The sequence below is a fragment of the Prionailurus bengalensis genome, chromosome B4 (assembly GCF_016509475.1).
Source record: "Prionailurus bengalensis isolate Pbe53 chromosome B4, Fcat_Pben_1.1_paternal_pri, whole genome shotgun sequence".
Lineage (NCBI taxonomy): Eukaryota > Metazoa > Chordata > Mammalia > Carnivora > Felidae > Prionailurus > Prionailurus bengalensis.
The window spans coordinates 112,731,179-112,803,267 of NC_057358.1; positions in this window are offsets into that span (position 1 = coordinate 112,731,179).

A 72,089-nucleotide genomic window follows, 5' to 3' on the forward strand; every position below is an offset into this window, starting at 1 on the left:
TGTTGCTGGTGCCAGGAATAATCTTGGAGCTTTCTTCTTACTCTGTAACCCCAAATCAGTCATTTGTTTTAGGACTCAGGGAGCTTTTCTGCCCCAATAATATATAAATAAATAGGAGGTTGAAGACCCCTATCTGTATTTTTTTTTCTTGTTTCTTACTTAAACCATGTAGAGGAAAAGGCAAAGGCACATATAGGGGCTAAGAATGACAGGTTTAGAAAGAACAAATTAAAATGTAGCTTTGTGGGGCTGTTAGGTGGCTCAGTCGGTTGAGCGGCAGACTTCGGCTCAGGTCATGATCTTGCGGTTCGTGAGTTCGAGCCCCGCACCGGGCTCTGTGCTGACAGCTCAGAGCCCGGAGCCCACTTCAGATTCTGTGTCTCACTCTCTCTCTGCCCCTCCCCTGCTCATGCTCTGTCTCTGTCTCAAAAATAAATAAAACATTAAAATAAATAAATAAGTAAAATGTAGCTTCTTTATTTCAGAGGAAATCCGGATTTGAGGAAATGAGAACACTAGAAAGACACTATTTCTTTGCTTATTTGCAATACTTGTGTTCTCCATGAACAAAATAGAAGTTAACATATTTAGTATTTTTTTAAGTTTATTCATTTATTTTGAGAGAAAGAGGGAGCAGGGGAGGGGCAGAGAGAGAGAGAGAAAAAAAATCCTAAGCAAGCTCTGTGTTACCAGCACAGAGTGAGAAATGGGGCTCAATCCCACGACTGCGAGATCGAGAGTGAGCACTCAACTGACTGAGCCACACAGGTGCCTAGAAGTTAATACATCTGTAAGAAAAACCAATTCATATAATACTTCCATGTTTGGAAGTGACTTCCGTATCCATTTTGATTCTTTCAGCATCCCTGAAAAATGTTCACGGTGGGTACGGTCTGCTTTGTTGAACACATGAAAAAATCAGAAGCTTACTGACATACTCGAGAATACATAACTACTACTAGAACTAAGATCAAATCCAGGCCTCTGAACATCAAATCAGCACAACCTTTAGAAACCCATGCACACTATTATGTCATGTGGCAATTTTATATAATTTTCCTTTGTTCATATTATAAAAAAAAATTTTTTAATGTTTATTTTTGAGACAGAGAGAGACAGAGCATGAATGGGGGAGGGCCAGAGAGGGAGACACAGAATCCGAAGCAGGCTCCAGGCTCCGAGCTGTCAGCACAGAGCCCGACACGGACCTCGAACTCACGGACCATGAGATCATGACCTGAGCTTCACCAACTGAGCCACCCAGGCACCCCTCCTTTGTTCATATTATAACAGTGACCCCTCATCGAGAGCCACTGCTTGGTAAAATTATTTCAATTATCTTTAATTGAGTGTTTAACACTCATTTAAGTAAAGATATAGAAAGATATGAATTATGATTCATCTTAACCAACACAGACATCTTGTTATCTAATTTCCCAGACTTATTTGCAGCTAAAGTGGCCATGAAACCAAGTCCTGGAGAGCTTAAAGGGAATTCTGGGAACACTTCTTCTGGGTTTTTTCCATATACTTTGTTAGAAATCTAGCCCCCACCTATTTCAGCAGGAAAGAAGCAATCAGTTGTAGTAAGGCTGGCAGAGGTATTCAGTAAAAGGAGAATAAAATAATGTGGGTTTGGCAAGTTGCAGAATTGGGATCTTAGCAAGAGCCATGTTAGTGATGTGGGAGATGAGTAGTCTTAGTCTATTGAACTTTCGTTCAGAGAGTAAATCATGGAAGTTTCTTTTCTTTTTTTTTTTTTTGGTAGACCATTTACTGACGTCTGTCAAATGTAAAATGCATATACTCTTTAGAGCCAGCAATTCTACTTCTAGGAATTTATCCTTGGCAGCATTGAAATCATGAAAATTCAAAATGACTTAAATTTCTGTCGCTAATAGGAGTGCTCATTTCTGTTGTAAAATATTGGGCAGCCAGTCAAAACATTGGTAGACTTAAAGGTTTTGATATGGATAGTTGTCCACAACAAATTCTTAAGTTAACAAATTAAAAAGAAAAAGATAGGGGCACATGGGTAGCTCGGTTGGTTGAGCGTCTGACTTTGGCTCAGGTCATGATCTCACGGTTTGTGAGGCTGCACCCCACGCTGACAGTGCAGAGCCTGCTTGGGATTCTCTCTCCCCCTCTCTCTGCCCCTCCCTCCCCTCAAAAATAAATAAACATTGGGGCGCCTGGGTGGCGCAGTCGGTTAAGCGTCCACTTCAGCCAGGTCACGATCTCGCGGTCCGGGAGTTCGAGCCCCGCATCGGGCTCTGGGCTGATGGCTCAGAGCCTGGAGCCTGTTTCCGATTCTGTGTCTCCCTCTCTCTCTGCCCCTCCCCCGTTCATGCTCCGTCTTTCTGTTCCAAAAATAAAATAAAAAACAAAACAAAACAAAAAAATAAATAAATAAATAAATAAACATTGAAAAACAAGAAAGAAAACAAGATGAAAGAACAGAATGAATGGTAATGGAAAAAGTGAATACAGACTTGTCAATTTTACTTCTGAGAAAATGTATCAACAGAAATGATGAAAAAAAATTGGTAACTGAGGGAAACAGAGATTCAGGTGTATTATTTTTTTAAGGTGAAGGGCATTCAATATGTTTTTGTGTTAATTGGGAATTATTTTCATATAAATATAAATTCCACTATAATCTAAATATAAGTCCCACACATCTTTAATTCTAAAATACAGGTTTTTCACATTTTAATAATTTTGAGATTGGGATGCCTTATAATCCATTGATTAAAGCCGAAAAGATTTGTGTTAGCATCTACAAATCATCTTGAGGCAATTTTCACCAAGATCTTCTTTAGGTTAAATTTTCCACTTTGGTCTTTGAATTCTCACCGGCAGCTTGAATTCAGACTGGTTAACCTACTTGAGGACTCACTTGTGTTCATTTCTGAAGCTAGTGTTTTCTTTTCTTGCTTGTCCCCTTCTTTCCATTCTGTGTCACAGTGGAGATTGCGTCATTCCATTTCTGTGCTTCTCTACCTAGTGGCCTTTTGTCCTCACCTACTCATACCTTGAAGATGGAGTCCTTTGACGTCTCAGCATTTGGGGAGTTTCTAAATAGATTTCCTGTCATAGAGTATATATATTTCTTCTTTTAAAAAATGTACATACGGGGCACCTGGGTGGCTCAGCCAGCGAAGCATCCGACTCTTAATTTCAGCTCAAGACATGATGTCACGGGTTTGTGAGATCCAGCCCCTAGTCGGGCCCCGTGCTGACAGTGGAGTCTGCTTGGGATTCCCTCTCTGTCCTCTCCCTGCCCCTCCCCCTGCTTGCACTCGCTCTCTCTTTCTCTCTCAAAATAAATAAATACACATTGAAAGATGTACACACAGGCAATTACTTAAAAAAGAAGAAAATAGCAAGGGTTGGCAAGGATGTGGGGAAATTAGAATGCTGTGCATTGGTAGGTATGTAAGATGGTGGAGCTGCTATGGGAAGTGGTATGGAGGTTCCTCCAAAAATTAAACACAGAGCGGCGCCTGGGTGGCACAGTCGGTTAAGCGTCCGACTTCAGCCAGGTCACGATCTCACGGTCCGTGAGTTCGAGCCCCGCGTCAGGCTCTGGGCTGATGGCTCAGAGCCTGGAGCCTGTTTCCGACTCTGTGTCTCCCTCTCTCTCTGCCCCTCCCCCGTTCATGCTCTGTCTCTCTCTGTCCCAAAAATAAATAAACGTTGAAAAAAAATTAAACACAGAATTACTATATGATCCAGCAATTCAATTTCTGGGTCTGTCCCCAAAAGATTTTAAAACAGAGACTTGCATAGGTATTTGCACACCCATGTTCATCGCAGCAGTATTTATCGTAATCAAAGGTGGAATCAACCCAGGTGTCCATGAAAAATGAATGAGAAACAAAATGTGGGCCATACTTGCAGTGAAATACTATTCAGTCTTTAAAGAGAAAGGACATTCTGCCACGGGCTATGGCGTGGGTGAACCTAGAAGACGTTATGTCAAATGAAACAATCCAGTCACAAAAGGACAAACATTGCATGATTTCACTTAAATGAGGTATTTAGATAATCAGATCCACAAAGACAAAGTAGAATGGTGGTGTCCAGGACCAGTGAGGAGGGAAGAATGAGGAAGTATTGTTTCCATTTGGAAAGATGAAAGTAGTTTTTTTTTTTTTAAGTTTATTTTTGAGAAGGGGGAGGAGGGAAGGGCAGAGAAAGAGGAAGAGAGAAAATCCAAAGCAGCCTCTGTGCTGTCAGCACAGAGCCCGACCTGGGCTTGACCTCATGAAGCGTGAGATCATGACCTGAGCCGAAATCGAGAGCTGGAGCTCAACCGACTGAGCCAGCCGGAAAGATGAAGGCATTCTAAATGTCGATGCTGGTGATGGTTGCAAAACAGTATGAATGTACTGAATGCCATTGAACTGTACATTTAATAATGGTTAAAATGGTAAAACTTATGTATATTTTGCCACAATTAGAGAAAATAAAATAAGTGTACATGAAATAACGGTGTGGCATACAGTTTATGGTATTTCAATGAAATGTCAATGATTCCAGAAGGAGAAGGCGGTAAAATCTCTGATAAGCTGCCAGGGGCTGGGATGAACTGAGAAGTGCAGAGTCCAGCTTGTGATTCAAAGAATAAAGGGTCCATCATTGTCAGGAGAGGCCTCAAGGACAGGGATCTTCACAGATTTATGTGAATGAAAAGAAGGGAGTTTCTGAATGGCATCGTACTTCTAAATGATGTTTGAAGTGAAGGAATTAGGTGAGAGAGAAGTGCGGGGAGGGAGGTGTGGGAGATGAAATAGTTATCTTGCAGAGTGGGAAGCGAGCCCTGAAGAAAAACAGAATAGGCTTGTCATCAGTCTCGATAGCCCACTTGAGAAAATGAACGGACAGTGAAATCAGTCTGCATAGTTGTGTTATTCATGCCCGCAGTGTTCGCCTGTGTGGGTGCATTAAGGATACACATGGCTGGATTACTCCCATGTCAAGGTTCTGCACGTGTAGAACGATGGTGAGAAGGAGGCAGGTAAGGGAAGCGAGGATCATTTGCAAAAATACGTTCAGACGTATGGACATACACACATATGTGCATTAATTCATTAATAACCTTGGGTTACCTTCTATGGGAAATGGAATAATAACAGACCTTATCTTAAAAGGTTGTGGTCAGTTAAATGTCAAGTACAGGGGCGCCTGGGTGGCGCAGTCGGTTGAGCGTCCGACTTCAGCCAGGTCACGATCTCATGGTGCGTGAGTTCGAGCCCCGCGTCAGGCTCTGGGCTGATGGCTCGGAGCCTGGAGCCTGTTTCCGATTCTGTGTCTCCCTCTCTCTCTGCCCCTCCCCCGTTCATGCTCTGTCTCTCTCTGTCCCAAAAATAAATAAACGTTGAAAAAAAATTTAAAAAAATAAAAATAAAAAAAAATAAATGTCAAGTACATAAAATACTTCAAACAGTGTGCCTGACACTCAGAAAGTTCTCCATAAACATTAACTCTTGCCACTATCATAGTCTCATGGATTATCAAGTCTTTGCTAGACAGTGCAAGAAATGAAGACAGGTGGGAACTGACAAATGATAACGAAGTGGTAGGTGAATGGATTACAGCTAAAACTCTGAATGGAGAGCTTGACAAGAGACCGATAGACAAAGCAAGGAGGGGACGGAGTGGGTGATACAACCTGACAGTATGTGCTTCAGATGAGCAAGGTGTTTGGAGAAGGAAGAGGTTGTTATGTTTGGAAACCCAATGTAGAGCGAGGAGGATGTCCACTTCCCGTACTGGCCCAGAGGAACATGGTAAGAGCAAGAAAAGAAAAACAGCTTTGGTTCCATTTAAAGAGAAGCAGTTTCCTCGGGAGACAGTTCAGTTTCAATAAAAACACACATGTGAAGGGAACAATCAGGAAAGAGACTAAGCATTTAATGAAGCTCACTGATTGCAGATTTAGAGCTCAAAAGGACAGAATGGTATGGGTATAAAGAGAGGAGCTTTTTCTTCTCTTTTGAGAGATTGAGTTCAAATCTGGAGAGGGACATGGCAGCGTGGGGTAAGAGGCAAGGATTCCTTGTTTAGACTACTACAAATGGAAATGTAACTGAGGCACTTGCTTTGATTGCAAAATAGGGTTAAACACTCAGATCTGATTGAAATACTCAGGAGTCTGGGGGCTGCTTGTTGCAGTCAGAGTAATTATCAATCCAATCATGTCCTACGTTGTGCTCTGTGTGTTTTACCTATTACATTCTTGTTAATTCTGCACCAGTTTATATCTCGTCTTCTCCTTGAAATAGATTCATACTTCCTGAGGGGGAAAAAAAGTTTCTCTTTTAAAGTTATCATACTTCATGAACTGAATCACGGCATTTTGTAAAGAATAGATGCTCAATATGTTTTTTTTTTAAGTTTATTTATTTTGAGACAGTGCATGAAAGTGGGTGAGGGACAGAGAGAGAGGGAGACAGAGAATCCCAAGCAGGCTCTGTGCCATCAGCACAGAGCCCAATACGGGGTTCAAACTCATGAACCGTGAGATCATGACCTCAGCTGAAATCAAGAGTTGGACGCTTAACAGACTAAACCACCCAGGCACCCTGATGCTCACTCAAAATGTTTTATAAATTGACTTTTTTAATTAGTTGAGCCATAGCGGGGACTATATTATACATTTTATTTATTTATTTATTTATTCATTCATTTTTACATTATGAATTTTAAAATTATACTTAGCTCTGTATATACAAACAATAGTTTTAGGACAAGAGCCTAATATTCTCTGTTTTTAATCTTGGTATAATAATATTTACATTCAGGAAAAAGTATGGAACAGAAGAAAATTTCCCCTTCAGATTTTTGAGATCGAAGTTGAAGTGGAATCTGAAGTGTGTTGTAGAACTGCGATCTACAGTTGTCTTTTTTTTTTCTTTTTTCTTTTCTCTCTCTCTCTCTCTCTCTCTTTTTTTTTTTTTTTTTTGCTTGCTTCTTTTCAATGTTTTACACAGTCCAGAGAAGTTGGAGAGTTGGAGCAAAACCAAGATTACTGGTTCCTTGAAGATTCTTTTCTTCCTTAGCAAATGGTTCTGATCAGGCTTTTAACAACTAAGGTACTGGAGGGGCGCCTGGGTGGCGCAGTCGGTTAAGCGTCCGACTTCAGCCAGGTCACGATCTCGCGGTCCGGGAGTTCGAGCCCCGCATCAGGCTCTGGGCTGACGGCTCGGAGCCTGGAGCCTGTTTCCGATTCTGTGTCTCCCTCTCTCTCTGCCCCTCCCCCGTTCATGCTCTGTCTCTCTCTGTCCCAAAAATAAATAAAACGTTGAAAAAAAAAAAAAAAAAAAAAAAAAAAAAAAAAAAAAAAAACAACTAAGGTACTGGAAACAATTTTGTGTAAATGTCTTTGCTACTAGATTCTCCACAAATCAAATGCATTCTTGGAGCTGAAATGAAATAACAAAAGGGAGGACAGTGTGGCAAGTTGGGAAAACCATCTGTTTCATCACAGGAATTGATTGAACTTGATACACAGATCCGAGATAATTTATTCATGATAATGACTCTTCTCCTAATGTCCCAGATAACTTTTTGTCTCAATGGTAGCCCCTGGATTACTTCTAATTCAAACCCTTTGGAACTCGGTCTCCATAACCTCTCTTCAGCACAAGGAACACAAGCATTCCGTGAACATTCAGTGGACAAAATCAGTAAAATTCTTAATACAAATAGTCCTAGAATGATTTAATTATTCAACATCAGATTGTCCTGTCCCCTCAGACATATTATTGAACAAGATGGATATTAATAAGGAATTTTACAAACAGGTTTGATCCTTTTATAAACCCAATCTGAAAATCTAGAGTATTTTTGACATTTGTCTTTGTATTTCTCTTTTCTTTAATATTAAAATAGCATATATCAAGTCTTATACTTGACATTTCATTTTTCCTTTTCTCAGAAAACTTGAACGTAATATACAGCAATCATAATTATGCTTTCATTTTTAGGAAAATTTTGTCTTTGCTTGTAAAAGTTTACTTAAATAAAACATATATCCTTGTCTTTAGTGAGTATAAAATGCGTTATTTGATGGAACATTTATGTTTCTATTTCTAGAGTATAACAAAAAGTTATTATTATCAACTACCAAGGACCTTACTTTATCTTTAAAAAAAATAATTTACAAATGAGTAAATTACTACTTTTTTAAGTTGTCTTACCTACGACTGGCAAAATTGAAATTTTAAGTATAATCATAGTGAACTTTAACCATACACCACACTTCATAAGTATAGTAATTTAAGAAGATGAACTTATAACTTCAACTCTTTCAAGTCTGTGGAATTATTATACCTTAGGGCTTTATGATAAGTTTAGCAGTAAACCAAGTAGTTCATATTCTGTGTCTTATAAATAAATAACCCAAATTTTCTGTTGGAAATGTTAATGAATAAATACTTCCCTATGCTGACAACTTGGCTGCTCCTTATAATCTAAAACTTGTGTTAAAACCTTAGTGCAAAAATGGCTATAAACCAACTGTGGTTCTGTCAGCTTGATTCTGTAGTACCTTAATGAAGCATTGTGAGCGGTTGATTCTTCTTATTTTGCTTAGCGAATATTTAAATGGATTTTTAAACTGCTGAATAGCTTGGAAAGGACTGAGTTTCTTTATTTTCAAAAGAAAAATGCTCTTCCCTCACCTTAATAGACATGCACACAATTAAAAAGCAGGCAAAGCCATCAAGATGAGCATTCAGAAGCAAAGGGGACAATCATTACAAAATTGCTATTTATTAAAGTAGGCAATTATATTTCAGACTGACTTTTTGAAAGCTCTGCTAACATATTACCTGCAACACTACAGGGGCAAGAACTTTGGGATATCGAACAAGAAAATGCTTGTTACCTTGCTTCCTTTCAATAAAGCATGTGCATATAAAATAATTCACTTAAACCCCGGCCCTATGAGACATGTGTTGTTCCCATTTTGCAGTTGCGAGAACTATGGATAAAAGAGTTGCAGTAACCTTTCCGAAGCCACACAGCTGGCGGGTGGTAGTGCGTGATCACCAGTTTAGTCCTTCTGACTCTTGATACCTTTCCTTGTTTGTCACCGCCATCTTTACGTAACCTACAAGTGGAGAGACGCTGTCAGAACATGGAGCACTGTCGTAAACAGAGACCCCTTGAACCAAATTGTAAAGCTTAGAATTTCATTGCTCAAGTGTTCGATAGTGAGGCCATTGACACTTTGGTGTGTGCGTTGCCATATGGTTCCCCTTCAGGCCTGTCAGCAAGAGGGTTACCTGAAGTCAGCAGGTCAAGTAGTGCACGGAGCCAGTAAGAGAGTATCTGCTCTGTATCAACAGGCATGCTTCCTAGACTTTCTGTTTGACAGTATTTACTTGACAGTGACCTCTGCCAGAAACATAACAGGCCTGTTCGATGACCAAAAAAAAAAAAAAAAAAGAAAAAGAAAAACACCACAACTCAACATTTAACATGGTTGTCCCATTCATTTCAAAGATAGTTACAATAGTGGTCTGGTCCCATACGAACTGTAGCTCATCAGCACTTTCCAGTAAAGCATACCTCTCACCATATAAATTGTCTTGTTTATGTATATTTATTTTTCTTATCTGTCTGTAAGTATGACCTGTGATTTAAGAAAAATGAACTAGACACAATTCTTACCTTTAGTGTAATTGAAAATATGTCTTATTATATATTGTTGCATTACACGCTCACCCAGAGGGTGGATGACTGCTGATTCTTTATCAGAAACTATAAAACTATAGAGGCCAATAAACAGCAAGACATGTTTAAAGTGATGAAGAAAAAAAATAATTAAAAGCCTTCCACCTAGAAATCTATATCCAGCAAAACATCCCATAGAATTATATTAACATTCTTAGGCTGTAATAATATCATACATACAGGTTGCATGTTTTAAACAACAGCAAATTATTTTATCACTGTTCTAGGGACTGGAAATAACATTACAGCTTTTATTACAAAATTACACAAGATCAAAAGAGACTACCAGGAACAATTATGCACTAATAAATTGGATGACTTAGAAGCAATGGATGAATTCCAACATACAATTTATCAAGACCAAATCATGAAGGAATTAAAAAAAAAACAGATCACTAATGAGTAAGGAAGTTGAGTTACTAATGAAAAACCTCCCCCAAAACAAAAGTATAGGACCAGATAGTTTCACTGATTAGTGCTACCAAACACTTCAATAATAATTAACGTCAGTACTTCTCAAACTCTTCCAAAAAATCAAAGAAGAATGAACATTTCCAAACTCATGTTAGTCGTTCAGAATTACCCTGATGCCAAAGCTAGAGAAAAGGACTGTCAGTAAAGAAAATTATAGGGGTGCCTGGGTGGCGCAGTCGGTTAAGCGTCTGACTTCAGCCAGGTCACGATCTCGTGGTGCGTGAGTTCGAGCCCCGCGTCGGGCTCTGGGCTGATGGCTCAGAGCCTGGAGCCTGTTTCCGATTCTGTGTCTCCCTCTCTCTCTGCCCCTCCCCCATTCATGCTCTGTCTCTCTCTGTCCCCCAAAAAATAAATAAACGTTGAAAAAAAATTTAAAAAAAAAAGAAAATTACAGACCAATATCCATGATAAACAAAGATACCAAAATTTTCAATATAATACTAACAAACCAAAATCAAGAGATCATTAAAGTGTTCACACCACATGATCATGTAAGATTTATCCCTGGGATGTAAGGATTATTCAACATTTTCAAATCAATAAACTTGACTCACCACATTAATCAAAGGGAAAAAATGATATGATCATCTCTGTAGATGCAGAAAATGCATTTGACAAAATTCGACATCACTTTGTGATAAAAACTCTCAACAAATTAGTATAGCAGGAATGTACCTAACATACTAAAGGCCATATTTGCCCATGCAAATCAATGGCTAGCATCATACTCAACAGTGGCAAACTAAAAGTTGTTCTCTAAGGTCAGGAACCAGACAAGGATGCTGCATCTATTCGACACAGTACTTACTGGCAATCTAGCCAGAGGAATTAGGCAAGAAAAACAAATAAAAGTCATCCCAATTGGAAAGGAAGAAGAAAAATTGTTCACAGATGACACAATCTTCTATAGAAACTCCTAAAAACTACCAAAAAATAGCTTGAGCTTAATAAGCAAATTTAGTGAGGTTGGATAACGTAAAATCAAAATACAAAAATCCATTCTTTTTATACATTATCAATGAACTATCAGAAAGAGAAGTTAGGAAAACAATCCCATTTACAATATCATCAGAAAGAATAAAATACTGAAGAATAAAGTAAACCATGGAGGTAAAAGATCTCTACACTGAAAACTATAAGACAGTGAATAAATAAATTGAAGAAGATACAAACAAATGAAAAGATAGTCCATGCTTCTGGATCAGAAGAGTAAATATTGTTAAAATGTTCATACTATCCAAAATGATGTACAGATTTAATGCAATCCTTATCAAACTCCAATAGCATTTTTCACGGAAATAGAAAAAGAATCCTACAAGTTTGTAAGGAACCCCAAGGACCCTGAAATGACCCTGCAATGGCCAATTTTGAGAAAGAACAATAAAGCTAGAGGCACCACGCTTCCTGATTTTAAACAATACTAAGAAGCCATAGTAATCAACACAATATGGGACCGCCATAAAAATAGACTCATAGGCTATTGGAGGAAAATAGTCCAGAAATAAACCCACATATATATGTTTAATTAATCTTTGACAAGAGTGCCAAGAATGCGCATTGAGGAAAAGATAGTCTTTTTAATAAAGGTGCTGGGGAAACAGGATATTCACGTACAAAAAAATGAAACTGGACATACACAAAAATCAACGCAAATGAATTAAGACTTAAATATTAGACCTGAGACAGTAAAACTCTTAGAAGAAAATATAGGAAATAGGCTTCTTGACATTGGTATTGATGAAAATTTTCTTTTTGAATATGACACCAAATACACAGGTAATGAAAGCAAAAATTAACAAATGAGATTATATAAAACCAATAAGTTACTGTGTAGCAAAAGAAATAAAAAATTAAATTAAAAGGCAAACTACAGAATAGGAGAAAATATTTTCAAACCATATATCTAATGATAGGTGCATTTCAAAATATGTAAGGAACTTAATAACATAAAAGCAAATAACCCAATTAAAAATTGTAAAGGAATCAAATAGACATTTCTCAAAAGAAGACTGACAGATGGCCAACAGGTATATGAAAAGGTGTTCAACATCATTAATCAGGGAAATATGAATCAAAACCTACCCGCCTGACACCTGTTAGAATGATTATGGTCAAAATGAAAAGATAACAAGCATTGGTGAGGATGTAGGGAAAAGAGAACACTGTTGGGAAAAAAAGGAAATGCCACTCTGGGAAACAGAAGAGAATTTCCTCAATAAATTAAAAATGCAACTACCATATGATCCACCGATACCACTTCTGGGTTTATATCCAAAGGAAATGAAATCAGGATCTCAAAAAGATCCCTGCCCTCCTGTGTTTATGGAAGCATTAATCGCAATAGCCAAGATATGGAAATAGGCAATGGATGACTAGATAAATAAAATGTGATGCTAAATGAATAAGCCAGACACAGAAAGACAGGTATTGCATAATATTACTTAGATAAGAAATATAAAATGTTGAACTTAGATAAACAGAGAGTAGAAGAGTAGTTGCCAAAGGCCAGGGGAATGGGGGAAATAGAGAGATGTTGACCAAAGGGCACTAACTCTGTTATAAAGTAAGTTCTGATTATAAAATAAAATAGGGGCGCCTGGGTGGCGCAGTCGGTTAAGTGTCCGACTTCAGCCAGGTCACGATCTCGAGGTCCGTGAGTTCGAGCCCCACGTCAGGCTCTGGGCTGATGGCTCAGAGCCTGGAGCCTGTTTCCGATTCTGTGTCTCCCTCTCTCTCTGCCCCTCCCCCGTTCATGCTCTGTCTCTCTCTGTCCCCAAAAAAATAAATAAACGTTGAAAAAAAATTAAAAAAATAAAATAAAATAAAATAAATAGAATAAAATAAAATTTTAATTTTTTAAATTAAAAAATCAAATAAGAGTTCTAGAGGCTAATGTAAAGCATGATGACTACAGATAATAATAATATATTCTGTAGTTGACTTTTGCTAAGTGAGTAGATCTTAGGTCTTCTTACCACCAAAAAAAAAAAAAAAAACAAAGACAAAAACAAAAACAAAAAACTGTAACTATGTGAAGTGATAGATATGTTAATTAGCTTGGTTGTGGTAATCATTACACAAAGTATACTTTTATCAAAATACCAAATTGTACTCCTTGAATATATACACTTTTTATTTGTGTATCGTATCTCAGTAAAACTGGGAAGAATAGAATTAAACTCTAAACGTTCCCCAAATTTTCAGTTCTCAGAGACATATAACCCTAATGGTAGACTGGAGAGCTGGGAGGGATAGACATTGTGATGGAAAACTGAGTCAGCGGTCAACTTCACAGCCACATTGCATCATCTATGTCCTAAGACAAATCTCTAACATCCATCCCCAGCCCTAACACAAAAACAGTTTTAGAGCCAATGCAAAAGTAGCATGCACAAGTTCTCCATCTAAAGAGGGGTCCTAATTTTAAAACAAGCTGAAGTAGTTAAACTTTTAAACTTATTACTGTAGTTTTTTCATTCAAAATGGTGTGGCTTTTTTTTTTTTTTTTTTGAGAGAGAGAGAGGGCACAAGTGAGCAAGGGGCAGTGAGAGAGAGAGACAGAAAGAGACAGAAGCAGGATTCACCTGAAACGGGCCTCGAGCTCACCTGATTCAGGACTCAAACTCACCAACCCTGAGATCACGACCTGAGCTGAAGTCATATCCTTAACCACATAAGCCACCCAGGCACCAGGTGTGGCATATTTTTGTTAAGTGACCACAATATATCAGGTGCTGTTCTAGGTCTTGGAAATCCAACTAAAAGCAAAACTGACAGAACCTTTGCCTGCCCTATGGAGATTAAAAACTAATAAGGGAAGATAGATAAACACACACATCATCATCATTATCATCATCATCATAATGGTGTTAAGAGGCCATGTATTATATAATATGAAGTGGGAAAGAGATAACACCAAATAGTATCTGATTAAAACAAAATGGTGGAAGAGTTATGTGAGTCGGTGGCCACCCACAGCCGAGGCTGTAAAATGCTTACTGTTTGTCAGGCCCTGTTCTCAGCACATGATATGTATATTAACCTACGATGTGAATTATGTGAAGGGGCAGGTCAAGGCAAACATTTGGAGAAAAGCTTCCAAGTTTAGAGAGAAGCAAGGGCATAGAGTCTAAAGCAGGAAGGAACTTAGCATGATTAAAGAGCTGAAGGAGAGGGTGGCAAGTGCTGAATCAGGTAGCAACTGGTGAGGCATAGTGAGGAATCTCATGTTCTAAGTGCCGTGAAAACAACTACAGAGTTTTAGGCAAAGGAGTGATATGATTAAATTTACATTAAAAAAAAAATCATAAACCCAGGCACTTGGAGAAATGGAGTCCAGGGAAATAGGAGTGAACTCAGAGTGCTGAATCAGGAGGTCATTGCTTTGGTCCCAACAGTAGCTGAGGGCCGCTTGGTAGAAGTTCAGATTGACCAGGACCTATTTCTCCTCTGAACCACCATAACATTTTGTTTATGCCCATGCCTTGTTCTATTATAATCCTATTTTCCAGTTTTAGACTCTTTTGGTAGCCGGGACTAAATCTTACACATCTCTATTTTCTTCTTCTAGTTCCTGGGCATATTCTATATGGCAGAGAGTCAATGATTATTTTATTCAATCAAAATGAACACAGTTATAATATTCTCCTAGTGTACCTGTGCTTTTACAATGAAAATGTACATAGTGTATTTGGATAAAAATTTCAGAACAAAATACTAGTCATGTTTTTGAGCTTTAGATTGTATAAGGTGTTTTTTTTTTTTAATTTGGCTTCACTTTTCTTTCCCCTTATAATACTGCCAAGTGTGAAGTTTAAATCCACTTTTGAGTTAAACCAGTTCAAATAAAGCTTCGAGCAATTTTTAAGAGGAGGAAGAATACGGTTTTTTGCTGAATCATAATTCAAAAGTAATAGAGCTAATTGAATTTACTCTTTCTAATGTGGGGGTGTCGGTGGGGGGAGTGGTAGAGATAGAATGTGGAACAAATAAAAAAATAACATCCCTAATAAGACTAAGCCTGTAAAGTTTCAAACCCAAACAAATGTCTTGAGACGTTGTAAACAAGTAAAGATGGAAGCTGAGAAGAAAATTCCTTCACCTTTAAAGGGAAGCTTCTGCAGTTTGACATCAAAGATCTTAAACCAAGATAAATCATTTTGCTTTTCGAAAGGAACAACCTTTCAAGAAAATACTGCTTGAGGAAGACTCATGAATATATCTAATACATCCTTGGTGAGAAAAATTGTGAGAACAGATTGTGGAAAGAGAAATATGAGAACAGCAGAGGTTGAATTTAATGATCCATATTTGTGCCCATTCTTTTCTTCTTTTCTGATTATAGCTTCTCATTGTATTTCCTATCCCCCTTCCAATAAATGTACCATATACAATACAGTTGCTCTGTCGTCTGTGATAAACATCACTCCATCAGCACGCATACACACACACCCAAGAAACAAATCACATGAACTTCATAATATTTAGAAACACTCGACCTTTTTCAATTTCAGAAGAAGGGAGTTAATAAAAGGAGAATACAGAGGAAATACTCAGGAGATATTAAACCCTCTGAAGAGTGCTCTGAAGAAAAAGCTCTCCATAAGGATGTGAGCAAACACTTGGCCAAACTGAAGAAACAGGAAGGAAGTGCTTACTGGAGATTTGTGTGAGATCGGGCCAGCAGCAGCTGAAACAAAGCCCAAGGAGGTTTGTAATACTGTTATCAAAGTGATCTCTTCATCTCCCATAAAAGTCACTTTATTGTCCCCTGTGATAATTTTTTTAAATTTTTTAATGTTTATTTATTTTTGAGAGAGAGAGAGAGAGGAAGGGCAGAGAGAGAGAGAGGGAGACACAGAATCTGAAGCAGGCTCCAGGCTCTGAGCCGTCAGCACAGATCCCGACGCGGGGCTCAAACCCATGAACGGTGAGATCATGACCTGAGCTGAAGTCGGATACCTAACCGACTGGGCCACCCAAGCTCCCCTTGTCCCCTGTGATAATTTACCATCTTGTGCCCACGATAAGAACCAGCTCTAAATTATGCAAATTTCTTGTAAACTTAGTTACACCAGAATGTATCTCCTGGATATTCTTCAGATATTGACTAGCAAAGCTTTCTCAACTTGGGGAGATTTCTTTGTTCTGTGTTTTCCTGGAACTGAGCTCCTGCCCATCTGAGCATGGTAGCTTTTTACATCCACTACTATGACTATTTGATTAATGCCTGCCTCATTTGCCCAACTAGTGAACTGACACTTTATAAATAGCTGTTGAATGAAGTGAGTTTGTGACTTGAATTTCTTAGCTAACAACAGCTGCCATATACATACACATACATATACATATACATATACATATACATATACATATACATATACATATATATGTGTATATATATATGCCACAGATATATATTTATAGATTTATGTCTATGGTGTGTGTGTATGTGTCTTTATTTTCCAAGAGTTTTAATTAATTCCTTTTCTACCACACAAACACTGAAATTAGAAGAAATAAAATAAACTGAGAAATTTTGACACAATATATTTTTGTTCGTATTCATTATCTCCAGAGTTGGACTTAGACATATGCAGGTTAGGGAGGTAGGGAACCCATCTTTTCAAGTGCCTGTGTAATATACCAAGATAGACTATATACTGAGCCACAGAACAATCCTTAATAAATATAAAAAGTTGGAATCCAAAGAAATCAGTAACGCAAATAGGAAAGCCTCTAAATTCTTTGAAACTAAACAACACATTTCTAATTAATCCGTGGATCAAGGAGGAAATCTCAAAGGAAGTAAAAAACCACATGGATCTCAAAATGGATTGTGAACAATGCGGACATCTTTTGATGGGTGTAATGGTTAAATGTAGTATATGTGTACCATAGAAGGCTCTTAAGCGAGGGAAAATAACAAACGACTATCGGCTACCCAGATCACCAGAAAATTGTGCTGAGTGAAAAAATCAACCCAGAAAGATCGCATACCGCAGGATTTTATTTGTATACTATTCTGGAAGTGAGAAAATTATAGACATGAAAAACAGATTAGCGATTGCCAGGGATTAAGAATGGTGCGTAGGTAGGAGGGACATGCTGTGGCTGTACAAGCGCAACACAAGGAATTCTGATGAGAATATTCTGCATCTTGACCGTGTCAGTATCCTGGTTGTGATAGGTTACACTAGCCCCCACCCCCCCTTATCCGCAGGTGATGCCTGGAACCTCAGCTAGGACCAGACTCTGTAGGTACTATGGTTTTTCCCATATGTACACACCAATGATAAAGTTTAATTTATGGATTAGGCCTGGTAAGAGATGGACAACAAGAAGTAATGAATTAGAAAATTATGATGATATGTAATACAAGTTAGGTAAATGGGGTCACTCTCAAAATATCTTATTGTACTGTGCTCACTCTTCCTCTTGGGAGGATGAGAAATGATCAAATGCCCAGGGGACAAGATGAAACAGGATGAATGACACAGGTGTTGTGACCTAGCGCTAGGCTACTGCTGACCTTCCAATGCCATGTCAGGAGGCAGATCATCTGCTTCCAGATGTTATCATTGCAGAAAACTGAGTAAAGGATACATGGGCTCTCTGTTATTCCTTGCAACTACATGTGAATCCACAATTATTCTAAAATTAAAAAAAAAAGTTTAATAAGATAACTATGATGGGTATAATTATTATTTTCATTTTTTTTAAATAAGGCAATTTAGGCAACCGAGTTTAAGCAGTTTATTCATTGTGAGAGGATTATTAAGGGACTGGGATTTGAAGCACCTGGCTTTTGAGATCAGAATTCTCACTCTTAACTATAAAACTTTACTGCTTTTGCTTTTCCTGGCAACACTTGGCCCACCAATAAGTGGGCTTTTGCCTGGTTACCTAAATTACATGCCACAAAATAATCTTGTAACACTGCAAGATAACCAAAATTGAACATCAAACAGCAAGCGTTCTTATTTTGCATAACACATAAAAGGCCAATACTCAAACTCTTTTACATAATGATTATGACCATAATAAATTTAGATGACATAATACATATGGATGGCATTCATTTCTTTCTATGAACTAAATTTAAGTGGCTATTTTTTTAAATTTTGGTTTTTTACATTTATTTATTTTTGATAGAGAGAGACAGAGCACAAGCGGGGGAGGGGCAGAGAGAGAAGCAGACACAGAATCCTAAGCAGGCTGCAGGCTCCAAGCTGTCAGCACAGAGCTGGACATAGGGCTTGAACTCATGAACCGTGAGATCATGACCTGAGCGGAAGTCGGATGCCCAACCGACTAAGCCACCCAGGCGCCCCTAAATGGCTATTTTATTTCAAATTGTATGCAATGGCTTATAAGGGCTACTTGCTTTTTTTTTTTTTTTTTTTTAATCAGCGTGACTTTAAAAGTTCATGATTATTAAGGAACTGCTTGGAAATCAACAAAGTGCACACAGGTCTCGATTCAGTTAAAGAAACCTTCTCAGTTAAAAAGCATCATCATATAGAATCTATCTTAATTCATAGATCATTAACAAGGTTTGAGGTTTTAGTCATATTGAGACAGCAGCCTTGCGTTAAAAATCTCATGACGAATATGAAAGACTGTGAAACTTTCTGTGAACAAGATTTAAAGATGTTCCACATCTTATCACATTTTAATCTAATATAAATGGTCATAATAATTTGGCATTATTTCCTTAACTTCTCAACTGTTTTTTTTTTTTTTTTACTTCTCAGTGCCTTATGAGGAAGAGAGAACATCCTCAACTACACATGGCTGATGTAGCTAAGGCAGAGAGGAACCCTAATATGTCCTGACCTTCTAACCAAGGCTAATAATAATTTCATTTCAGAAAAAGAAAGAATTCTCATACATTGCCATAAACAGAATGACAAAGTAATAATTTGATATAACCTAAATGAAAAGTTATTAGTGTATAAAGCTGCTCCAGAAGTCGTTTATTAAAGCACACCAGAAATGGGAAGTTGCAATCAGTGATAAAGTGTGTATTTACGGATTTAGGAAACAGTGTAAGGCAGAGGGTAGGAACATGACAGTCTTCTGTATCAGATTGCTCCTGGACTTTGATCCCGACATGATTATTTTCAATGGGCACATCATGTAATCTTTTCTTGCTTCACTTCCCCAGAGCATTAAATGGAGAAAATGCTAGCAACCGCATGTAGTTATTGTACAAATGAAATGAGATACTTTACATAAAACCCCTTAGCAGAGCTCCTAGCTTAGTCCAAGTGCTCACTCAGCGGTAGAAGCAGTGAATGTTGAAAGTCATCACTGAACAAGAAAAGTTTTACTAATGGAAAGAGCGGAGGGAAATGCTTATCAGTATAAAATCTAACTGTGACAAGCGCTTTATATTCAGTATGGCCCTAACTCCAGTCAAGGACATACACACACCTCAAGTTTACAGATAAAGAATGGAAACTTTGTCCAATTTTAGCAAGATATTAAATGAGTTAAAGCATGTACAAAGGATTTCCAAGAGCTTTTGACACACAGTACGTGTTCAGTAAGTTAGCTCTTATTGATATCACTGTTACTACATAGTGAAGAAAAATTAGAACGTATTCTGTTGGACACAAAAGCACATAATACATCATAGGGGCTCCCAGGTGGCTTAGTCGGTTAAGTGACCAACTCTTGATTTGGTCTCAGGTCATAATCTCACAGTGTGTGAGTTCGAGCCCCACGTCAGGCTCCCTCTCTCTCTCTCTCTGCCCTTCCCTGTGCTCTCTCTCTCTCTCAAAATAAATTAACACACTTTTTTTTAAAAAAGAACACATTATACATCATAAGTTAATTATAAGTTAGCCATGCTTTTGTATTGAGGTTATAAACCATGCGCTAAGAGTAGCGACTATCTGTACACAAGCAGAAGCTCCTGAGTAAAATGTAAGGTCCTTTAAGTCTTCTTTAGTAATCAGGGTGAAGAAAGACAGTAGGAAAGACAGGTCTGCTGCTCAGCCGAAAGCAGCCCTGACATGCCATTACTGGGGCTGATATTGCCCAGATCAATGGTCTGTTCACCATCTGAGACAGTAAATTTCCAGGTGACTTTAAAACAGGCATCCTTCTAGAACACAGGAAGAAAAAATAGTCTATAGCTTTAATCTCAAATTGACCATCACGAAAAGAAGTCTAATTAATTTTACCTAGTTAGAGGCCATACTATAGGTGGGCATAGAGATTCAGAGATTAATAATATACTGTCTCTTTCTTTTAGAAGCTGATGGGCCTACAGGAGAAACCATCAGATCAAGAAATAACCTTGTGCAATGTGGCAATCACAGCGAAATAAAGATAAAGGATGATGGGAAAATATATACTTAATTATTCCACAAATCAAAGAAGAAAATCACAAGGGAAAAAACATATAGCAGATATTGTACACCATTTCATTTATTCACTCGTACGTCAAGCTATTATTACTTTACTTGACCCAGATATTCAGTTAACAATCAGACCAAGCAAAATTTGATACAACCCACAAAGTAATCTGGGTATTTCATGTCAGAGTCATGACGTATTAATTATGCTCAAGAAAAGTGAATACTATTTCCCGATATTAAAACACTGAGTTTAATTGCAAAGTTTATATTAGAAAATTATGTATTATTCACGTCATCTTTAAACAGTATTATTAATAACTGTTAGTCCACAAAAGCATAAATGCCATTCTTATATTTTTCAAAGAGACCTATTATTACCTAGAATTGGAACCAGTGTAGTAATAAATGTATGAAGACACTTACTACTGACGGCTTTAAGTAGACATTTTGCTTGCGATGTGTTTACATTTGTCTGTAGAAAGTTTAAGCTAATTTTCATGCCAAAAGAACTTCAAGGCATTCTCACCTATAAGATCATCCCATGGAAATTACTCCATCTTTACACAGAAAGGAATGTGATGCCTTTCTCCAATCACTCTTACATTGAGCAAGTTTTTATATTTTTCCTGTGCAACTTCACACATCAAATGTCATTATAACAGCTTTGTTGAAAAATAATTTAAATAACTATATGGGAAAATTACGGGGCTTGGGATAGGAATAGTCTTCCAATGTAATAGTTTTATCTGTGTGGTAGAAAAGATTCTAATTTAGACCTGACTCAGTGCTTGAAAACAAATGAACATAATGTTTTATGGAATTTCAAAACAATAAATAAAATGACAAGGCAAAAAATTCAAACTGTAATTGTAAATCATAAACCAGTCCACCCTATAAAAGGATAAAGGGGCAAAGTCAATTCAAATGCTTTGTTCCCTGCTTTACCCCCACCTCCCCGCCACCATTTACCAAATTAAGGCGAGTGCCAATGGCCCTCTAGTGGTGATGTACTAAGGTTATAGATTTTTACACTCAAAGGGTAAAAAAGCTATCTCGTTTCAGAACTACTAAAGTGAAACATGTTCCTGTAAATGCCAAATTCTAGGAATATATTTTTAAATCTCCGTGTGGGATGTAAGTAGACAATTTTTCCTCAGCCAATGTGGGGTTTCTTCTTGTACCCCTCAATAAAAGATATGTCAAGTGAAGATGACAAATCGGGATACCACATGGTACATCATAATAACGCAGCACTTTTGCCACATTAAATTTTGCAAAAGGTTGCAGATGAGTCACAGTAAAAAGTTCTCCAAGAGCCACCGCGCATCTCTTTATTGCACCTTAATGTTTTTCGGCAAGCCTCCTCTTACTGGAGCCCTGGCATTTTCTTCAAAAGGACTGCCAATTGTCTTAATGTTGCTAAGATGTGCAGAAATGACTCTTGAGGTTTCAGACGGGAAGGCAAGTGCCGTCATCTCCTAGGCAGCCTTCTTCCTAGCGGAGCTTCCTGATTTTTCTGAACAGAATGCTCCTAAAAAAGCCCTCCCAACATTAAATGTATTATAAAGAATACATGGTATACCATCTACAGGACACTATTTGGTTCCTGGCCGTAGCAAACAGTGGTCCTTAAAGGGGAGGATGCCATAGAAGTTTTCTCCTCTGTGTAAGGAGAGACTTGAACTCATTTTTGTAAGTTAGTGCCCGGATGTCCCAACATGGATCATCGACATTTAGAAACTTTGCCCCATTTGGCTTAAAAAGCAACCCAAAACTTTGTTATAGCGGGATAATCTCTGATTTTGTAACAACAGAAAGCAGCATTTAATCAATTCAGCTTCCAACTAAAAGATGACCCCAGAGCTCAGGAAGCAGTGGTGTCAGGAGGGGTAGGAAGTTAGGTAGAATATGCGCTCATTCATTTCACAACACCCTGCTGCCCAAGACATGGGGTTGGTTCACAAGGCACAAGTTAGTATTATTGAAAGGAATTAAGGGAGGGAGGGAGAGAGGAGGAGGTCAGTTTTTCCTGTTGGCATGAAAACCTTTTGGAGCGCAATAGTTTTTTAAAGCAAACAAAGAAAAAACAAATCACTTTTAGTAATTTATTATGAGGTGCTAAGATTCTTACTTTTTCTTTTCTTTTTTAAAGAGAATGTCCAGATGGGTAATCAGGGCTAAAATGTCATGAGATTGCAAAAACCAAATATAAAGCAATTGTTTTGCAACCGAAATTTCCTTTGTTGTGTACACTTAAAAGATTTTTGATAATTTTTCTGCTTCACTATAAATGTAAAATGTATCATTTGACATCTGCAAACAGAGACAAGTTATGTTCACCTTAAATTCATGGTGATAACATCTTTCCTTTAATTTCATTTTTTAGAGTTTATTTTCCATTTTAATGCCCAGGACTGTCGTAAAGAGCATTGGCTTTCTGATTTTTTCTTATTTTTGTAATATTTAATGCTCTATTGATCAAAAATATTTCTTATAAGAAATATGGTGCATACACATGCAATAGATAGGCTCATAGATATGTATGCACATTATTTATATGCATGCAATATAGGTGTGTGTACATATATGTATACATATGCATACACACTCACACACACATACATGAATCTTGACCACATCTGAAATATGTGAGTAGTTTTCTAACTATAATGTGATGAACTTTGAAGAAAGAAGATTGAAAGAAAAAAATGCACTATATTCTAAAGCCAAGTCCAAGATTTTTCTTGCTATCTAATGAAATATAATTGTGCAATGAGACATTATCTTAGTACTTAAAAATATTTAGCAAAATAACCAATGTCATAGATACAATTTGGGCTACAATTCACCACACTCACACTGATGTACGTAAGTGCTTTGGATAGAAGAAAACTGTGCATTCTTTTAAGCTGTGATTTTTTTTTTTTACAAGTATTTATTTTTGAGAAACAGAGAGAGACAGAACGCAAATCGGGGAGGGGCAGAGAGAGATTGAGACACAGAATCCGAAGCAGGCTCCAGGCTCTGAGCTGTCAGCACAGAGCCCGACGCGGGGCTCGAACTCACAAACTGTGAGATCATGACCTGAGCCGAAGTCGGACACTTCACCGACTGAGCCACCCAGGCGTCCCTAGGCTGTGAAATTTTAAGTTAGATATTTTATCTAACTTTTTTGGTTATTTGAGTCCTGAGTCTTCAATGATGCCTTATAGATTGATGGCCGACCCCTGGAGAGATGAAACAGACACCCACCAAAGTTGAATCCCCTCTGCTATTTAGTATCTTTGTGCCCTTAGTTAAGAAAGGTCAAATCTCTGCAAGTGTTTTCCTAATCGTAAAATACTACTTAACTCCAGTTATTCAAAGGAATAGAAGAAACAAAGTATGCCAAGTGTTTCTGCACAGTTTTTATTATACCAGCTTGATAGATGGCAATGCGTGATTGTTACAGGAGAAGAGCGAGTGTGGTGATGAGTTGGTGCACGTCCAACTGGTGCAGAGAGGTGAGTGAAAGGTCAGGGGACAAAGGACAGGTTGATTACTAGCTGTATATTTAGGAGGCATTGAATCTGTGGGATAATTTCTCAACTCTGCACCTCACTTTGCATTTGTGGTCACATTCTCTGTGATTTGTGTTTTGTGCATGGTCTAAGGTTTATTTTCCAAAGACTCTTTATGGTTAGGGAGGTATAAATATAGGTAAAATGAGTGATTTATTGGACACTCAAAAATTACTGGCTGTCTTATGCAAAGAAGAAAACTATGGAATTCAACTTGGAATGTGAGTTTAGTCATTTTAAGTGCTAAACGTATGCATGAGGAATGAATTATAATTATCACCTTTTAGAACGATGCAAACTTTGGCTTCTAGAACAATACCTGCCAAATGATACAAAAGATGAAAATACTGTTATCTCCCTGTTAGTGCATCCCTTTAGCAATATCAACCTGCTTTTCAGTACACAAAATAAAATTGATTTCTAAATATGCCTAAATTCCTCTACTTTGAAGATCGGAGGCATCCAGAAACGAGCAGTATTAAGAGCTGATTTCAGTAAACATAGGGAACCAACTAAACAGAAACCTGAAATCCTGCAACCTTGGGATTGCCCACAATTCCCCCCTCCCTGTGTCTTTATTACCATGACAGTCATCTGAAATTCAGAAATTAGATTAAGATGGAACACTCCAGTCTAAACTGAGTAATAATATATCCAATTAAAATCAAATGATTTCCAAAATGATAATATTTTACCCTGAAAGCGTTACATATGTATTGAAGCAAAACCTTGACTTTAGAACCATCAAATTTGGTTGGGGCACCTGCATGGCTTAGTCGGTAAAGCATCTGACTCTTGCTTTCCGCTCAGGTCATGATCTCATGATTCATGGGTTCAAGCCCTGCATCAGGCTCTGCAAGGATAGCACGGAGACTGCCTGGGATTCTCTCTCTCCCTTTCTCTCTGCCCCTCCTCTGCTCTTTCTGTCTCTCAAAATAAATAAACTTAAATAATAAAAAAAAAGACCTATCAAATTGGGGAGAAAGAAAGAAATTCCAAGGCTTTGAGTCAAAAAGGTAAAGGCCAAAGACGCATGAAGTGGATGTTTGCAACACTGTTTTTCACTGAAATAATCATTCAAAGATTAACATGATAGTGATTTTCTAGAAATAAAATTATATTCAGATGCATTATTTTAATAATCGTGTTAATTGATGGTTTATTCACGTGCTCTTCAAACACTAGCTGTGTTACAGGATGGAATTTTGCAAGTAAGGGTTTTAGCAAGCTTTCTTAAAAAAAATTTGAATTCTTTTGAAAAAGTTCTTCTCTAAGCTAGTTATTACCTATTTTAAACTATAATTTATATTCCTCTAATCCTTAATAAATAGTGATTTTTTTGCACAGAGCAATGAAAGACTGTGTCAGAACAAGGCGAGCACAAACCATACCATCTACACACAGAAATTCTGCAACATTTGTTTTGTTATCTGCACATGGGCAAACAAAAATTGAGAAGACAAAAATATTTATTGAGAGTTGTGTTAAAATATTTCTCCAATTTTTTATTATAATTTTTCCAGAGTTTTCTTCTTCAGATATTCCTGGATACGGAAAAAGAGTCAAGTAAAGACAGCCTCACAGTTTAAAGAGGGATTGGGGCAAAAAGAAAGAATGGGGATAGGCTCAGAAGGAACTGTCAGAGAGGTAGAAGGAGCAACAGTTGAAATGGTACACAAGGTATAAATGTATATTCTATACATTTAATCATCACAGCAGCCTCATAAAATAGATACAAAGGTTATCAGCATTTTACAGACCAGAGATACTAAGGTAACAGAGATGCTAAGTATAATGTCCCAGATCTCACAGTTCATTGGTGGAATGGTGGGACTTGAGACAGAGTTTATATGCATACACTTAATCACCAACCAGACAAGGAATCAACAAGTTTGAGAAAAGGGAGTCAGTAGCATCCATCCCTGTAGGTTCAATAAAGGAAAGAAGCACACTGGTCAGCAACAAGGAAGTCACTAATAACTTCTGCCAGACAGGTTCAATGAAGATGAACACAGAAAAACAGGCTTTGACATTACACATTGAGAACTTACATGGCAACTTTTCTGACTTCAGATTCCCCCAGTCCTTTTATCCAAGTAGGCGTTTTCCAGAATGACTCTGAGACCAGATTTAGGATGCAAGATGTTTATCCAGGATCCACTAAAGGAGGACGAGGAGGGAAGGAGCGGTGTAGGGGAAAGAAAAGAAGTCAAACTTCCATGCAGACCTGAAACAGTTTTAGCCATTCCAATAGGGGGAGTCCTCTGGAGGGATTACTGACTATTAAAGTTGTTTCACATTGGGTTAAAATGGCTCAGCTCTATAACCACTCTTGGCTCAATCACCAGACATGGCTGCCCCAGGAATGGTGGGACCACAGATGGGGATGGGGTGGGAGGCTCCCAACTGAAACAGACCCTTTAAGAGCTGGCCCCTGGAAACCCTTCACTCCCAGATTATCTGCAGAAGTCCTTTGGAGGGGACTAATTCCACCACACTTCCCAATAAATTTTTATGCTTCTATTTCCTTACATTAAATCTCATATTTGGATAATTAAAAGTGGTTTTTTTTTACTCTTTTTTGTCTTTGACACTGTTATTATGTATTTTTTTAAATCAGTAACATCTTGAGGTCAAGGACCTTACCTTTTCATCTTGTTTTCTCAAAATCTAACAGAGCTATATGACTCATACTCATAAAATGTGTTGACAATTGAATAAGCTTTTGAGATAAGTCTTTAAGGATGACTAAGAGTTTGTCAGTCAGCACAGAACCAAAGGCTAAACAGCTTGTGTGCTAATTAAACTTGCAGTAATTCTGTTTTCTTTTGTGTTTTTTAAATATATAAATGAATAGTTTACATGTATTCACTGCACTGTAAAAGCTTACTCAGTGCCCCAAGCAGAAGTCTTTCCAAAAACAATCGGGGAAATAAGTAAAATGCACTTACTTATTTTCAGATAATTTATTTAAATGTGAACATTTCAGCATATAAATCATTTTCAGGGAATTTTTTTAAGTTTAAATTGAATTTGTAAATTTTATAAGTTTAAATTCAACAAAAAATGGGAAAAGAAAGACAATCATTTCAGATTTTTTTAAAATATAAAGTCATTTTCTCCTTGTATTATATGTTATACATTCTTTTCTATTTTTTTGTGATTTTTCCTCTATACCAGATATGTTTCAGTTCCTCTTTTATAAATGTGTAATAGTTTACAGATTTTTATGAGCATTGAATTAAGTAGCATTCAAAGTAATTAAGAACCTTGAGTATAACAGATCATGAAAGGTGCCTTATTTTTTGTGCTTTTCTCTGTAAATCAGGAAAAGGCTGTTTCTCATCTCCTTATTTTCAGCACCTAACACAGTGTTTCAGCCAGAGTGTGTGCTAAACAAATGTTTTCTGAACCAACAGAAAATCCATGAAAACAGGATCAAAATCATGACAAGAATTTTAAACAACTAGAAATTAAAGGGAAAAAGTAGTCTTAAGTAGATATAAAGTAAGCATTTAAGACTGTATTACACTGCTCTTCCTTCAAATATTAGCTCACAAATGATGTTTCTCCATTGCTCACACAGATTTTCCTTTGTAAATTTGGAATAATGACTTGGGGAATCTGAGATTATTTACCTCTCCTTTTCAGCTGAGAGTGTCAAGGTTGCGTAACTTCTTTAGGGTGGTCTGAAGGCTGGAAATTCAATCTCCAAAGATATTGGAGTAGTCTCCCCTTATCCACAACAGAGGGAGGGATGCCTTCCAAGAACCCCCAGCAGATGCCTAAAACTGTAGATACTATGGAACCTTATGTAATTTTTTTATGTTGATTTATTATTTTGAAGAGAGAGAGATAGCAAAGGGAGATGGGGCAGAGAGAGAGGGAGAGAGAGAATCCCAGGCAGGTTCTGTGCTGTCAGCAGGAGCTCAATCTCATGAACCACGAGATCATGATCTGAGCCGAAATCACGAGTCAGAGGCTTAACAAACTGAGCCAGCCAGGCACCCTGGAACCCTATGTATACTATGCCTTATCCTATACGAACATCCCTATGACAAAGTCTTATTTATAAATTAGGCCCAGAGATTAATAATAATAACTAATAATAAACTAATAGTAAACTAGAATAATTATAACAATATACTATATAATAAAGGTTATGTGAGGTCAAATCTCTCTCAGAATATCTGATTGCACTGTACTTACCCTTGATGATGTGAGATGATAAAACGCCTTCGTGAAGAGGTTAAGTAGGGTGAATGATGTAACCATCGTTAACCTAGTTTTAAGCTAATATTGACCTTCCGTTTCTATGTCAGGAGGATCATCTGCCTCAGGACCTCATTGATCAGAGTAACTCAAACTTCAGAAAGCAAAACTGTGGAAGGGGGTAGGGGGACTACTGTAATTCACAATCATTCTTTGTGAGTCAAAAGTACTGATTGTAAGGTTACTAATGTATCTGCCATCTACTCTTCTAGACTTGTAAAGGACCAAAGTGTAAAATAGGATTCTTTGCATGGGTAAATTATCTACATGTTTTTAATCCAGCAGGTATGTATTTGTGGTTAAAGTTATTTATTTATGTAATAAATCCTCTAGATCAGTAAAACCACTTGCATAATAGATCCATTGATATAACACAATATAGTCAGATACTACAACTGTTCTTTTTATAGTTCACTCAGTTGCTTGCCTAAAATATTCGTTCCTCTTGTAATCCAAAGCATGCCCGTCCTTCACTGCCAAGGTAAAGTTTTGCTTAATACAGGGTGCCTAAAGTGTTGAAAATTAGGATTCCAGTTTTGGCTTCATGTCTAACTAAGCCACATTATAAGCTTGGAGTCTTTTTGTACACACAAGGATTTACGTAGTTCATTTCTAAGTTCCTCCCTGTTTTAAAAAGTTGTAAGGGAAAAAAATAAATAAAAAATAAAAGTTGTAAGGGACCACAGAGCACTTTGCCCTTCCTCACCCTTTCCTTTATGATTTCTGATGGTGTTTCATAGCCGCCTCCATATAATTTGGCACTTGGAAAATAGCGTATATAGTTTTGTGTGACATTCACTTCGTTTATCATTTGTATAATTTGTCATATTTTCTAAAAATTTGCAAATTTTTCAGGGTAAGGCTGTACTAAATTCCTTTAGTCTCACTCTCTCACTTATTGACTAGTAATACCAAGAACACACTTGTTACTCATTGGCTCATTTAATAAAGCCAATGCTCAAAAACTTAAACTTGGGAAACAACTGGATGACTCTCAACGTTATTGTATACAAGAGAGCTATTTTTCTACCGAGGAACTGATAGTTGAGAGGTATATAAAATTGTCAAAACTTTCCTTTTTTTTTAAGAGGGGGAGAGAGAGAGAGAGAGGGAGAGAGAGAGAGGTAGAGAGACAGAGAGAGAGAGAGAGAGAGAGAGAGAGAGAGAATCTTAAGCAGGCTCCACATTTAGCACAGAGCCCAGTGGGAGCCCAGTGCGGGCCCTACATGGGACTCAATATCACGACCCTGAGATCATGACCTGAGACAAAATCAAGTGTCAGATGCTTAATGCACTGAGCCACACAGGCACCCCAAAACTTTCCATTTGCTTTCTTCCAGGACAGACTTTACCAGAGAGACTGCCTACATCTGTCAATCATATTCCTCTGCTCCTTTCTTTAAGAACTCCATTGACCCACACACACCGTCAAGGAAATGAATAAATGAAGTTTGGTCTACCAATGCCAACCTCTGCCAGAAGAAGAAAGCAGAAACCAGCTGCAGAAAATGGCAGTTTGATGACAAATGGCATGTGAAGATTCTTTTCTTTATGTCATCTCTCCCTTTCCTACCAATTAATCTGGAACACTTCTCCTCATTTTGAATATATCTTTCTCTTCCACCTCTTCTACTCTCACATAAGCTTGAAAAATGATTTTTAATGTGCCGTCTGAGTGGCGCTTCAGAATTTATGATCTTATTTGATGCTCCTAAGACCCCTGTGAAGTATAGAACTTAGCATCTGACTGGCGCAGAGTGAAGAAATTATGAGGTCAGAATTTGGACTTCCTGAAGCAAAGCCCTCCAAGTTACTATATAAAACCAGAAGCCAAAAAATAATAATACATCCTCCTTCCTCACTTGTGCCCTAACTTTCTTCATTTTTCATTTTTTTGTCCTTAAATCTCCTTCCCTTTACACTGAGGTTGCTTAAATATAAGATAGTAAAGAAGACACTAAACATTTTACATAGAGCAGTCCTTAAGAAAAAAAAAAAACCTTCTCCATCTTGGTAATAAAATGATTATATATAATATATACTGTAGGGTGAACAATAGCTTAATAAAGAATACTTGTGAATTTTAATATTACAAATACTTCCAAGATTGCCAATGTTGGGCCAATGTTCTGTCTTGCCTCCATTTTGGTAGGTTTTCAGGGGGATCATTCCAGAACTGGTACAAGAGTGTGATGAACTCTCATCTCTTCTGTATACCTGACTTTAGCTTCTTAGAGTACCAGATTTTCCTTTTATACACTCTGCAATTAATCAAGCATAGCCAATTTAATTTTAAAGAGTATATGCCAAATATTTCCCATGACTTGTGATGTTCTCCTTATACCCGTTTGAACTGTGATCTACGAACTGATTAACTTTGCCCTTTTCTTCTCCTTGTAAGAGCCTGCAGGTAGGTACTGATCCATTCCAATTAATATCTAATGATGATAAACTAAAGACAAAATTCCAGCTAACAGCTTCCATCTGTGGTTATGCATAAAATATCTGCTTCTGGCAAGTGACACTATATGCAAATTTTAAAATTTCAATGCTGCAGGAGTTACATAATGAATTCATATATGCCTAAAATAGAGATTCCCCCACTTTTCATCACCTTCCCTTTCTTTAATGCTTAGGAACCCTATAAATACAGTTAGCAATACATTTTTATCTTTATTGATTTCTCTTAGTATGCTAATCTTAAATTTTTCTCCTGTCATGGTTGCCAGTACCAATGAATACATAATATTTTGGCTCTTACCTTTAAAAAATGGAAAATGAATTTCATTTAATAAGTATTAATTGAAGAAGTTGACATTACTTTTAGTGTCATTATTATGTTCTTTAAGACTAGTGCCCATGTATAATTATTACTATATTCCCCTAGGACCTTATATTTAGCATATACTTGCTGCCTTGAGGTCTCTCTATATTTGCTGCCAGCAAAACTGTCCATCCATATGATTCACTGTACTCAGGCTTAAAAATGGATGTAAGTAATATATTCCATGTGTCACTATACAGATTTTTAACTCTTGTTGTTTCAGAAAGACCATTGTCTAATCCCACTCCCTGCCCCCTTCCCTTTAGCTGTCTCTCTGCCTCCCTCTCCAGGAAGGGTCTAGTTGGTTTTGAGTTGTTCCAGCTTGGGTGAACATACATTTATGTATTAGCCTAGTGTTAATTTCAAAAGAGCATCATCCTTAGCACTGGCCTTAAAAATAGTCACATTAATAAATTAGTTGACATTAAATGGATGAGTCTTGATGGTATCCAAGGGCTCAAAAAAATGAGCAATTTGAAGGCTCAATAATAAAACCTTTTAGGGCCAATATACTCTCTATGAATGTACTACTGTGCACCGTGTATCTGACATCAAAAACTGGGCATTTGTGGCTTAACAGTACAGCTCTGTTGTCTGTTAGTGAATATGCTGTCTTGCCTGACTGGGAACTGGGTAAACTCTAGAAATTAAAAAAAGGAAGTTGGTGAAAAGTGAAGAGATCGCTTTTTTTTAGGCATGAAAGAACACATTATATAACTTCTACAGCACTCAATATTTTTTTTAAGTCAAGTGGGAGATAGGAAGGTAAGTTTCCACTATCTTTTGATGGGACAAAACCACACAGTTGGCTTTTTTTAACTCATCTTGTGGAAAAGTATATGTGTTCCTCACATTTCAGTATCTCTTAAAGAGCATACTTTAAGTTGTAAACCACACAGGTTAATTCTTCTCTCACTTGAGGGATTCAATCACAAAACATTGCCTGAAGTGAGAAAAGTAATTCTAAAGGTGTATTTGCATAGGTACTGTGCTGTGTCTGTGTTGACCTTTATTTTATTCTTTTTAGATACCCACTGAGTTCAGCTGGGCTCTCTGAATCTCCAAGGTATTAGAATAATGGCAATTTTATGATCAGTAAATGTTCCAGGAGTAGAAAATGTGAGATTTGAGAAGCATGGGAAGGCCGGGGTGTTTATCCTCTGGGATAATGCACATAATGAGGAATCACCCTGGGCAATTTTTTAGTTTATGGGAACTCTGAGAGCAACCATTCTCACTCCCAGATAGGTGTTTGGGAATAGCAATTTGGTGAACGTGGAGAGACTGACCCTGGAGATGACTCATCAAGAATGAATGAATTTAATGTTACAGAAATTAAGTGAAAAGATATCGGACAAAATAACGTACCAGAGAAATGGCTCAGGCAATAGACGTACTAACTTTCAGAAAGTAGAAATCAGCCTATCATTTTGATTCGGGTACGAGTGTTACTTTATTCACAAACACACTTCCAGGTTCAACACTGAATTCAGTTTTGCAGTGGATACTTTTGGAGCTACTGGCCAGTCACAGCTACCATTTCTTTGCCCTGGCTCCCCCGCAGCCATCAACCTTGGCAGCCACGGAGCTCAGTGCACCCCTTCTGCTTATGGACTCAGTGGATTAATTCAGAGACTGGTCAATTTCTGACTGAAAAGTGTGTACCTGGAAAAGATTGTTGTTTGGGGTGGGTGTACCGGTAAAGCACAAGTTCAGGAAGCATACAATAGCCATCTTTTATCAGACATAGGAACCAGAGAGGCCAGGGAGAAAAATAAAGAATGTACAGAGAGAACAGAGATGTGGAAACAAAAGTCAAGATGGCCCTGAAGTCCTTCATTTCAGCATTCTTGTGAGGCCTGCCCGCTTCCTCCCCTGGGTTCCCGTGAGATGGCCCTAATCCAAACCACCTCTGCCTGTTGTTCCCCCTTAAGCTAGTTTATGTAGGTCACTGCTAGCTAAATCCTAAAGATGGACTCAAGTATTTCTTCTGTTAGTCAGTGAACTGCTCACTTTTTATATTTCTTAGTAAATTACATTTAGTGCTATTAATAAGGAGAGTCTGCAGAGATGGATAATATCACCTAATTACATTCAAAATGAGAAATCCATGAGTCGTTATTAACAAAAAGAGATGAAATGCAGAAAAAATTGTTATTGTGATTGTTGCTAAGGCTATTTACCTCTCTTTTATTACCGACTGGTCTCAAGTCAAAGTTAACATAAACCACATTTAATTTTAATGCTTAGTATTAAATATTTAAAATACAAAAAAAATGCAAAATTATGATCCTTTTAAGAAGACAGAAGTTTTAATCTTATAAAGGAAGACAAATGTGTATGTAATTAGATTCAGGAATCATTTATTCAATGTGGCTAACATATCATAACACTTCGATATGTACAAGAAGCAGCTGAGAAGCTTGTTATGAAAATGTGTGTGATAGAGGGTACACGTTAACAATTCTGATAGTGCTTTATATGTATATTTGAGTTGAACAATTAAATAAATGGATAGTGGATGGTAGGAGCCAGATTTCTCACTATTGGAGTGGGAATTTACAGGTAAGCAAGGAGAAGAGCCTGGAATGACTCATGTGGAGATGGAATAGAGTTGGAGATACCAGTAAGCACTCATATTTAGCTTAATATATTTGGCTTAATAGCTTTAGATACAGATGGTTACCTATTAAAAGACTTACAGATACGTGTATATACGCAGGTAAATATGAACGTATGTTGTCTTGTTCTGTCAGGTGAGTGTACCTAAAAGAAATGGCACCCCAGAAGCGATGAGCTCACCTAGCATGGAGATCTTGGTGCCTGATGCTATTCTCCAATAAAAGGAAACATGGCTCCTCAGAGAACTGGCTGCTTCTTCACCTGGGGCAAAATGGGTGGGCCCAGAGCATCTTATTGTGCCAGAAAGTAAGAAAGTGCTAAAAAAGAAGAAACAATAAAACCCACTTTAATGAGACTCTCAAAGGGGCATAGAAGACAGTTGAAGGAGCTCCCAGTGACCAAGCTGAAATAATTTGAGCAAACCAAGTAACATAGGATTAGGTTACAACCCAAAGTATAAAATAAATATCCGTATGGCACAAAAACAGACACATAGACCAATGGAATAGAATAGAAACCCCAGAACTAGACCCACAAACGTATGGCCAACTCATCTTTGACAAAGCAGGAAACAACATCCAATGGAAAAAAGACAGCCTCTTTAACAAATGGTGCTGGGAGAACTGGACAGCAACATGCAGAAGGTTGAAACTAGACCACTTTCTCACACCATTCACAAAAATAAACTCAAAATGGATAAGGACCTAAATGTGAGACAGGAAACCATCAAAACCTTAGAGGAGAAAGCAGGAAAAGACCTCTCTGACCTCAGCCGTAGCAATCTCTTACTCGACACATCCCCAAAGGCAAGGGAATTAAAAGCAAAAGTGAATTCCTGGGACCTTATGAAGATAAAAAGCTTCTGCACAGCAAAGGAAACAACCAACAAAACTAAAAGGCAACCAACGGAATGGGAAAAGATATTCGCAAATGACATATCGGACAAAGGGCTAGTATCCAAAATCTATAAAGAGCTCACCAAACTCCACACCCGAAAAACAAATAACCCAGTGAAGAAATGGGCAGAAAACATGAATAGACACTTCTCTAAAGAAGACATCCGGATGGCCAACAGGCACATGAAAAGATGTTCAGCGTCGTTCCTTATCAGGGAAATACAAATCAAAACCACACTCAGGTATCACCTTACGCCAGTCAGAGTGGCCAAAATGAACAAATCAGGAGACTATAGATGCTGGAGAGGATGTGGAGAAACGGGAATCCTCTTGCACTGTTGGTGGGAATGCAAATTGGTGCAGCCGCTCTGGAAAGCAGTGTGGAGGTTCCTCAGAAAATTAAAAATAGACTTACCCTATGACCCAGCAATAGCACTGCTAGGAATTTATCCAAGGGATACAGGAGTACTGATGCATAGGGCCACTTGTACCCCAGTGTTTGTAGCAGCACTCTCAACAATAGCCAAATTATGGAAAGAGCCTAAATGTCCATCAACTGATGAATGGATAAAGAAATTGTGGTTTATATACACAATGGAATATTACGTGGCAATGAGAAAAAATGAAATATGGCCTTTTGTAGCAACATGGATGGAACTGGAGAGTGTGATGCTAAGTGAAATAAGCCATACAGAGAAAGACAGATACCATATGGTTTCACTCTTATGTGGATCCTGAGAAACTTAACAGGAACCCATGGGGGAGGGGAAGGAAAAAAAAGAAAAAGAGGTTAGAGTGGGAGAGAGCCAAAGCATGAGAGACTCTTAAAAACTGAGAAGAAACTGAGGGTTGATGGGGGTGGGAGGGAGGAGAGGGTGGGTGATGGGTATTGAGGAGGGCACCTTTTGGGATGAGCACTGGGGGTTGTATGGAAACCAATTTGTCAATACATTTCATAAAAAAAAAGATATAAATTTCACATAAATTGTCCCTTGCTTTAACTATCATTCTTTTCACAAGATCTGTAAGAGTTAGTAATATGTTAAGGATATTAATTAACTGCAAGATTTGATACCATTATTCTTTATTTATCAAAACCTCTTCAATCAGCACTGCCATGGAAACAGCCTTAAATTGATGATCAGGTAGATTGACTGGCACACAGAGATTTGAGGGTATTTTTCGCTGGTGGGTCCATGGGAAAATAGTACATGTCTAGCCTAGTCCAAAGTTTAAATATATGACTAGCTTAGTCCAAAAGTTAAATAAGCAGTAGGATCTGCTTATTAGTTTTAGACACGGGCACTGACATTTATACTGTCGTCTGTAAAATGAGAATAATATTACCAGCAGAATTGAATGAGTGAATATAGGAAGAATTTTTAGAATACTTATTGGTATAAAATAAGTGTTTAATAACTCTCTGATAGACTTAATACTACTAGTGATGGTAATCTTGTACTTTAGGCAATGTTTACTTCTGTTTCTTTTACATGTTTCTTTGTCTGTAAAATAGAGATATTGCTATTACTTGTTTACAAGTTTGTTATGAGCATTAAGTGAAACAAAGCATGTAAAGTGTTTAGCACATTGCCTAACATATATAATCAATAAATGTTAGCTTTATTGCTAAAAAAATAAATAAATAAATATCCGTAAGTTTATACTGATATAAGTAAATGATTGAGTAAGCTAGTGAAATGGAAGAGAACAGACAAATCGTCCATGCATAAGAATTCCAAGTAACTTGGGGCGCCTGGGTGGCGCAGTCGGTTAAGCGTCCGACTTCAGCCAGGTCACGATCTCCCCGGTCCGGGAGTTCGAGCCCCGCGTCAGGCTCTGGCCTGATGGCTCAGAGCCTGGAGCCTGCTTCCGATTCTGTGTCTCCCTCTCTCTCTGACCCTCCCCCGTTCATGCTCTGTCTCTCTCTGTCCCAAAAATAAATAAACATTGAAAAAAAATTAAAAAAAAAAAAAAAAAAAAGAATTCCAAGTAACTTATGTAGATACTCTGCCCTAAGAGATATGGGTTTAAGTGCGGTGGGAGCATTGTGACTCCCTTCCAATGAGCACAGTATGAAAAAAGAGGGAAAAAGTAATTTTATGGTGGAAGAAACCTGATAAACAGTACCTCAGCCAGGTGATCAAGGTCAACATCCACAGTCATAAGTCATGTTGACAATATGTATCCTAGATATGTGATGTAAATTGGAATTAATCTCTTTCATTTTGTCCCCTCAAACTTTGAACCTCAGTCTACCTATGAGAACAATATCAGATAAATTTCAAGTGTGCCATTGTCGGTGTGTTGTATATCATACTTTCCTAGTGTTCCTGGAAATTGTGAAAGTCAATGAAAGAGAAAGTCTGAGGAACATTCATGACCGGGAGGAGCCTAACGAGATGTAACAATTATATGTAATGCAGGATGTTGGGACAGATAGAAGAGGGAAAAGTTAAAGAAATCTGATAAAGCATGGACTTTAAAATTAATATGCCAACATAGGTTCATCTGTTGTAACAAACATACTGTATTAATGTAGATGTTCATAATAGGGGAAGATATGTGAGGGGTATAGAGGGATTTTTCTACTGATCTTCCCAATTTTTCGGTACACTTGAAATAGTTGTTAAAAAAATAGTCTATTTTGAGGGAGAAAAAAAGTAGATCCTGAGATCTGCCCAGGAAGATTTTTATGTAAGAGGACTGAAGTGCACTATGGATTCTAATTCCTCTGGTCCATAACCATGTTTGGAGGAACACTGCCCTAGTGTGTGAATTTTTGGGGGGTAGAAATTGTTTTCTCCATTGTTCATTGAAATGTATTTGCTAATGACAGATTATTTATCTGGCCTACCCTCCTTTCTAATTCTGCTTTCCTGAATTATCTTCACCTCCTGGATTTTTTAAAAGCTGGAGATCTTCAAGGGTTGATCTTAACACCTTTTTTTCTTTCACTTGTGGTTGATGTGGTCACTTGCTTCCCAAATCCAGCATGGTAGCACCCATTCCCCCAGCTCTGGGGGATGCACAGAGAGCCCTCGTGTGTTGGATAAAACTTCAATTAATGACTGGCCAACACAGGACTACAATGGCCTGAAACCTTTCCTTACTTTTGGACGATTCTGAAATTCTGTTCTAATTTTAGCATCCCTGTGATGTGACCTGAGGCCTTTCATACTTCATCATAGTCCAACTTCTCATGCTTTCCATTCCAGACTTTTTTCTTTCATATTATTTTGATCCTAAAAGTGCTCTCTAATAAACTGCTTATATGCTAATTCTCACTATAGAATCTTTTTTTCTTGGGAAACATCATTGCTTACTTCCTCCATGAGTGAATTCATCCACACCAGTGGTTTCCTTTTGCCTCTGTATTATCAGCATTAATTTCTATCTCTATTCCTGACCTCCTCCAAATGCCAAACAGTCTATCTCACAGATGTCTCAAAACATTCACTTGGATACCTCAAAGTCAGCTAAAAATAAATATGCTGAAGATGAAAATCATAATTTCTACTCTGAAACTTTGTCCTCCTCCAGCCTTGTTTAGTGTAGCTAGATATATTCTAAGAAAATACCTATGGTCTAGATCTTAGTATCACATATAAGACTCCTAATATGGCCACCACAACATTGACTGGATGAGTGGAAGCCAGTAGGTCTGAGGTACGGCATTTTCCTAATCACTTTACAGGTAGTAGCTCATTTACTTCTCTCAACAGTTCCATGAAGTAAGTTTCATTAGAGTATTTTTTTTTAATTTTTAGAGAAAACTGCCATACAAAGAAATATATAAACTGTCCAAGATCTTAATGTCAAAACAGGGATTTGTACATCAATAATATGTCTCCTAAAAATCCATATGCTAATTATTATCCTGACTCACTGACATGAGTAATGGTTTGAACGTTGGATGTATTTGGTTGAGACAGATGGATGAAAGAAGTAGCTGGTCATATATATATATGTTGTGGTTGGTAAGAACCCAAACAGGAAGAAACATACTACTTGACCACACATAATTTTTATATTCTCTGAGACTGGTTGAGAGGAATGTCAGCTATTCATAACCATAAGAGAAGATTCCTGATCTTATGTGACAAATGTCCCCTTAATGAGCTTATACTATGTTCCTTTCTGTTAGCCGGTTTGGATTAATACTACACAACTGCAAAACCTATCTACCTACACATCATTGATCTGTATATCCTCGTGTATATACACTATTACTCACTCCAGTATATTTTCAAGTCAAATTTTACTATGAATGCATCTAAAAGTCACTCACTCTTCTATATCCAAAGATCAGTGTCTCCTATTATAAATTCTCATAGCACTATGCCTTCTTCTTTATAACTAAGATACCCAGTGGTTGACCATTAAATACCTTTTAAATTATGACCAACTACATACGTGAACAACATGATAAATCACTGTTAAATATATTTTGGATATTTTGTTGTATGTGTACTATATTCACAAACAACTTAACCTTTTTAAAACTTTTATTGCATTTAGTGATCTCCAGTGGTTAAAACATTTATTTCAAATACCGCACTTGGCTGGGGACAAGGGCAAAAGCTAGGCATCTCAATCAGTTTACAGAGATGCTTCTGGATCAAAATTTTCTCCCTGTAAAAACCAGTCTTATTAAAAGTAAATTGTAAAGCATGTGAGACAAATAGTTCAGGCTTTAAAAATCTAAAACAAACAAACAAACAAACAAACAAAAAACCCACCCAATTCATTCATTGCCAAGATCCCATTCTTCACAGAATTATAGGACTTTTGGTTTGTAATATATTTCATTTGAAATCAATATACCTCCTCTACCTATGAGGTTGGAGAGAGCAGTTATAAAATTGAGGGAAGAGGACAAGAAATTCAGCAGATCTAGGTATAGGAAAAAATCCTGTAGTCTGATATCCTAGATGAGGAGCATGATTTAAAAGTGAAAGGATCAAAAAGTAAGTGGGGCGTGAGTAAAAAAAAAAAAATGGTGATACTGGCCTTTAAAATGCTTGAATCGGCCACCAGCTGGCCGGTTAAGTCTGGAGAGCGAATGACTCTTGATCTCAGAGTTGTGAGTTCGAACCCCACTTTGGGCCTACTTAAAAATAATTTTTTTTAAAGTAAAATGCTTGAGTCAGGACTTTCATTCTAAAATTGGCTATCCCATATTTCCTGATGGGTAGCACATGAGAACCAGGTCATGATGCTAATACACAGGGATAGGTTATATTTTAAGTCTCATTTATATCCTCTCCACCTGCCATTTTCCAGTTTGCATTTGCATGGCATATCCTGAGCAAAATATGAAGACTTTAAGTGTGATTACATCGTATTCTTCTCTACGTTCCAAACTGTTTGTAGTCTTTTAAGGATAAAACATTTCTCAAATCCAGGAAAGAAAAAAAAAAGAAATATTTTTCATTGAACACCTAGAGTGCTCCAGGACAATATCGTCACATTTAATCCTTGCAGCACCCCTGATGCTCATGATAGCCATCTCCATTTCATAGGATGGGAACCTTAGACTGCAGAAGAATCAACATCTTTCAACACCATAAAATTCCAAAGTGGAATCTATGTCTCTCTCTAATGTCCATTTTCTCCCTTCTATACCAAGCTAGTCATCTGCTGCTCTCCAAGTGTCTTTACTGCCCTCCTCTATCACAACGTAAGCTCGTTTTTCTTTATTTCACATCATCTAATCCATGGTGACAGTTGGTTGCCTAAAACAAGACATAGTCATTTTCAGCAGTCTCTTATCTCTTTATGATCTGAAAGGGTTAAAGAATTTCACTTACTGAAGGAATGTCAGATTTCAGATGAGCTGTGGGGGATTGGAAAGTCATATTAGGATCAATTCGTTGGCTTTTCAGGTAAAACTCACTTAACCTTTTTTTTAGGGTGACTGCAGTCTGCAAGGAGACTCTGCTTCCCATCAGCCTGAGCATCTCACTTGAGAATGACCTGAAGGCAGGAGAAACAGCAACTGCTCTAACTGCCTACTTCAGGCAACTCCTGAGTTGGTTAGCTGGAATTCTTTCTTCCCTGGCTTCTTCCGAAGAGTTTTTAGAGTGATATTCCCGCAGGCGCAGAGGAAATAAGAATCCCTCAGAAAAAGAATAGCAATCTGCAGAATTAGGGTCCAGGTATCTACCTTTTTATCAAGCCCTAGTGGTCCAAAATAAATCACACTTTGAGAAACACTAATGTGGAGATAGTCCTTTCTGACTGTGCACCTGCTAAGTGTCCTTCCTGCTGATTTTCCTACATCTCTACTCTTTTTGCTAAACTTCCAACTTTCCTTTCCCCTCATTTGCCAACCCAGTGACATTATTCTGCTTAGTGATGTACTATATATTATTTATTTGTTGTTTATTATTTACTGTGGTCTTTCCTCTCTATAGGGTATATACCTTTTAAAAATCTCTGATACAGCTCTTGACAACAATGTAGTAAGTACAAGAGTAGATTTTCTTTAATAAAAGAAGTATTACTCTATTGGAAAGACATATCCCCATGCTATTAATACTGAAAGATGTTCTAAAGTTTATATTGTCTGTCATATTAGTATGGCAAATCAATATTTTCGAACTGCAAGAAAGAGAAAGCAAGTATATTGGTGAAAAGAACAGAAAAACTTTTTTTTTTGGCCATGCTTGACCTTTATCAAGATGATGGATTGAAATGACCCACAATGTTGACAGAATGCTTTTGCTGAGCTTTTGCTGAGATGACCAGATACCACAGTCATTGGAGTAATTGTAACTCAGAAACAAAGCCAATTGAAGTTAGGCCATTTGCCTAATACAGATGGGAAAGAGGGGCAAGTTGTTATATTTGTTTTATCTTACATGGATGAGTTTTGGCAGAATGGTTGAATAAGAGTTAAATTACAGTTTCTCTCTTTTGTTAGCCAGTTTCCCAAAAAACATTACTATATATGGCATTTTAAGGACTATCTCTGAACAGTCTCTCAAAGCCTTTGGCTATAAACTTTCTGAGGAACATTATCTAATCTCATTGTTTCATGAATCATGATTATAAAGTGACTCTCAAATTTCTATCTCAAGTCCTTATTCTTTGCTAGGTTATAGTCCTGAATCCCCAGCACAAATTCGGTATCTCCCTCAAAAATATGGATTGCCTTCCCTTCACCATAGCTCCCTCTCTGGACTGAATTATACTTCTGAAAGTGCTACTAGCATTCTCTGAGTAACTAACATTTAAAATCTGAGAGGAGCCCTTAAGTTTTCCCGTATTAACCACTCAAAACCAATTTTTCATCAAGGTCTTTAAATTTTTGGCTCTAAGTATCTTTCTAATTTTCAGCATCATGACCCTGGACCAACTCTTAACTCACTTTGAGTTCCCTTACATATATCTCCATTTCTTCCCTACTCAACAAATTCTGCATTCTGCCACCAGATTAAATCTTTCCAAATTGCAGCCCTCATCTTGTCCCTCAAATTTGCAATAGATTCCCAATATCTGTAAAATTATTAGCCTTATGTCCAGGCATCGAAAGCCACTTCTTACTTTTCTAGCTGTAATTCTAAAGCTCCCCTGTATGCACTTTTAAATTTCTATAAATAGGTGTTTCAGTTGAAAGGTTACTCCTAAAATATATGTCTACTTGGAATCTGTGAAAGTGACCTTATTTGGAAAAAGGGTCTTTGAAGATGTAATTAAGTTAAAGATCTCAAAATGAGGTCATCTTGGACTAGAGAGGCTCTAAATCCAATAACAAGCATTCTTAAAAGAGAGGAGGCAGGGACAAGACATAGGATAAAGTCATGTGAACACAGAGGCAGAGTGGAGTTATTCAAGCCAGGAAACACCAGGAGCCACCAGAAGCTGGAAGAAAGTGAAGGATTTTCCCCCAAAGACGGTGGATGGAGCATGGCTTCCTGACACCTTGACATCAGACTTACAGCCTCTAAGACTGTGTCTCTTGTTATAAGCCACTCAGTCGGTGCTAATGAGTTGCAGCAGCTCTAGGAAACTCACATAATAGGTGAACTGAGTCTTCCTAATGATATCTGCTCTCATGGAGTTCCTTGTTTAGTATGCTGACCATACCTCTTCTCCCACTAAAATCATAGTTAACATTTTCAAGCACATACAACAGAAGACAACTGTTCTAAGACTTTCCATATATTACATTCTTTTAAATCTTTCATCAGTCCTATAAGTTTAAGGTACTGTTATATCTGCTGGTGACTAGGCACACATTCCAGATGAGCTGAAATTGAACAGAAAATGTCTTACTCTTGAATCCATGCCCCCAAAGTTTTCAAAAACACCAAGGCCAAAGCTCAAAATGTGAAATCTTTCTGATCACCTAACTGGAAGATATTGTTGCAATTTCTTATAGTTATTTGGGTAAGTACCACTCATGAAATATACCATAGACTCTCTCACATATACTTTGTTTATTCACTCAACTAGATTATAAAATGCCTAAAAGAAGTGACTGTGTCATATAAGTATATATCTTTAATTTTCTTCTTTTTTTAAATGTTTATTTTATTTTTGAGACAGAGAGAAACAGAGCATGAGCGGGGGAGGGGCAGAGAGCAAGAGAGAGACACAGAATCCAAAGCAGGCTCCAGGCTCTGAGCAGTTAGCACAGAGCCCCACGTGGGGCTAAAACTCGTCAACCATGAGATCATGACCTGAGCCAAAGTCGAACACTCAACCAACTGAGCCACCCTGGCGCCCCTCTAATTTTCTTCCTAAGACCCTGGCATAGAGTTCCTCTAGTTTCAAAATAAATAAGTCATCGCATAAGTACAATTCTGGTAGAAGACAAATCAAGTGACCATGTTCAACACAAGTTTAAAAAGATGAAACCATTTGTCTGAGGGTTTTTGTTTGTTTGTTTAAAAAAAAAAAAAACTTTTGGATTTCTGACTCACCAATGCATTATTCTCTCACCACTGGGTCTTTTCTCACTTTATCTAACAAACTTAGAATACAGAAATGTATTTAAAATATTTGGTTTTGGGGCGCCTGGGTGGCGCAGTCGGTTAAGCGTCCGACTTCAGCCAGGTCGCGATCTCGCGGTCCGTGAGTTCGAGCCCCGCGTCAGGCTCTGGGCTGATGGCTCGGAGCCTGGAGCCTGTTTCCGATTCTGTGTCTCCCTCTCTCTCTGCCCCTCCCCCGTTCATGCTCTGTCTCTCTCTGTCCCAAAAATAAATAAACGTTGAAAAAAAATTTTGGTTTTGATAACCTTTATTAACAATCATTTCCAAATAAAAGAAATATAAAGTAATTAAACTTGATAAAACTGGGAAAATTTTCAAATTTTTAAAAAATAATTTAACAGATAAAGTGAATGTTAGTTGATATAATTTGTTACTTGGGTTTATTTTCAAATGTAAATATTAAAAAAATGTAAGAAAACCAATTTAGGAACACCAAATCAAGATGCTAAATTCAGTGACTTATTTATTCTCTGCAGGGATAGAGATAATGACTCACCTCCTTCTTCCCTTTCTAGACTCAGTCATCCTTCTTGAACAATTTGTGTGAAAGCAAAATCATCCCCAGAAAGACAATCTAAAGCATCACTTAATGAATTCTAGAGGAGGGTTTTCCCAGCTCTGTTATAATCTATAAAATGTTGGAAGATGATAATTTGTATATTTAGTTCTAAGTGTTACTCAACGCTACATCTATGAAAAAATATCTAAAATAAACATGATGCTTATTTTTTTCTTTGTAGAAATAAACACAAAGGAAGTGTTTTAACAAGCACAGCTTTAAAAATCATTAATAGTAAAACATTATTAGGTACCAAATCTGAGTATGCATGAAAAGTATTAAGTTAAATATTTTTCCCTAAGATTTAGTTCCCCATCACTGAAGAAGAAATTGCTTGACGGAAGTGAGGGCATAACCAAGGAGGAATGAATAGAAGTCATCAAGAATGTGATCAAGGTCAGAGCATAGCACCAGCTGTATCAGTTAGGAATGCTTCAGCTCAAAGTAACAAAACATGCAAATAATAATAGTTTGAATAAAGGTTTATCTGTTTACCCATAATAAGAAGTCTTAAAGTTGAGAAATAGTGATGGCTCCTCAGCCTAGCAATATCCAAAATCTCCATGATCACTTGGTTTTCTTCTCACGTTCCTCATTTCAGAGCTTGAAGCTTTCGTTATTTGTCTAAAAAAGTACAGGGAAAATGAGTAAAAGCTATTTACTCGGAAAAACAAAAGGCTTCTAGGAAACCCCATTCAGTTTGCTTTTTTTGATATTCTATTGGCCAGAGCTGTGTCACATGGTCACCTCTGTGGAGACCATGGAGGGTAGTAGTTGGATCATCCAAACATCCAAAATAGTTTCTGATACAAAACTACAGTGGAAAGTGAAAGTGATAAGTTTTACTGAGAATTTTTAATCATAACCTGAGGATACATTTTTCTTGGAAGATGGAACTAAGGTTAAATATGACTCTGTATAGTCACTTAAATAATTTAAAAGCATTCAAAGCTTCCTCAGTGCAATAATATCATAACTGTACTCAGTGCAATAATAACATAACTTGTTCTGAGCATTTAAATGTTCTGTGTCATTTAAAATGTCTCCATTTTAAAATCATTCTTCCTGGAATCATCCACATGACTGAATCCTTTTCAACGTTTAGGTCTGAATTCAAGCGTTACTTCCTTACAGTACTTCTCTGACATATTACCTAAGTTACCTCCTTCCCACTCATCACACTTCCATTATTTGAGTATATATTGTTTGCCTTTGTTTCTGAGTAGATCAAGCACATCTCCTGTACTTAGAACAGCCTCTAGCTTATAGTATTCAGTAAATGTATAGAATTCAATAAATTCTAGCCTATTTATTCAATAAGTGTTGATACAATGCACAAATATATATGTGCATATATCTCTGCATACCATCTATGTTTATATCTAGATTTGTCAATCATCTACATTTAGAGAGTTTTGCTAAAAAGTTAACAACAAACTATAGAATTTCTATGTCATTGTAATGAACTCTCCTATGACAACTTCAAACCAGTGCTTATCCAGATAGAATGACTTTAGCATGAAATTTTATTGACAATTGGCTATTCTTGTCCCTGGGCCCTGATAATCACAAGTGGCACATCAGAGCTTAACTTTACAGAAATAACAATTTTAAATGTGATTATGATGCAGTTCCTTCATAATAATGCATGCAAGTTCTTACAAATAAAATCATACAACTTCTTTTAAACATATATTTTTCTTTTTTTTTTAATTTTTTTTTCAACGTTTATTTATTTTTGGGACAGAGAGAGACAGAGCATGAACGGGGGAGGGGCAGAGAGAGAGGGAGACACAGAATCGGAAACAGGCTCCAGGCTCTGAGCCATCAGCCCAGAGCCCGACACGGGGCTCGAACTCACGCACCGCGAGATCGTGACCTGGCTGAAGTCGAACACTTAACCGACTGCTCCACCCAGGCGCCCCTAAACATATATTTTTCTTCTTGACAAGCTTACCAATTAGCAATCAAAGTCCTTACTAATTACCAATTAGTAATCAAAACATATTTTCTATGAATCAGTTTTTTAAAACTTTTAATTAGAATATCTATAGAAATGAGCTATATACAAAAGAAACCATTTTAATGTGTGTGATTTAAAATTAGAGTAGCTGTTGCTTAAAGGTGGCTAGCTTCTCTGTTTAGCTTGGTGAGAGCAAAGCACCTTGAAGCAAATCTGGTTTTGAGAAGAATTTCTTGAATGATTTCTTAATTATGAGGATGTAAGGCAATTATGCAGCCATTTTTCCTGAAAAAAAAAGGAAAGTGTAATGGGTACTTGACAAGGGTATATACATATTCATAGAGAACCATGGAACATCAAGGGAGCCAAACACTGTGGGCCAAAATATGATTAGACTATTCTTGATGGGGTGAGATGACCCTGACCTCAGGAAGTGATGCCCAAGTACAGATGCCCAGACTTATGATGCAGTCTTAATCACCTAGGCCTGGATTGTTTTAGGTGGTGTGGTATAGTCGTGGAGACATATCATGGCAGGTAGCTCTGTTCCAATAGGCGATGGGAATGGTATAGGTCTATCTGAGGCAATGATAAAAGATTGTCTAGTTCTTGGCTAGATGCCTGGAGTGATGCTATTGGAACAGAGTGACAGGAGTGATGGGCAGGTTATCATAACTCAGTAGAAGCTGAGATGGTCTTCAACCAAGGTGCATACTCGATGGCTAATGTTACCATGGATCTGGAGTAGCCAGGACTAAATCTTTGATATGAACGGCAGTGTTCCAGTCCAGAGGCAAGAGCAGAAGCCAAAGCATCAGCAAGAGGCTTATTTCTTTGGATCATTCATCTCACAACTGTGGCTTATGTTACATCTCGCTATGATTGTGATAACTGCTAGCCTCAAGACAATGAACCTGAGATCTAGAGCTTATGCCAATGTGGGATAAATTAAGACTAAAATATGTGAGTCTAAACACTGGGAGCTGTAAATATCTCAGGAAAGTTCCCTGAATGGTAGAAAACAAATCTGCTTCATACTACGTGCAATTAAAATGTTACGTGAGGGCTATTTTGATTCTTGATGCACATAATCTTTAATTCAATCAATAGAAACAACTAGCTGATACAAAGCAAAATGCCCTTTCAGCAATCATTTATTGAAAGTTCAGTAGTTGAGTGACTGTGCAGGGTTCCTGGTGAGGTGCTGAAGATGTGTTCTTTACTACTGCAGTCATTTTGTTCTGAGCAAAAAGGTTTCTTGCCATTCCTCAAACTCGAGGGTGCTTCTGTCCAAGGCCTATTTCCCTCACCTGGAACACTCTGCCCCAGGTAGATGGCTCACTGCTTCAACTCATTCAAGTCTTTGCTCATGTGTTGCCTTGCAATGAGGTGAACCCGACCCCTCGCCCCATAAACTACCCTTTTATAAAATTGCAATCCCCCCTCACATACTCTGGTATTCCCCACCCACTCCTCTGTTGTTTTATTTTTCTTCAAACTATGGATTCCCTGATGTATTATTTAATTAATTTATTTATTGAATGATTACTCCCATCCTTACCAACAAGTATTCAGGCTCTATTAGAGCCAAATTTGTGCATGTTTTGTTTACTGATATATGGCCAAAGTCTGGCAATAAATGCTCTCTAAAAGTTGATGAATGAATAAATGATTGAATGAATGAAGGTTGAGAATGGGGAGAAATAAGTGTAGCATGAAGCTTGAATTAATAGGAACCAGGAAGAAAATAAGCAATGAATTATTAGGTTACTGCAGAATGATTGTAATGAGGCAGCAAGGGAAGGTATGAAGGGGAAGGAAACTTCTGAGTTCGATCACAGAAGAGGGAGTGTCAAGGCTGAGTAGAATTTCACATGTGTAGAAGCAAGGGATTGAGGGAACAGCTGAGCAAAAGCACAGATGAAGATTTAGCTGGGCATCTGGAGTTTTAATGAGTCTGAAGAGTCAGGTGTATTGAATTGTGTAGTAGGAAGGGCTAGAAAAGGTACATGCGTGAGCCAGATTGCTCTTGGCTGTGAAGAATGAAATCATGAATGAAATATCCTTAAGAACACTGGCATAAGCAGAACATGTTTACTCTTTCTCACAATTCACATTCCTAGTAGGGATGGATGGCTTCCATAGAGATAAGTCAGCAGTTGGTTGAGCTCACCAAGGACCCAGGTTCTTTTTACTTCTTCACATTCTTCAGTCTTTCCATAGGTTTCCTCCTCGGGCTGATGCAAAGGTGGCTGAGACATTCCAAGCCACACATTTTCAACCATATCCAGAGGAAGAAGAGAGAATCTTTTCTCTTCCTAAGGGTCTACTTTAGGAATGATGAGCCTTCCTCAGAAGACACTTAATGTACTTCTCCTCACAAGTCACTGACCAAATTTGGACCACTTTCTGAGTAGCTTATTTACTTAACAAACGCTTGGAGAGCCCATCTAAGGTTGCCAAGCACTATTCTAGGTATTTTAAATTTTTTTAATGTTTTTTCTTTTTCTTTTTGATAGAGAGAGAGAGAGACAGAACATGAGCGGGGGAGGGGCAGAGAAAGAGAGGGAGACACAGAATCCAAAGCAGGCTCCAGGCTCTGAGCTATCAGCACAGCTCGAACGCACGGACGCGGGCTCGAACTCACAGACCAGAAGATCATGACCTGAGCCGAAGTCGGATGCTCAACCGACTGAGCCACCCAGGCGCCCCTCTAGGTATTTTTAAATACTACAGCATTAAACTAGATGAAACCCTTGCCCTCGTAGAGTTTGTATTCCAGTTGGGGACACCAAAAATACACAAATTATCAAAACATTTAATGTTGGATTATGACAAATTCTAGGGACAAAAACACCATAGAGTAAAGGAGAAGGAAGAATATGTATATTTTAAAGGAGGAATTTCAGGTTGAGTGGGCAGAGAAGGAGTATCTGAGAAAGTGACTTTTAGGCAGACACCTGAGTGAACTGAAGGAGGGAGCCATGTGAATATCTGAGGAAATCTGTTTCTATACAGAGAGAACAAATCTGAAGCTCTGAGCCAAAAATGAACCTGGCATGTTCAAGAAAACTCTGTGGAAGGCAAAGTGGCTAGAACAGAATACCAAAAATAGGTTATGTAAGGAGCTGAATTAGAAAGTTAGCAAGGAAGGCAGATCATGAAGGGTCTTACAGGCCTTGGTAAGGTTGCTGGATTTTGTTCTAAGGGAGGTATTGAATGGTTTTGAAGAGAAGAGTGTTGTGATCTGATTTACATTTTGAAAAAGATCACTCTGCCTGCAGAGAATCAATTATAGGGGCAAATGCAGGAGGAGAGATAAGAGGCTAGGGAAGAAGTACAGATAAAGAAACTGTGGCTTAAAGAAGGATGATAGTGGTGAAGATCAGAAGTGGTTGGATTCAGAATACATTGTGAATGCGGTGGAAGGGCTGGCCCCTCGTCAGCCCAGTGGACTGACCGGATTGTTCAAACTGATCTGGGAGAAATGCATATTGAGGAGTAGAGCATAATGCCCAGTACAGAGCGGATTAGCATCAGAATATGGAGGAACTTTAGTTATGTGCATGCCAACAATATTGGTTGCATAGCCAGGATACATGTAGCGGGTTGTTTGGTCTGAGAGGCACGCAGAGTTTGGGTGCAGACTGATTATTAGGGCATCCCATGGGCTGTCTACACGGAGAAGCTGGAGAGCTTCGGCAGTGCCTTTCTCAGGCTTTTCCAATGCTCTAACAGGCTGCAGTTTCTAAATTGGTCTGCTATGCAATGACTGGCAGTCCTCATCGTCATAGGACCATTCCCACTGTTTTTTTTCTTTTTTTTTTAACATCACCCTGGTCTGATTTAATGATATGTGGGAACTTGTGCTAGTTACTTATCAAACAATTTATGAGCTTTTGGCTGAGCTCTGTAGCCACCATCTGCATGGAGAGATGCTCTTTTTTATTTACAGTCTTGGAAAGGGGAAATTTCAGAGGGTTCTCCTTGGCCTTTCCCACTATGATAGCTCCTACCCTACAGGACTAAGGCTAGATGTGAGAGTTATCCCAATAAGTAAGTACATCTGTCCCAATTATACATTCAGAAAGTGAGAAAATAACAACCCATGTGTCTATGGATTCAGTGGACTTGCTGTGGGCTGGACATTGGCCAGAACTCCGTTTATGTCCTGGCCCCATATGCCCCCATTCAAACAGGAGGGTCATGACTCTTATGTTCAGTAGTCTTCCAAGTGTACGAACATTGCCCTTTTCCCAATGTACAGTCACTGGCATAAAGAGCCATCGTTACTTTTGGGACTAGATGGAGGAAAATCTTTACCCTGTTCATTTGTCAAGGTACTGCAAGATATTCCCTCCTGGGAACACTGCTTTTTCTACAGTCAATATAACTGGGTCTGAAAATTGGTTTGGATACAGAAATTGGACATGTGTGAAAGATACAAGGAACCTCAAATGTCTACGCTCTAATTCTTGGAACTTGTGAATATGTTATGTTCAAAGGCAAAAGGGACTTAACCAATGCAAGTTATGAAGCTGGACTTTAAAATCAGGAGGTTATCTGGGGTTACCTAGACAGCCCTAATCTAATCATACCAGCCCTTTCAAGCAGAGAACATTCTCTAGCAGAGTCACAGAGATGTGCCCGAAGAAGGAAAGACGCAGAAATAGGGGAGTTTAAAAGATTCCAAATGTTATAAGGACTCAATGAACTGCTGCTACGGGCTCTGAAGTTAAGATCCCACATGTAGAGACCAGAGTGACCTTTAGGAGCTAAGAGCGACCTCCAGTGGACAACCAACACACAAATGACAACCTCAGTCCCACAACCGTGAAGAACTAAATTTGGCCAACCACCTCAATAAGCTTGGAAGCAGATTCATCCCTGGAGCCTCCAGAAGGGAATGCAGTCCTATCAACATCTTGATTTGGGTCTGGTTAGATTTTAAGTAAAAGACCTAGCTGGGCCTTGCTGTACCCACAGTTCAGACCTATGGAACTGTGTAACAAACAGCCCTATCCCAATGTTATGATGTCATTATTTCCCAATTAGGGCCCTGAACTTCACAGCAGACCTGTACTGTTTGACAGTCAAAACTTTCTTTTAGCTCGGTTATTCTAATGATTAAGTCTCCAGGCTGTTTTTCAGTGTTCTTTCCCTTCCCTCTACAGGAAATGAGAGCTTTTACGCATGCTACCAAAATGGCCCTCTGACTTTCATATTAGCTTTCAATTGGTGATTAATCGCTCTCAGCTTGTTATCATTTTCTAGAGAGTCAATTAAACTGAGAAAAAGCTACTCAATTTCACTGACCTTATAATTAACCGTTTTCCCCATATTTCTCAAACTATTGACAAAATGCACCAGCTAATGCACTTATTCTCTTCTGCTGCTACACTAGTATACCATTCCAGGTCACATCGGTGGAAGTTTTAAAAGATGTCAGACTATAACTTTGTGCCAGAGGCTATCTGTGCCCACAAAATACCAGTCTCTGTTGCTATCTGGGCAGCAAACGATCCAGTTACAAAACCCCTACGTATCTCCTGCTTCCTTGGATCGCTCCTGATACCAATTACAGGTTGAGTTCCATAGTCAGTAGAGTCTGAGATGCAGTGTTTCATGCAGATCAGGAAGCAATGCCTTGGTACCAACTCCTGGGAAAGGGAGGTGAAGGAAGAGGGATCAGGACGGGAGAAAAGTCAAGAAGCATTGCATGTCCAATAACAGCTTGGGAGATTCTGCAGGAAACTCTAAAACTAGCCTGGCCTTTAGTTTGTCCCACATTGAAGCAAATAACCAGAACTTTATGCCTTTTATTAAATATCCATTAAATGAGGAACTCCTGAAAGGGGCACGACTTTGGCCAAAGTGGCTTTCTTGCAGCTGAGTTAGTCCCTGAAAGAGTCGACACCTAAACACTCCCCTTCTCTCTTTCTCCAGAACAAGCCCTTCAGGGAGGCAAATGGTATGCTGGACACAAAGCTCTGCCGGGGACACAAAGGTAAGACATGTCAAAATTTCAGTCTGGGGAGGAATATACACATGATTTTGTCACATCAGAGTTATAATTAAAGAAAACACAGTGTGGCGTTATCCTGAGGTAGGTGTTGAGGAATGAAAAGAAATTATCCAAGGAGAACAGTAACAATATTCCAGACAAAGCATCATCATGAAACATACAGACATGGCCAAACTTATTTGTTAGGGATCTCAGGAAGTTTGGGTTGTGGACAGTTACGCGTGTGGCCTCAGCTTCTGTATTTTAAAGAGAACTAGTGGGCACAATCTAAAGGATGGATTAATTGAAACGCTTACAATGACTTCGGATGCGTGTGATGGTCATGCTTAACAAAAAAAGCCACTGCAGGTTTCTGAAAAGGTAACTGACTTGATCTCCTCCAAAATCTGGCTAAAAGCAAACAAGCAAACAAACAAAGTCAAACAAACAAACAAACACCGTATCATGATGTCAAGTGGATCATGGGACAAGAAAGTGAATGTGAGAAATCAGAGAGCTATTAAAATAGGGCAGGTAACCTTCTTACAAAATAATGTCGCTAAAGAAGGAAATTTTGTACTGCAGGTTTGCAGATGGTCCAAAGATCATGTGCTTCTCTAAATTCAAACTAATTTCTTTCAGATTACCAGTCCCTTTTTAACTAACCCCTGACTTGAGGTTAGTCACATGCTTATCATGTGAAATATTCTCTATCTCAGTATGAACTTTCTCCTATTTTTACCATGACACTCTCTAGCAGTTAGATCCTTATTTTTTATCCCATACCACTGATACTAAAGGGTGAATTTGGACAAAATAAAAGGGGCCAAATGCACAACATATGGCTGTATCCCAGTGTTCAGTGAAAAGAACACTAAAAGGCACACATGATACAATCAGAGGCCAGGAAGAATAGAATTGTGTGGTGAATTGCAATGGTATTTTGCTTTGAGATCTCTATTCATTGAGGAAGATTGAATCTTGTGGGCCGGACCCCGAGGACTATAGATATGGAGAAGTTGTGACATACATCTGGGTACGGACTGTCTATGATTTCTCCTTAGTGGAGGTCAAAGTGGCTTGAAGGGCAAAAGTAACAAATAAAAAGAATGTCTGAGGACTCTTCCGTCCTGAGCTTAGCTAGTATATTCACAGCTAAGGAAGTAGGTATGTAGTGTTGTTTTATTTTTTAATTTTTGTAATGTTTATTTCTGAGACACAGACACAGAGCATGAGCGGGGGAGGGGCAGAGAGAGAGGGAGACACAGAATCAGAAGCAGCCTCCAGGCTCTGAGCTGTCAGCACAGAGCCCGACGCGGGGCTCTAACTCACTGGACCACGAGATCATGACCTGAGCTGAGGTCGGTCGCTCAACTGACTGAGCCACCCAGGCGTACCCCCCCCCTTTTTTTTTGGTAGGTGTGTAGTGTTAACCTTGAACCTGCAGGAACAAGTGACCTAATCTCTTCTTCCGGAAATAAGATTAGAATCTATAACACTTGGCCAACTCAGGAAAGAGCTGAGAAGACAGATTGTTGATGGACTTCCCAAAACAAGTTGGTCTTAAAAGGACGCCTGGGTGGCTCAGTCGATTGAGAGTCTGACTTCGGCTCAGGTCATGATCTCATGGTCTGTGGATTTGAGCCCCGCATCGGGCTCTGTGCTGACAGCTCGGAGCCTGGAGCCTGCTTCAGGTTCTGTCTCCCTCGCTCTCTGCCCCTCCCCCACTCATGCTCTGTCTCTCGCTGTCAAAAATAAATAAACATTAAAAACAGAAAAAAAAAAGAGAAGATCCCTAGATCTTAATTATCCCAATCACTAAAAAGATGTAATTATGTGATGTGACAGAAGTATAAATTGTCACTACAATGGCAGACATTATAACATACAAATGTATCCAGTCAACATGATTCGTATCTTACATTTACACAATGTTATATGTTACATATTTCAATTAAAACAATTTCTAATTAAAAAAAAAAAAAGAGGAAGACCATTTCAGGAGCCAGAAGCAAAGAGGAAAAGGAACTAAGAGATTCTCAGTAAGGGAATCACCAGTTAAGCGGATCATCTTGGGATAAATCAACCAAATTCTCTGTCTCCTTGGTAAAAGGAGTTTTTCAGATTTCTACAGAAAGACAATTGGGCAAGGGCATCCATCATCAGTGTGCTGGGAAGGTTGTGCTGTTGCCAGCTGTAAGAAAGGAGACTTCAAACAGCTCTAATTATTGAGGGAAGGCCTTTGGCAGGATGTGAATGTTGATAAGGTTGTGAACACTATGAGGAACAAGAGGAACTTGTTACAGAATGACCCAAAAAGGATCAAATGAGTATTTAAAATACATCGAAAAGAAGCTGAGTTCTTAAAATCAAAACCAGATGAGAGCACATATCTTGCTATGTAAAGATACACATATACTGTAAGTGGAAACCCATAGGAAGCTCTAATACCTTATTTCTCCTGTTTTCTCCTCCCTCAGGTTGTATCTGCTTCTCTACAACACATCAGCCTTCTCACTATCTTAAGCTTCCTTGTAACTTCAGTTTGCACATCATGGTTTCTTTTGGGCTTTTCCCCTGTATCATAACTTTCCACCTTAAACTCCTACCAGTAACTGGAAAACATTTCATGTATTTCTTATTCCAAATTTAAGTTTATGGAAGCTGAAATTGGACAGGCCTGAGTCATCTTTTCAAGTCAAGCCACAGAGGTCACTGTTGCCTACTCAGCCTATAGTCAAGGGATCATTTATTATGTACACATCAAGGAAAAAGGTTTTTTTTTAGAAGTGACTATGGTCAAGGAGGATGCTCCAGCCAATATCTAAGTAGCATACTGGCTGAAGTTTTCATATAGTGCACTCAGAATCCTTTGATAGTAGACTCAGGCCATCCATAGCTTCCTTTGTTCATGCCTTGGGCATTATAAGTAGAAAAGTCCATTGACTAGATTGCAGGAATAAAGTGTTTCTTCAAATAAAAGAGAAGTTTTTATTGCATCTGGTCCCTATTCCTGAACACCCTCTTCCTCACACTTTTTAAAACCTTCTCTAGAATGATAAATCTGGAAACCCCATGACCATCCCCAGGATACCAAACAATGGTCTTTAGGAAGATTAAGCTTTCACTGCCCTCTAGTGGAGTGGAGGAGGCAGTTTTGTTGCTAATAATAACTGGGGTTCAAGTTTGAACATATAAACAGGATCCACCTTATTGTCCAAAAAGAATCATGAGGAAAAAAAGAAAGAAGAGAGGTGTTTTTTTGGTTGTTGTTTTGTTTTGTTTTTTATAAAGGGGTAAAAAAAGGAGTTTGTATGGGTTACCAAAATAGCCTGGGAAGAAAGGAAAAGCATGGAGGAAAGCCTGAATGCTGAGAGCCCCAAGGTTGGAGAACGCGTATGAGTTAAGCTGAGGCCCAGAAGTTTCCAGGGAATGAAGCACTGTCTGAATGACAGGAGCTGTGTGAGAACTAAGTCCTCATTAGAGGATGACCTACATGGTCTTCACCTGATGGGAACGCCATACACATCAGCCATCTGCTTTGAGCACCATCAGATTTAGAAGCACCCACACCCAAGTACGTGTCTGGTTTACTGCCAAACCCACCCCAACTCCAAGTTTTCCCAAGGCATGCTCTCCCACAGTGCCCGGCTCTAAAATCATTATCTGGAATGTAATTCAGTGCTCAAAAGCTGATTTCATGAACTGTACTATCAACATGGACCTCTAGACCCCAAGTTCACAGGCGAAAGGAACTTCTGCACAAGTTTCGGAATGATGCAGTAAAAACACTGTGACATTCTAGCTAAGATATTGGCAAATGGATTCCTATGTTCTACTTCAATATTTTTCTTGGAGTTATTCAACTGAGTATTATTTGCAGCCAAAATGACTGGATGTAAGTAGACCTTGTTTTATAGACCTAATGTAAATATGTGGCTTATGCTCGTCCTTCACAACAGAAATGTATAGACTGTTGAACTGCCATAATTATTGCAACTTATCTGCAAATAGGCTATGAAACTACTTAGATGAGTAAGTATGGACTGTTAAAACTAGAGAGTAAATGCATATTGATGCATAACTTCCAACTGTTACAAGAAAACTAATTCTACCTGAACCAACAAGACTTGCCTGTATACCATGGGGTTTTGTGGTATATTGAATGTAAGCTGAGTACATTGTATCAATGGAAGAATGTACACCATTTTTTATGGTGGTGATCCAAATGATTGGTGCAAAAAAACATGACATGTTATATTATCTACTAGGAGATTTCTAGCCTGCGAGAGTCAATCAAATATTTATGAATACTATGCTAGAGATATATTGTCAGAAAAAAAATGACGAATAGCGCTTTCACTGGGCATTATTGAAAATTGCCCAGAGGAGTCACCAAAAATGACCCTCAACCATCTATTCCACTGTTTTAATGTTTATATTTTACATGGCTGTGCAAGGAAAAGACTCTGGTAGCTTCACCGACTAAGAAATTAAACTGTGAAAAGGATCCCACTGAATATATGGATCAGCCACTGAAGCAGACCATAGTAGTCCCCAAAGAGATAAACACCTTATACCACAAGCAAGATTCAGGGAACATATCGTATTGATGTCAAATCAGAGTGTTATTGGCAAGCACAAAATAGGTAAGCCAAGAAATATCGCCCCAGTTCTGTTGAAGACCTGATGATAACATTCTGTGTTTTGAAGAGAATCATATGGGATCGATTGTTAACTCTCTGGCATAAATTTCTGTTTAAATACTAATTAGTAAAGAATGCAGTCTCCTATCACTGAGGCAAGGGAAGGTGGCCCTGCGAAGGGGAGAGAGAAAGTCCCTCTGACAGTGGTTTTTAAGGTCAATATACATCAGCATCACCTTGAAGGCTTGTTAAAACATTACTGGGGCTCCACCCCTGGAATTTCTGATTCAGTGGGGGTCAAGCCCCAGACTGCATTTCTGAGTGCCCAGTAAGGGCGATGGTGCTAATTTGGGAAATTATATCTTGTAAACCACTGCACTTGGCATCACGTTGGATTTACTAATTTTGAAAACTTTGGAAACAAGTATGTGGAGGTGACATACATCGAATTGGAAGTTGGAAAGGAATGGTGATGACTGATTCTCTCTCTACCGACTTCTAATCTAATAGGAAAGAAAAAAAACCATATGGATATTTTTCTTATGTTCTAGTTCTTTACATACATTATCTCATTTAATAAGCATAGCATTCTTGAGCAAGCAGAATTCAGTAACCTTTATAGTATATAGATCATAAAATGTATAAAGCCCAAGCATTCTGTGGTAAAAAAAAAAAAAAAAAAAAAACAAACAAACAAACAAAAAAAACAAAAAACAAAAAACAAAAACCTGTGTTTGTATCATTTTCCACTCAAGGAAGCATTAGTCTGATGTATAGGGGAATTGGAGAAAAAAAATCAGCTCTCACCAGGTTTTTATTCTAAAAAACCTCGGTAAGTGAAAAGCACTCATAAGGTATACTGAAACTCTTTCCTTCCCCTCTTCCTACCAATATATTTAGTAGCATGTGCACCATACCAAGATTATCATGAAAGATGGGACCACAAGAATTCCTGGGACCAGATGGAAAGAACTGTGTCAGCTGAGTTAACTGAGAACACAAGGAATCTGGTGGGTTTCTCTTTGACTTTCAAAATTTGGGTTTGAATTATACTTGCCAGAAACAAACGAAACAAAACAAAATCCAAAACAGGGATTGGGGTAAGTTCATGTCTCATACTTCTCAATTCTCATTTAGCCCACCCTAGAATCTACTTCAAAGATTGCTATATTTAGCAAAATTAATATCTATCTTGAAGTGGTTTTAATGGGATGGATCTCTGCTGGGTAAAAGCTTGTCACGTGACTGAAATCTATCCAATCACAGCACTTTCTTGGCTGCAGAGATTAGGTTAACTTGACTACTTTCCCCGCTGGACTTTTCATGTGGAGGGAAGGGAAAATTTGTATCTTTCCATCAGTATTGCAGGTGGCCATTTTTACAAAGTGGGAGAGACAGCACATTAATCAAGCAAAGAAGAGACAAGCAAAGCTAAGAGATGGACAGAAAAGAGGATCCTGATGTGAAGCAGAAGAAAGCACCCTTAGAATAAAAACGTGGTCCACAGTGCCTGTATTTGAATTCCAAATTTTCCACATACCTTGGGCAAGTTACTTGACCTCTTTGAACCTCAGGTTATTCATCTCTAAAATAGGTATCTCCTAGGGTTGTTGTGAAGACTGAATGAGTTGATACATATAGAATATATATTTAAAAAACAGGACACTGAACACACAGTAAGTACTATATACGTGTTGGATATTTTTGACATTCCTTGGTCCCCTATTCTACCCAGTAAAGGAGTAAATAGGCCAAAAAAGCTTATACCTGCTCCTATCATAATTGACATACACAATAGATGCCCACATTTCTCAATCTGAAATGTTGTGCAATAATTACCGGGTGTATTAAATGCCAGATACATTGAAAAAATATATAGTATTGTTAGAGTGGTATTACTCTGTATACATTTATAGAGTTGTGCTTTATTTTCTTCAAAATAGTAGCTACTGATCCCTATTTAGTAGTTTAAATGTTACATATTGATGCTGTCAATTGGGCAAATATAAATCATGAGTAAAAATATTGTTCAGTCACATACTGTATCCTAAAGAATAATTAATTTCTCCTTTATAAAATAAGGAGTTTAACCAAATTAACTCTTATGTAGGTTTTCATTATTAACCTTCTCTAGAATTCCAAATCTTTATTTTTTAATTTTATTTATTTATTTTGAAACAGACAGAGACAGAGAAAGAGAGAGAGAGAATCCCAAGCAGGCTCCCACTGTCAGCGCAGAGCCCCATGCGGGGCTTGAACTCATGAACGGTGAGATCAATACCTGAGCCAAAATCAAGAGTAGGATGCTTAACCAACTGAGCCACCCAGGTGCCCCTGCAAATCTTTAAAAACATACTTTTAGAATTTTAGAACTTTATTACAAGAAGACATGTAAATTTCATTACCCTGTTTTAGATTAATGATAGAGTTTGAAATGACTTAGTATGATTTCTTCAAGATTGTCTGACAATGGCAGGTACTTGACTTAAAAACTGCCAGAAAAAGGGACAGCTGGGTAGCTCAATTAAATGCCCAACGCTTGGATTTGGCTCAGGTCATGATCTCATTGTTCGTGGTTTTGAGCCCCGCATCAGGCTCTGCACTGAGCATGGAACTTGCTTGGGATTCTCTCTCTCTCTCACTGTCTCTCTTTCTCTCTCTCTCTCTGCCCCACCCACTGGCGTTGTCTCTGTATCTCTCAAAATAAATAAATAAACTTTTAAAAAAGTTGCTAAGAAAGAGGAAGGCGAGAGTTAAAATGGAAGTACAGTCAAGTTAAAAAAATGACTTTAATTTTTTTGGAAGGGCAGAGACTAGAGGAAATTGAAGGCAGAAGGTCGGGAACCCATATGAAACTGTTAAAAAGAGCATTGTAAGAACAATGTTCTAGAAGAGAGTAGAAAGGTGTGGTTTACAATCCAGGTGGAATAGTTACCTTTATTTTTATTAATAAAATATTGTTTTGCAAATAAAAGATTAGTTGACTGGCTGTTGCAGCCTCAGTTACTAGAGACACAGGGACATCCTATAATTTTGATTCTTTTTTTTTTGCTATGAATTACCTTCCAATGAGCCTCTCTAGTTCTGCAGAGTGGTTTTGATACTCTAATCCATGCGAAAAGTATCAAGTATTAAATGTCAAACAAAAGGAGGAACTCAATGAAACCACAGCTGTTCTCAGGGGAAGAGCAACTGAAGGCCTCTAAATTGAGACCATCTCCCATCCTCGGGCAGTAAAATGACGATATCAGAATAAGTTTCCAGGTGTCTTCCCCTTCGTAATATGGCCCTTAAAATACCACATGCGTGGATAACTGAAATCATAACGAGTCGTGCGGGTGTAAGACCCAGCTCTCAAAGCAGAGACAATTAAAATATTTAAAGAAATCCTCCACGGACTCTGCAAGCAAAATGTCTTGTCTGAGAAAACAATTAAACAAACGCAACAGTTAGTTTTATTTAGAGGCATTTCCTCTTGTGAATCTGAAGAAAAATTTTAAACAGATACAAATATGCGTCGGTGCACAGACATGAAGGAAAGGGGATACAAGCATCTGTGCTAAGATGCTCCTTCACTCCATTCTCTTCACCGCTTCATCCTTATTATCATTCCTATTGGCTCCCATTCCTAAACGCTCCCAGGAGCGTTTCCACTCTTACTGTGGACCTAGTTCACCCCTTGCATCCTGTGAATAGTTTAGCTCTAGGCTCCTGACCTCAGAAGGCACTATTTGGCATCAAGATCATTCTTGCTTCTGAGCCCCGTGTCTCAGGCTCTGCCTGATAATGCATCGACTTTCTTTGGAACTGAGTTCTGAAGCCTCATTTTTCTGGTCCTTATCCCATATTCCCTAGACTGTATTTCAGATCTCTTTTCTATGACTTCCGGATTCTCACCAAGTCCCTCAAGGTGGATCTGTTTTACCCTCCTGAACCTCCTTCCTCAAACCGATGACCTAAAATACTTCATTCTCTTTCTCTCGGACTAGAAAGTTCTCAAGGTTATAACTTTTTTTTTTTTGCCCCACCGTAACACATGTTAGAATCTTCTGGTGTGGATTGGTTTTCAGCCCGAGCCTCCTTTTAGTTTCTTACAGTGTTAGCATCTCAGGTCTTAGTGTTGATTGCTTATGACAAATAAATGCATCTCTATAAAATAAATCTAAATACCAACTATACGGATTGAAGGAACCATGAGATTGAGGACTTCCAGTTACCCTTCAGCAGACCTAGACTAGGAAGTATGGACAATTCACTGGGGAATTAATTATACATGAATAATCAGAGTACCAGATAGTGGTGAAGGCCAGCTAAAAATGGAAAGCAAGACTCTAATTGTTCAATTCCCTGTGGTTCTGTATCTTTCCTAAGGATTACTCTGTGGGCTTGTTAGGGGAACTTAGGCCGTGGTTGCTAGGAAGGAATTCTGACTTGGAATTGACATCAGTGGCTTGAAAAGTTTCAGGAAGACGAGAGCTTTGATTGTGCTAGTACTGAAGTAATTGAGCCAAAAGTTTAGGAGAGAAAAAAGGTTACTGCTATAGAAACCTCTGTTATTTTAAGATTCTAAATGCTTTAATTATATTATTGCTTATTAGGTTGCAGAACAGCTGAGTAAGAGTATTAAACTGAAAGTAACCTATGGTGGAAGAGGGAAGGTGCTGGGTTGGAGATCTCAGAGGAGATATGACACCTTCTAATGGTTACTTCCAGCATGATGAGTCACAAGACAGTAGTTCTGTGCAGAATAAGTAGCCTTAAGGAAACTAGGTGCGTCAGCAGGTGAAATTGATGCAATGAACAAGCTTAAGGAGAAACATGTGAGGAGACAGCAGCAAGAGTGATTCTAAAAGATTGATACCCCAAAATGAGATGGACTTGATCTGGTAAATATATACTGTTTAACATGATATGTTAAATGTCCTTAAAAGTAGCAGTATGGATGGCTCCATAGGTTAAGCATCCGACTTGGGCTCAGTTCATGATCTCACGGTTCATGAGTTCGAGCCCTACATCAGGATTTGTGCTGACAGGTCAGAGCCTGGAGCCTGCTTCAGCTTCTGTGTCACCTTCTCTCTCTGCTTCTAACCCAAACCCCAACCCCCTCTCATGCTCTGTCTCTGTCTCTCAAAAATAAATAAATGTTAAAAAATTTAAAAAGAAGTAGCAGTATGAAGTACAGAGGAGGCTGACCCCTGCCATAACTTCTAGTTTGGCATTAGAGAAAAAATAAAGGCAGGGGAGAATAGGAGTGTTTATCTACCTGCAAGACAGATAAAGGTGATAAAGGAAAGGGGCTCAAAAATAGTTTTGGGGGAAGAGAGATTTATTTATGTATTTTTATGTTTTTACCCATTATGAATGCAAGAGAATAGGATTAGATAGGATGAATCAATGCCAAATAGGTTCCGTAAGTAGCAAAGGTATAGTTGGAGTTGCCTATGTATGTAACAGAAATGACAAAAGAATTGAGGTGGACAAAGGGTATGAGACAAAAGCAATAGTTATGATGGGGTTGCCTGGAAACACTTTTACACAAAGCAGAGGGTGAGAGGGTTTGGATATCGGCAAGAACGAAAGACGGAGTAGAATTTTCGTTAAGGTCTGAAGTTGTGAATTAATGCCGAAATAAGACATCTGTCAAAATTTCTTCAGTGTTCAGCAATATTTTAATTAGCTTGCCTTTTGTAAAGTTTGTTTCCTCAAGCTATCAACTTTTATTTAATTTTGCCTAGATCTGTAACAAAAAAGAACAAAAGTCTCTTGGAAAAATTCTTGGAAAGTACAAGGTACAAATTGTCCTCATTCAACAGTTTTAATACATATCTGCATTATGATTTGCCTGTATTATAAAACCCTTGCTTGGTAGTAAAGCCTGGAAAGGCATGTTGACTCTGCTGTGAGACGGTCTATGGCTGGATCTCACACACATTTTTAAAAGGGCAGAAGTGAAATGTAATTTTCATGGCTTGAAGCTCTGAAAGTTTTTCTTGCCTGTGCTGTGTCTTCAGTAATACAGCACCCTTTTATCGGTTTAGAGAGTTCAACCGATAGGCAGACGGCGGGCTTTAAGATCACACCCACTGAGTAATAATGAGAAGTTCAGTTTGTGTTTCTGAAACTGCATATTGAGTCACGTCCCAAAAAAATCAAACTGAACACTGTTGTTATTTTATAACTTCACATCCACAGAGTTGTTTCAAACATGGCCTTACAGAAAATGTTTATAATCTGATTGTGTATATGCAATAACAGAAGACTGCTTGAAAGAACCATCCTTTATAATCTTTTTCACAATAGGCGTACATTAAAGTAGTCCCTTGTCTGTAGCAAATGTTTGCTGAAGCCACCATTCTTCGTAACATGCTTCATGTCTGAGCAAATCTAGGTGGTACGGAATGCAAAAAAACACTGGTTACACTTTGGTAGCTTTCATATACACCCAAGGCAGTTTTCAATTAAATTTACTCTGATATTAACATAGATAGGGCTTCAAATTTACACGTGTCCTAATATTTTACTTAAAAGCGAGCAAACAAACCTAGACTTATTCCATGTTTTGTTGCTTAGTTTTATGCAATTCCTTCAAAGGAATCAATCCTGTCAGATTCCCATGAGCACCGAGAATTGTTAATCCAACATCATTCTGGGCTGGCTACTTGGGCAACACAGGACTGAACATTTGCTTGGGATATGGAAATCAGAAAAGCATCTGAGGGCGTTACATTTGATCTGGAACTTGTAGGCTAAATAAGATTTTGCTAGTATTTGGGAGGAGGTAAGCTTGTGGGCAGGAATGAGCAACAGCAGAAATGTTTTACAGATCTGAACATACATTGCTGGGTCTGATAAATGCCAAGTGCCCCAGAGTGAGCTCAGAGCCAAGGGTGCTGGGAATGAGAACTCAGGGGGCTTTGACATTGTGATAAGAAAGGGGGGGACCGCTGTAGGTATTTAAGCAGAGGAACGAAACATTATAGCAACGTTTTCAAGATCACTCTAGCAGATGAATGGAGCATTGATGAACTGAAAGAAAGTCAGGAATACCAGTTAGAATCCTAGTCTAGCAGGCTACATAAGAAATAAACAATAGGCACCTGGTTAAGGCAAAACAAGGAAAGAGCCTTTGAATTTTAAGAGCTCTTTCCACCACCCTCCACCCTCATTTTCTTCCGTTTCTCCTTAATTGGGGGGGGGGGTAGTTTTTCCTTCCTGATTTCTAAATGAAAGAATTTCCACGCTTTTTTCAGTCTATAACTGACCCACAAAATTACACTGAGAATTCAGTGAGACAACACGTTTAAACACATGTATGTATGCTATATATTTTTATATACACATTTCTACATGTGGGGCATATTTTGTTTGCTTTCACTTTTTCGTGAAAGGATTTTCACTTTATAGGATTTAAGACTGGTTTTTAAGCAGATATCTTTCAAATAACCAATCCTATTCCAATTTCTCTCATGACCCATACCCAATTTGCCAAGTGTCCACTTGTGTCTTTTCACTTACGTATCTGTTGATACTTTGAAACTCAACTTGTATAAAATGGAATCCAGTCAGGCGCTTCTCCTGAATTTCCTATGACCATCAACCCGTTCCGCCCATAGAACTCAGCTCTGTAAGACTTAGCTTCCTGTGTGTGCAGGCGCAACAAAATGTGCCATGTCTGTCCCCTTTCCACTACTCCTGCAGCCACCTGTCCCTGGGCTTCAAAATCTCCCTCAGGATCTGCATCCAGAATGATTTAACTGTTCACGTGCCTCTTCCAGCCCTCTCTCAAAAGATGAAACTTCCAAAGGTGGAGCGTTCCTGCTATTTTTCCTCTGCTCAAACACTTCCAATTGCATTTGAGTGCAGCCTTCTTTTCTAGTCACATTTCTTGCTTCTTACCTTCACATCCAGCAAGCTGGATGCTTTCTCCTCTGAATGCCTCATGTTTTCCTGGCTTTGACCATGTTCTTTCCAAGGTTAGCTCAAACATGATCTCCCTTATGATCTCCCTTGTAAGCGTTTTTAGAGATTTCCCCCACTACCAAGTATGATTTTGATCACCATTAAAACTCCGTAACACTTTAATCCCTTCTCTTTATGTCTCCTTAATACACATCACTGTAAACAACGGTCTTATCCTCACAAATCCACTAGATTGCAAACTTCCTGTGGACAGAGTCTGTGTTGCCCATGGTCGATCCTAGTACAAAGCCGTGCGTGAAGAAGCAGTTTGCTAAGCATCAGATTGACTTAGTTGTATTGAACGTGCCCTCACAGCATGTATTTTCCTAGTCTGGGTGCAGCTGCTTCATTTTAGGTGAATGTGCAGCATTTGCCCATTTTCGTCATCATCGTCACCGCCATTATAGTCACCATCAATAAAGACTCACTGAAGATCTACAAAGGCAATTCACGCCCACTTTGGTGGAACTGTACATGGTTGGCACAGATTCCCTGCCGACACTTTTCACTCGAGGACGTCACTGGCAGCGATGCTCAAAGGTAAGCATGGGTTGGCAGTACTGACAATGCGCTGAAATCACGAAATGCCAAGCTACCTTCCATACTGAGGAAAAGTCGAAGTTCGGGCACGGCTGTGACTTTGTGTGGAGACAGGGTTCTCTTCCGATTAGTTTAGCCTTGTTAATTGTGAAGCTTAGCTAACATCCTTATCTTCCCCAGAAATCACAGCACACCCTTCTTGCACTTTGCAGCACTCCTGAACTATGCAGACTACACTTTGGGCCCATGTTAAGTAGCAAAATCACCAAAGCACAAAATACAAATGCACATGGCACTAAGTAGACCTCAGAAAGGATGCTTGCTTAGAGTAGGAGAGCCGAAATAAGAAAGTAGGGGAGTCAGCTTGTCGGATCTCAGCTGGGAATGTGGGGGTTGGTCGACTTAACTTTTCACCACTCTGCACAAGCTTGTGAATATCCACAAAAGCACCTGGATATTGGTCTTGGGGTCACAGGTAAATGTTAGCATGTAGGCAAATTCACAAACATGGAATCTGCAAATAATGAGGATCAATGGTACTAAGGGTGATTAACCACTGGCCAGCCAAAGATTAGATAATATTTTATTAGTTCCTTAGGTTGAAATGATGTTTATAAAGTTTCTTACGATTCCTCAGCTTGCATTCTATACTAGTGATGAGAAGCTGTTTATAGTCTCCCCATACATTTACTATCTTAAGTCTCTAAACTTGTAATTGTATAGTAACTACCCCTTTCCTGGAATGCTGGGCTCCCGTCTTCTTCATTATTTAATTCCTATTTAATCATTGCAGTTCAAGTTAGCATTACCTCCACCAGGGAGCCACCTACTGACCTCCCTCTGCACGCATTTCTCTATTTTGGCACTTGAAATATTAAGAACTTCTTAATAAAGCTCATGTTTAATAATTCTGTGCCCATAATTCCATCTAGCACATGCCTGTCACATAGTAGGTGCCAACTATTGTGTTGAATTGAATTAAACCAGGAAGAGTATAGGAAGCATTGCCAATTATTTGGAAAAAAAAGAGAGAGAGAGAGAATTCAGCTTGAATGTGTAGAAAAAAACAACTAAAAAGAAACAGTAGGATTGGATTTACCAAGCTCAAATGAAAGTACAGTGAGGAACAAAAAAACAAATTCAATTGATTTAAGAAAGACTTTGTGTGCTCAAGTACCAAGGGGGAAATGGCTTAAAACTCATCATTTAACACAAATCGTATGATTCAGCAGCATAAAGCAATTTTTTTAAAAGCTAACATTATGCTGGAGTATATTAATAGGAGTATGACAAGCTTATCATGAGTAGTAATCTTTCTCCCATATTTGGCAATAATCAAGCCTTTCCTGAAGTATTTATGAGAGTTGTAGAGAAATTGGAGCTCATTCAAAGAAAATCTACAAAAATGAAAATGAGACAATTATAAAAGATGAAAGGGACTCTGGGCCTCCAAAGAGGTCAGAGAACAGCAAGGAGGAACGTGAATTAGAATTTGTCTTCAAGCCCAGTCCAGTATTTGGCACAAGGTTCAGTAAATAACTCATTGATTAATTAGAATACTGTATTTGAGGCTCAAAAAAGACAGAGATCAGTGGTTCTGTATTCATATAGTAGCCAAAACTGGATGCAATAGATTAAAATTTTAGAAACAGATGAAAAGTTATTTGAAGGAGAATCTGATGGCACTGAGGGATTAAATACTGGAATAAACTTTAGCCAGAGATCTTGAAATATTCCTTCACATGTAACTGTTAGAATCACTTAGATGACAGCCTAACTTAAGTCCAGTACCGTCCTAACAGAATTATAATACTTACTGGTATATTCCACTATTTTTCTGATCAAGCAGTCTGTGACTATAGTTCTATTTAGTCTATTTAACCTGTGTCCATAATGACTGTTTTTGTGTTCCCCATCTTTACTCTCATGTATATTGTCCCAGGGATGATGAAGGTAAGTGTCTTCATTTATTTCCTTCTTCATATTCTCACCTGGTAATGGATTTGAATCAAGCGACAGAAAGAAATAACTCTTCATGTAGGAAGTTGGCCACATTTCTTGAAGAAATAGTAAGAGTAATGATTATTTTTATAGCATCTATTAAGAACTTAAATGTTCCGTTTACTAGGATGGGAGTCTTATAAGCTTTCTCTCATCTAATCTTAACAAAAAGTTTCTGAGAAAGATACCAGTATAATGTCTTTCATGGATGAGGGAAATTAATTGTTAAGTGAGGAATTCTAAGTCACAGGAATTGAGAGGTAGAGTGGGGATTCACATGCAGGATCTTTCTGACTCTGGAATACAGGTTCTGAACCTGTATTATCCTAGTTTATTCATTCATTGATTTACTTACCTAGTTATTGAAATGATATTTGTTGAAGCGCCTACTGTTTGACATGATTTTTGTTGGTGGTGGGCATAGATTGGGTTCCCAAGGAAAGAACATCTGAGATGGAAATTTGCTTGCAGGAGGTTTATTGGGCTGTACTCTAAGGAACAACAATTAGAAAAAAGTGAAAGAAGCAAAACTGGGCAGAGGGAGAAGATGAATTGTAAACACGTGGTTGCACAAAGGGCCTCGGCCTGTCTCCTGGGAGCTCTTGAGCTAGATGGCCCCTCATGGTTGTCGCAGATTGTGGGAAGGGGTCTGGTTCTTCATCGCCTCATTCACTGGTCACTTAGCGGGGGCTTCTCCAGGGAAGGCATTTATCTTGGTGAGGCATATCTCCTTCATCCAAGAGCAATTACAAGAAAGGAACTCAGGGGCGCCTGCGTGGCTCAGTCAGTTGAGCATCCGACTTTGGCTCAGGTCATGATCTCATGGCTCATGAGTTTGAGCCCTTGTCGGGTTGTGTGGTGACAGAGCCTGGAACCTACTTTGGATTCTGTGTATCCCTCTCTCTCTCTCTCTCTCTCTCCCCCTTTCCTGCTTGCACTCTGTCTTTCTCTCTCAAAATAAATGAACATTAAACAAACAAACAGAACAAAACAACAACAACAGCAACAAAACAAGAAAGGAGCTCAACCTCAGGACACTCCCCAAAAGGATACAACGGTGAAAACACATGAGTGCCTACCTCCATGATGTTTATCTATTAGTGGAGAAATGGGAGATGTCATCAAAATAATATATTCTTTTTCCCTGTGGCAGATGGTGATGTGTTGCAAGGAGAAAATAAAGCAAGGGAGAGAGCAAGTTTGGGAATGAAGCAATTTAGACAAAGCTTTGTTAAGAAGGTGACGTTGGAGCAAGTATTTGAACAAGACGAGGAAAAGACACAAGTAGATGGCTAGGGACACAGAATTTCTGTTGGAGAGAACAGTCCCATGCAAAAGGCCCAAGAAGGAGCATGACTGTAGTGTTTGAGAAAGAGCAAGGTGAGGGAAACGCGTGGGGATGTACACAGCTGGCCAGTGTGGCTGGATTAGAGCCTGCAAAACACAGACTCCTAAGAGGTCAAAGCCAAAGAAATATCAGGAGGCAGGACCCCAGATAATGCATAGGGGTCTATGACTTATTAAGGACTTTGGCATTTGTTCTGAATGAGTTAGGAAGTTATCTGAGGCTTCTGAACAGAGGTGTGAATGATCTGACGAATTTTAAATGGCTCCCTCTTATGTGTTAAGAACAGACTGTCGGGCGACAAAGGCAAAAATAGAACAGGAGTTAAGCTATTGCAGTGGCCTAGGCAAGCCTTGGTGGTAGCTTGTGCCTGGGTGGCAACAGTGGAGGTGGTGAGAAGTGACTGATTCTTGATACGCGTGAAAGGTGGAGTCAAAAGAATTTGCCAATAGGGCTCTGCAATTTACTTTTTGGCCTTAAGCAAATTACTTAATTTCTTAGAGCCTTACTATCCTGCCCTTAATATGTGGAATAATAGGTCTACTTTATGGAAGCGATTGTGAAGATTAAATGGAAAAATCTATGTGATGTGCTTGGCCTGGTGCCTAACACCAAATGGATGACCAGTAAACAGAATGAATGTCTGGTAAATACTGTGTTTCCCCGCCCTTGTCTCCCACTCTTCATCCATCGGTTGTTACTTGCATTGCTTCATCTCGTCTTGAAATATATACGCTGAGGTACCCAGACAAGCCTTATTAACTTTGATTTGTAAATAAAGACATATAATGATTTAAATGACTTATATGAAACTGCACCAAAAATTAATGAAAAGATCTCTGGATTCAATTCCTGTTGCAACGTGCTTTCAAGTGTAGGGTATGGCTTCTGACAAGCTGGTGTTTAAATCCTTTAAAATATCTCATAAATCTCATAAGAGGCAAAATTCACCCTACTTTTTGGTGGATTTTTAAAGTGTGTTCTTCAAATTTTAAATTTTAAAGGTTTCTTTTAAAGAAACATATGTTATCCCAGCTGTCTCCATCTAATAAAGCAGCCACTGACATAAGGGAAAAAAATGGAATGTAACATTTCAGAAGTTCTCCAGATACACTGAATACTATGAATGCAGTGAAATCAGGTGAACATGCAAGTAAGGGAATTATGGAAAGGTAAAACACCCTGCAATGCATGTAGAGTCCGAGACTTTCAAAGACAGTACGGTTTACAACATATAGGTTATTAGCAAGTCAGACAAATCACAGGTTATCGGGGCTCCTGGGTGGCTCAGTTGGTGAAGCGTCTGACTCTTGACTTCGGCTCAGGTCACTATCTCAGGGTTCGTGAGTTTAAGTGCCAGGTCAGGCTCTGCACTGACAGCGCGGAGCCTGCTTGGAATTCTCTCTCTCCCTCTCTCTCTGTCCCTCCCTACTCTCTCTTTTTCTCTCTCAAAAATGAATAAACATTAAAAAAAAAACAGGAAAGAAAAAAAAAAAGAAAGAGGCACCTGGGTGGCTCAGTCAGTTAGGTGTCTGACTTCGACTCAGATTATGATCTCACAGTTTGTGAGTTTGAGCCCCACATCGGGCTCTGTGCTGACAGCTCAGAGCCTGGAGCCTGCTTTGGATTCTGTGTCTCCCTCTCTCTCTCTCTGTCCCTCCCCTGCTCACGCTCTCTCTCTCTCTCTCTCTGAAAGATAAATAAAAACTGAAAAAATTGAAAAAATTGAAAAAAAAAGAAAAATCACAGGCTATTAAACAAACATGCTGGGTGTTTCTGCTATTGATATATTTAAAAATCACGTGTTTAATGACAAGATGTTTTTATAATGTTTCATTTTAACAAAATTTATAATGTCACTCCTCTATCTTATAATCTCTAGGTGAATAATTATACAAAGAAGCCAGTACATGTCCCTGCCTGTTTTACTTTCTCATGGTCAGAAGTAGAAATATTGTAACAGTTTATAGAATACCATTGAAGAATTTTATTAAAATTCACAATTGTCAAAATCAACAACAACAACAACAACAAAAAAAAAACAACAAAAGAAAAAGAAAGGAATCCATACAGAAAGAAAAACCATTCGATTTGCTATCAATTAATGCTATGGTTTCAAGTTGTGTCAATAACTTGAATAAGACTATTTTTCCTATAATTGACAAAGCTGGTCTATTACTCATTGTATGATTTGTGTTTAAAAGTCAATTTGGTTTTGGACACAGATCTTTCTAATCTCACTTCGCTTGCAGGAGGGCAATAATAATAGGACTGTGATGATCCAAAGGAAGAGCGAGGGCTTCCTAAGCTGCCTTCCTCCTCCACATAGTCTTTTCTCTTCCAGGGGAGATCCAAATAAAAACCTAACGAAAGGACAATCATGGGAACCTCAACGGAGCGTCAGAGAATCACCTGGGAGGCTTGTCAAACATGCAGATTCGTTTACCACTTGCAAACCCTCCCAAATCAGAATATCCAAGGTGGATATCCCAGAAACCATATTTCATAAGATCTCCGCATGATATTCTCACTTACTCAAGTTTGGGAAGCACACATTCTAACTTCAGAAATAACGTGAACAGGTCACCTGAGTCTTGCCAGTCCTCAGTTTCCTTCTCTGTAAATTGAGGATAATTATAGCCACCTCATAAGATCACTGCGAAGAGTAAATTAGATAAAACCAAGGTGAGACATATGAAGCATGGAATGTTTAGTACTATTTTTAATCATTGTTAGTGACCCTGAGTTCCTGGTTTTCTGGGCTGATGCAACCAAAAACAACAACAACAACAACAACAACAACAAAGGATTTGAGGATATTTTCAAGAAAGCAGGTCAAGTGATAGATGGTGAAATTTAGACATATTACTAATTAAAATGAAGCCAGGAAGGATTTGGCAGAGTGAAAGAAAAACGGGTGTTGGTGGGTCTGAGAGTCTCAGTGAAATCTAAGAAAAATGTGTAGTGGGCCTCCATGGAGAGAGCTGGCAGGATGGAGTGTGGAGAAGAAAGTGTGTTTTCTTTCCTCCAGTTTCTAGAATGGAAATTGTGTGTGTGTGTGTCTGCGTGTGTATGTATAAAACAGTTGGAAATGTGATAACACTATCAAAAGCACAAGACATCAACTACAGAAGTACTAAAACATGAGACACGAGACAATTTGATATGGGACAATTTAAAACCCTGCAGCCCAAATCAAAACCTGCTCTCTACTCCATCGCAAGAAGCCATTCCCTTGCTCGTCCCTAAAAAGTTGTGCTTCTCTTGAAGAGCAGCTCTTCAGGGCTAGAGAACAAAATAAGAGA